General features: G+C 40.6%; 3 protein-coding genes across 9 annotated transcripts in view; 2 read left to right on the top strand and 1 right to left on the bottom strand.

The window, feature by feature from the left end:
* The first annotated feature begins 330 nt into the window (after positions 1–330).
* YWHAB (tyrosine 3-monooxygenase/tryptophan 5-monooxygenase activation protein beta) lies at positions 331–26,319 on the top strand. Its single transcript, XM_058176359.1, has 6 exons — positions 331–489; positions 5,767–6,068; positions 17,998–18,121; positions 21,745–21,908; positions 23,477–23,572; positions 24,168–26,319. Exons 2-6 carry the CDS (start codon positions 5,775–5,777, stop codon positions 24,222–24,224), a joined length of 735 nt encoding a protein of 244 aa, XP_058032342.1. The 5' UTR covers positions 331–489; positions 5,767–5,774; the 3' UTR covers positions 24,225–26,319.
* Positions 26,320–32,762: 6,443 nt separating this feature from the next.
* Positions 32,763–60,948, top strand: part of PABPC1L (poly(A) binding protein cytoplasmic 1 like) — a 32,227-nt gene continuing 4,041 nt past the window's right edge. Inside the window, exons 1-15 of one of the 7 annotated variants that reach the window (XM_058176503.1) lie at positions 32,763–32,971; positions 34,667–34,860; positions 35,747–35,862; positions 37,900–38,039; positions 39,077–39,171; positions 40,176–40,313; positions 42,627–42,722; positions 45,331–45,597; positions 47,185–47,275; positions 47,557–47,685; positions 48,405–48,544; positions 49,366–49,459; positions 55,002–55,132; positions 57,454–57,543; positions 58,114–58,460. In XM_058176503.1, the coding sequence (XP_058032486.1) occupies positions 32,779–32,971; positions 34,667–34,860; positions 35,747–35,862; positions 37,900–38,039; positions 39,077–39,171; positions 40,176–40,313; positions 42,627–42,722; positions 45,331–45,597; positions 47,185–47,275; positions 47,557–47,685; positions 48,405–48,544; positions 49,366–49,459; positions 55,002–55,132; positions 57,454–57,537 (1,908 nt within the window). In that variant the 5' untranslated portion in view covers positions 32,763–32,778 and the 3' untranslated portion in view covers positions 57,538–57,543; positions 58,114–58,460. Of the gene's footprint in view, positions 32,972–34,666; positions 34,861–35,746; positions 35,863–37,899; positions 38,040–38,908; positions 39,172–40,175; positions 40,314–42,626; positions 42,723–45,330; positions 45,598–47,184; positions 47,276–47,556; positions 47,686–48,404; positions 48,545–48,825; positions 49,460–55,001; positions 55,133–57,453; positions 57,544–58,113; positions 58,461–60,948 lie in introns of those variants that run through there. The other 6 variants (XM_058176504.1, XR_009154348.1, XM_058176505.1 and 3 more) reach the window with 6 other exon arrangements.
* The window catches only part of TOMM34 (translocase of outer mitochondrial membrane 34), an 11,614-nt gene continuing 10,656 nt past the window's right edge, over positions 59,991–60,948 (bottom strand). Inside the window, exon 7 of the mRNA XM_058176508.1 lies at positions 59,991–60,948. This exon is cut by the window's right edge and continues 960 nt beyond it. The gene's annotated coding sequence lies outside the window, so the exon portion shown is untranslated.

Genomic DNA, 60,948 nt, shown 5'->3' with positions numbered 1-60,948 from the left:
ACCTGGTCGGCAAGGAGGAGGCTGGGCCGAACCAAAGTAAGGGCGGTGCCAAAGGAATGAGAGTCCTGCGGCGGGCGGGGTCCTGGCTGTCCAGCGGGAGGAAGCCTTTCGTTGGAAAAGCCCATCTCCTCTGCTTCCCCCCCCCTCCCCGAACTACACCCCCCGCCTCCCACAGCGCAGACCTGCACGTGCACATGCCCGTTGCCCTAACTACGGAGCCACTTCGCTTCTCCTGCCGCCGGCCCACTCCTTTCCGCGGTCCGGTTCGCCCAATGAGCTTAGCGGACAAGGGAAAGGGGCGGGGAGGAAGGAGAGGAGTGTCCGCGCCGGAAAAGGCGTGACCCCCGCGGCGGAAGTAACCGCAGGAGCCGCAGGGTGTGTTAAGTGTGGTAAGAGGGAAGCGGGTGGCTCGCGCGCCGACACGCTCGCTTCGCCCGCTATCCGAGGCCCGAACGCCCCTCTCGTTTTGACGCGGTCGCACTCCGTCAGGTGAGCGCTGTCCCGCCAAAAGTCTTCCCCTCCCGCCCCCCACCCCGCCTCTCACCGCTGAGCGACGGCGGCGCTGAATTCTCTGCCCTCCCCCCCCCCCATGTAGCCGAAGGGAGGGAGGGAGGTGAGCGGAGCCGAGGCCTGCTCGGTTCCGACTCCGCCGGGGTTGTGGGGGGGCTCTGGGATGCGCTCTTCCCGAGACGCTGAAGCGAGGTCGGTCTGCTCCCCCCCCGCCCTTCCGAGACTGCCAGGCTAGCGCCTTATGAAGCGGAGGGGAGGGAGGGAATCGCCTCCTCTTCGCGCGCTGCTTTTGCTCCTGTTCCGCTGCTGGAGCGAGGCTTCTCGGGGAGGGGTCACCTAGCTAGCTTGGGAGCGCCACGCCCTGGCTGAGTCACCTTCTGCTGCCGCTGCTACCCGGGCATGGGCGTGCTCACCTGTGCGTAACGAACCGGAGACGGGGCTCTTCGTTCTTGGCGGAGCTTCTGGGAGAGGCCATGCTGCGGTGGCAGGAGAAAGTGGAGGGCGGGCCTCTCCTTTCAACGCAGCCTTTCTCTCTGCCCTATTCGCTTTGTGTGTCCTCGTCCCCTCCACCCGAGCAATAGGATCCCGGTTCCTTAAACCGCGCCCGCCCCCCGGTGCCTTAAATGGCACAATTAGGCTGCGAGGTAGACCCGGAGCCAGAATTATTCGTATCGCCCGTGTATTCTTGAGTTGCTGTATATTTCAAATTCGGTGTTCTGAAGAAATTTGAGTTTGCATCTTGCGTGGATGGCATCCCCAGGAGAGGTTATTGGTTGCGCACCTTATTAACGTTTGGGAATTCTGAGAGCTTGGGTTATCGATCCAGGATTTCCATTAGGAAAAACGGAATGGGGAACCTGGAAAAGTGGTTTGGAACCAAGGGGGAGGCCTTTTCCCAGCTGGGTTGGAATGATAAAAGCAATTAGATCTGTGGGGATGAGAGATCCTAGTGAGATCTGGGGAGAAGCCATTATTTTAAAGGTTGCACTTGCTCCAGAATTTTGTTGTTCTTTGGAAATCATCACAATTGATGATTTTACTTTACTTTGTGTAATCTGAAATGAAAGCTCAAATCATCTAGAGCAGGGATCGCCAACCTTTCGGACCTCAGGGACCATTAAATTCATAATTTTAAATCCTGCGGACCAGTAATATGAATTTTTTTAAAAGATAAATAGTATTTAGTGCAATGTAAAAATGCAAATACTTTTTCTGCGGACCACCAAAATTTTCTTACAGACCACCAGTGGTCCATGGACCACCAGTTGGTGACCGCTGATCTACAGGGTCTTGGGAGATGCTAGCACTTAGCTGATCTTTTCTATGTTCAGAAACCAAGCAGGGTTGGCCCTGGTTAGTACTGGATGGAAGATTACCAAAGAATCTTAGAGCTGTAGGTTAGACTTAAAGATCAGAAAGCATCCTGGAAGAAGACATTGTCAAACTGCTACCATATGGTTGCCAAGAGAAATTAATAACTTGTTCATGCAGTTATCAATTAGCATAATATACTATATATAGAAAGACATGTTTGTTTTGATGCTGATGTTGGCATTGTAAGCTAACAAAATATTGTGGACTACTATCCATTTTGTAAGATGAGTTATTACTATAGCTAATTATTCACTTGCTTATGGTCATTAAAAGGCACACAACATGTGTGAAAACTTGCTCTTCCATAAAGAGCAAAGTGGCGTATTGCCACACTGTTGGAATACATAGGCCCCAAGGATATACTACTGTTGCATTCCCTGAAAAGTCCCCACCAGCTGATACAGTCTTTTGGGAGAGCATCACATAATCTGCAGTATCTGTCAATGCTGCTGCTGGTCTTGCATCACCATGTTTGTGTGCCTGAATTATAAAGGGAATTAAATTTGTCATTTGTTTTTAAAGCTTTCCTTTCTCTTCCCCCTTTTCGCTTTTTCTTGTTTGTTGCAAACGAATTTCCTAAAATTCATAACTGATTTCTAGCACCTGTGATCTAATGGTAATATCTGACTGTTGGAGAGATATTCGTCTTGCTAGTTAATTTGGGATGAATTTGGTTCTTAAGAAAATTAGGCTCTGTTTCTTCAATATCTAAAAATAAACAATGATCTAATTACCCATAATTAAAACAACTTAAAATTTATAAACTCCGCCCCCCCCCATTTTACTATATTGTATTTCTATGCAATTGTAATCTGACATAAATCTAAAAGGTTTGGCAGCATAACATTTTAAAAGAATTGTGGAACCATTTAGGCAGATAGGTAATGGGATCCATTGAACGTCTGGTATGTTTAATTTGGATTTTCGTATTGATCTGGTTGTTGGATATAAGGACCTTAATGCCTGTTCCAATTTAGTTTCTAACATAATTTTTTAAATATATAATGCAGTAGTATGATAATTCAAAATCAAGCAGATTGTATAATGGCTTAATTGTGTGAACCCAGCCAATAAAATACCACAAATGATATTTTTACAGTTGAAACACTAACTTTTCTTTAAAAGCTCCTATAATCAGTTGCAATACCAAAGTTTTGAGTCATTGTTCAGAGTTCTTTCCAAACATTTTCCCATTTTTCAGACTGTTCCTTTACTTATTTAGCCCCATCTAGCTTCTTAATGAAAAAACCCACATCGAAGGAATGTATTGTTTCCAGACTCTTACAACGAATTTATAACAAATTCTGTTATAAATATATTGGTTATAGATCTGTTATCACAGTAAAATATAAAGTTTAGTAAGTCCAGAAGCCCTGTAAAACATGAAATTAAGCATTTTTTCAAAATCTCAACTAAGTTCATTCCTTTTGATCAAACAACACTGTACCAGGTCATTCATATCCTTTTGCCAGGGACTGTCGGTGTCACCTAATCATACTTTTTGCCTGAGGAAGAGTGGCACAAATTTAATCATTAAGCAACCAATAAAAATTAAAAAATTAAGTAATATGTCACAAATGCCATTTTGAAAATATGCAATTGTCCTTTGATAATAGAATGGTTTATTTTTTGCTTCTGTAGTTGACTTCATGCATTATATAAATCAGAAGCAAAGTAATCCTGGAATAAGATATAAAGAGCCATGTCCCAAAGGTGCTTTTTCAAAAGGCAACTGGACTTGTGTTTCCTTGTAGATGTTTCGCTTCTCATCCAAGAAGCTTATTCAGTTTCTTGGATGAGAAGCGAAACATCTTCAAGGAAAAACAAAGTCCAGTTACCTTTGGAAAAATCATGACCTGGATGACTGAGAATGTTCCGAGACATAAAGAGCCATGTTTGTGAACAATCAATTCATCTTTGTTTTCTTTAATGTAAGGGAAATGCTAAGCCTTAATTTCCTGAATCTGGAAATTCCTATTTTCAGAAACATAGTATTTTGGTTTTGTACTCCCAATTGAGCAGAAAGGACAGTTGGGATATCTATTAGCTGCCATTTTTTCTCTAAAATTGGTAGCAAATACATTGCATTCTGTTATGAGATATCCCTAAATTTTGATGATCTGTTATATCTGTGACTGACTCTTACAGCATTTACTGTTTGGCTTCCCTAATTAAATTTCTGAGTGCCACTCTATTCATCGGCTGCATATATAGATGCAGGTAAAGTTGATGTTAAGATGTTCTTTTAATTGGCCTAGTTTCTGAGGAGTAGTTTCTTCCATTCATTCTTTGATATTCAAGTTATATGACAAATTGAGGAACAAAAAGTTGGATTAGAGGTTATATGTATTTATAGATAATTTCAGAGCAGGTTTGTTCAAGTGAGCAATATTTAATCATAAAAGGCTACATGCATTATTTAGCTGAGTACATTTGCTATATGTAGTCTAAGTCTGCTCTGGAGAATACTCTTAACTGCAGAGTGACTTCAGGAAGTTGAGCAGGGACAATGAATTATTTTTCAGGTACAATTTGACTAACAGAATGAGACAATTCAATATCTGGGGTTAATAGAGTTTAAATGTTGTGATTGATTTGAAGCTACAGTAATATTGTCCATGATTCAGATTGAGCTCTGTGTCAAAGATTGCTGAGCTCCCACTACTTGTCAAAACAAAATTTTGAAAGTTATCTTCCTGCTGCTAAAAAGTATTATATTAAGAACAATATCCATCTCTGTGTCCCTTTTATTTGTGGTTATAAGAGATTCATAGAAATGGTTTTAAGTATTTGCAGAGATTTAGGAAATGCTTAAGAATAGACAGTTACAAGTTGGAAGTTTGTTTATTCTTTTATTCATCTTATTTATATAGCAAAGTGACTCCTATAGTGTTGCATTAATTGTAGAACAGAAAAACAGAACCTTTAATACCATTTTCAAACTTAGAATGCAATGCTTTGATAGTTTGTGCATATACCTTTTAATAAGACATTCTACTTCCTGTTCCTATAGCATCTAATATGAAATTGGAACAAAGAAGAATAGGTCACAGTGGATATGAATAATATAAGGATTTCACATTTCATTCTGATTCTGATTTTCTTTTAATACTGTGGTCACAAATCCAGGCAGCTTTTCTGCCTTTTCTATATTTCCATCACTTGCATATAAAGTTGAGTCCATAAGGTTACTCCATTACAGAAAGAAGGCATGTCACTCTGTCATTGTAGAGTATCTGCTATTAATTAGGTTTGTTTTTCAGCTATCTTGTGCTCTGTTTTTTTAAAACCTAGGCAGATTCTAATTCACAGCAAGCTGGCACTAATCTCTTCTTTTAACCATAGTGCTGGATCTGATTATCCTAGCAAATAATTGGAAGTTAAATAAAATTCTTGGAAATACAGTTATGATAAAAACATGTATGGGGTGTAAAAGTAATGATTAGAGAAATTGATGGTCTACTACATAATTTTTTTTTAAACAAAATCCTTATTTGTCTGGTTCCTTTTTGTCTATGGATTTTTATTGCACACTAGGATTAAATTATTTTAAGCACTTGACTGTTGTCTGTCAATATGAGACGACAGTTTCAAATCCAGTCCTTTTTTATCCTTTTCCCTTTTTCATTTCCCATGATTTAATGGACACTTTTATTCTCATTTTTCAGGCTTGGTGGTAGGTGTCTGTTGTAATTTTATTTCTTGTCTGGGAAACACCCCTCTCAGTGTAATTTCCACAATATTGAAGAACAAACTTCTCATTTTTTGGCTCAGACATAAAAAATATATTGCTTTTACTATTAAAAAAATTTTTCTATAGGTTTGAGGGACGTGAATATGAAATACACATTTTATACTACTTAGATTTTTCCTACTCTTTAGGAATAGCGATGGATAAAAGTGAGCTTGTACAGAAGGCTAAGTTGGCTGAGCAGGCAGAACGCTATGATGACATGGCTGCTGCCATGAAGGCTGTCACTGAGCAGGGTCATGAGCTATCCAACGAAGAAAGGAACCTACTATCTGTTGCCTACAAAAATGTGGTTGGTGCTCGTCGTTCTTCTTGGCGTGTCATTTCCAGCATTGAACAGAAGACAGAACGGAATGAGAAAAAACAGCAGATGGGAAGAGAATATCGTGAGAAGATTGAGGCTGAGTTGCAGGACATATGCAATGATGTTCTGGTAAGAGTCTAGTAGTAATCTGTATTCCAGCACTTCTTAAAGTATATTATTTAAAAAAAAATAGTGCTGATCAGCAGTATAAGGTTTATTCCTTGTTCCAACATATAAAGAAAAGTTTGTAATCAGTTTACTGGAAGAAATCTTTTAAGGCTTACTGTAATGTGTAACTTATGTACGCGTATAAATTAAAAACACATAGTTATATACAGTTAATAAAATCTTTGGAGATTTCCACTTGATATTTGGCAGATAACTATTCAGATTGGCTTTAAATGACCCATTTTTCCCTCGGGTAATTTTGTTTGCTTCATCCACTTAACGCCCTCATCATGGTCAGTTATCCACTCATAACTTCTTGCTAGTGGAGAAAAAACAAATTGCTGGAGAAAACTCTGGTACTATGTTATTACTTTCTGTCCCTGTATGAGGATTTTTGTGGGCTCTATCCTCTCTTTCATCAGTTAATAGGAAAGACAATATGGCAACTAAAAAAGAGCTTCCTATTTTAGATAGAACTAGAAAATTGACTTTACCCAATTAAGAAATTTCACAAGAACCTAGGGATCAAGGGAATAGAGTTGAGGCTTTGTTCAGCCTATGAAGTTTTTCTGATGCTTCCATCCTATTAGAAGTCTCCCTTTCCCTGAACTTTTCAGTTGATCGTTTGTCTTCTCTGTGGACAGCCAATCTTTGAATCCCTCAAGTGCCTCTAATTCATGCCATAAAAATACTTTTCATGGAAAAAAACAATGAATAAAAAATGAGTGGTGTATTAATTTTTTTGCAAACATAACAGAATAACAGTTGGAAGGGACCTTCGAGGTCTTCTAATCCAACCCCCTGCTCAAGCAGAAGACTCTATACTATTTCAAATGGTTGTCCAATCTCTTCTTAAACACCTCTGGTGTTGAAGCATTCACAACTTCTGGAGGCAAGTGTGTTCCACTGATTAATAGTTCTAACTGTCGGGAAATTTCTCCTTAATTCTAGGTTGCTTCTCTCCTTGATTAGTTTCCATCTGTTGCGGCTTGTCCTGTCTTCAGGTGCTTTGGAGAATAGATTGACCCCCTCTTCTTTGCAGCATCCCCTTAGATATTGGAACACTGCTATCATGTCACTCCTTAGTCGTCCTTTTCATTAAACTAGACATACCTTCACTGTCTGGCAAATTTGAATTTGTGGACCTCTGAGAAGCCCTTGGGATAATCCTGGGGTCCTCAGACCACACTTTAAGAAACTCTGCTCTAGTTCATGCTCTCATATTTAAGTCATATTAGCCAAAAGTGGATATTAGCTAAGATATTAATAGTCTAGCCTTGTAAAATTCTGAAAGAGTTATGGCCCCAAAAAGATTCTCTAGTTTAAAAAGCAGGGAATATATATTCCAATTCTAAAGTTTCAGAGCCATCTCTTGTTGAAAAACCTTACCGATAGCCATTACCTTCACATGCTGATTTTCAAAATTCAAGGTCGTGTCCTCAAAAGCGTCCCCCAGCCTTATTGCTGGATTACAGCATAGTGTCAAAGGTTATGTCTTGTTTTCATTGAAATTAGGTCCCATCATTTGCTGTAGATTGAGTCACTGTTAGAAAAAGCATGACCCAAAAAAATGGATGTTCTGTAGCTGTAAAAGGCTACCAGACCAGAACCTTTGAATTCAGACTCATTGACAACCTCTGTATGTCCTTGAAACAAACAGCCGTTGGTTACAGAGTTTCCATGCCATTAAGCCTGCTGTGTTATGCTATTTACCCTATCTATGGAGTTCAGTCATGTTCCAGAGAGCATCGTGTCTAATTCTAGATAAAGTGCTATCAACTTTACTACTTTTAATATTCCTCTAGGAGATACGTGCAAGGTGGCTATGGGGTATTACACACTGTACATTGTTTGTCAAACTATTTTTAAAGTGCCAATACTTAGACTTTATGAAGCTGTTAAAATAATATTGAATATACGTATTTTTATTTTATTGTATATCGTAGGCTTTTATCCTAGATACTTCTTTCTTTATATTGTGATTTTATATTTTTGTGATACATTATTATTTGCTGATTTTTGGTCTCTGCACTGCACACATGTATAGCTCCATGACAGATAATTTGCAACTGCAACTACTAGAAATTAAATATTTATATTTCTTTTGAAGTCTCCTATGGCTAAACAATCCTGCAAAGAATAGTTCCTCCCACTAGCTAGGCCTTGAGATTCTTCTACTAGTTAGGATTGTTTTCATATGCTCTACTGTTGGATTATTCTATTATTGCATCCTTCAGTCTCAAAAGACTATGGTATCGTGCTCTGGAAACAGCATCCAGTGTGGCTAAAAAGGCCAATTCAAGAGTGGCAATCCCTTTCACACTTAAAGCAATCCCTGTTGGATACCTACTTCCATTATAGGTCAATAGAACAATGGATTTGCTGTTAATGTCCTTTTTCTGTAGTAGGAATAGGAGACACTCCTTCCAGATATTTTCCCAAAGGAAATATTACTAATCTGCAGCTTTGCCCTTGTTTATATTTTATTTTCCCTCTAAAGAGTGAACTTTTATGAACCTTAGCTAATGGCTCTGAAAGTGAGTTGGGCTGTTAGCAAAATGAATGGGAAGAGTAATCTGTCATTGTATATATACATGAATGTCATTTTGCTTATATTCCATTTCTGATAAGTCAGTAAAAGCTGCTAGTTGTGCTTGCTATGGTAGGTTATTCTTACTACCATGTTTTCCCGAAAATAAGACCGGATCTTATTTTCTTTTGACACCCCCCTCCCCAAAAGCGGCTAGGGCTTCTTTTTGGGGGTGTCTTAATTTTTTTGAGGTGCAGGATGCTGTGAGTGCAGTCACCTCATGGCTGCTGGACTCCTTAATCACGGCCTATGGATCAGCTGATCCAGCAAGGGCCCGGAGTTTGGTCTCTCTGGGCGCCTGGAGATGTTTCTAGTGCATTCTTGCTAGCCCCAGCCCTTCCCACGATGCCAGGCAACCTTGCAGCCGAGGGGCCCACTCTTCCACAGCTCATCTTGGCTATGGAGTAGGCAGCAAGCACGGTTTGCACTCTGCTAGGCCTGGATCTTAGGTGTTGCTCAGGCTGCTGCTATGCTGAAGCAGAAAGCCGCACGGCCCATCAGAATTGGCTCCTCTACCCTGTTGCTGGGCCTGCTGCACCTGCTGCTGCTGCTCTTGCAGGGGCTCTTTGCCCTTCTGGGCAGCTCCTGCCTGGCGCAAGGCAACTCAGCCCAGATCTACAACCTCTGGAGCACCTCCCCCTGCCACCGGCCTGCCAGGACCCCCTTCGCCAGAGGTTGCACTGCCCTGAGTGAGCTCCATGGCGGCTCTGCAGCAGAACAGAGTGGGGGGGGTATCGCCCCTTCCTCCTTTGCTCTCCAAAACCCCACCTTTTCTTGTACGCTGCTTAGAGAGTCCAAAGCAATGGGTTGTTAACTTCATCTGATTGGCCTGAGACTGAGTTGAATTTGTTTAAACACACCTCCTCTTCCTGTTTAGCTCCAGTTTATTAACTCGGTCGGCCATAGAGAGACTACCTCCTTTAGCTCCATTGCTTTTGACTCTTTTATCAGCTCACAGGAGTTTAAATAAACAAGGAAAAATTCTCAAACCTTTTTAAAAGTGCCCTATTGTATTTTTTTGACTGCTGGGAGTCTGAGCGGCAGGGAAAGAGGCTTGCGCGGAGCCCAGCGCCGCTCAGCTGAGCCGCCCGAACGGCGGTGGCCATTTTTTTCCTCTCCGAGGCACTCAAGCCTTGTAGGATCGTCGGATTGAGGACCGGACATCGCTGGACCTGCCAAACTGTAAGTGGAGGCCAGCGGAGCGCAGGAGAAGCCGTGGTGTCGGCTTCGCGCTTGCAGGGGTAGAGAAAAAGATCCATGGTGTCGGAGGTTAGCTCCCCCTGCCAACGCTGCAGTGATTAGGCGCTTTAGAAGCAGTGGTGGCTGCTTCGCGCCATTTGGGGACACCCGCCCCCATGCTACCCCCCCCCCCCAGCAGCCTTTCAAACGCTTAATTTCCAGCTGTGGTGTCAGCTTGGTGCTAACTAGCCCTTATTGTTTGATCTTATTCCAGGATTCTCAGATCAGGGCCACGTTACTATTTGGGGCATATTTCTGAGGCGTCTGCTAACTACCAGGCCTCATTTCCAAGATGGCGGATCGCAGCAGATCTCCTTCCTGGGCTTCTGCCTCGCCCTCCCAAGGACAGCTTACTAGCGTGGCTCCTCCCCCTCACAAGAGCAGATCCAAATCAAAGGCTTCTTCCACCAAATCCAAGTCTTCTGCTTCTCATCAAACCTCTGCTGCTGCAGAGAGAGATGCCTCAAGAAGACAACGTGCCTTGGACAGGCAATTTGATAAGGCAAAACAAAAATTAGCAGAGGAATGCAGGGAAACTTCTGCCCCTCCAGAGAGTATCAGAGTTTCTTCCTCACCTCCCCAAGCTGAGGATTCTCCTCTGTTAAATCAGCCTGGATGGTCTCCCACTATCCCTAGTGGTTCAAGAGAAAACCAGGAAACAATTTGTACAGTTTTTGGTGATTCTTCCAGAACCATGCCTGAGCCACCACATCAGGCACCATCTGCCACCTTCACTCCCACAGCTGCGGGAGCCTCCCACAGAGAGGACAGTAATCCTGCCATTCCTCAGGATATACGTCAGGATATCATGCAAACCATTTCTCAAGGCATTGATACTGCCTTCACTCAGAGAGGTTTTCCAGCCCCTTCTCCTTCGTGCAGCTCTGACCAAAGATTTCATTCTGAAAGCCACCCATCCAGACAACGCGTGCTGCGCACACGCTCTCCAAACCCTTCACACCATAGTGAGGATTCCTTTTTGGGGGAGGAAGACATAGCAGAGTATAATCTGTCTGAAGACGAGGAGTCTACCCCAGACAAACCTGCTCCCACCGGCCTTTTTCGCCATGAGCTTTTCTACACATTATTGTACAAGGCAAAAATCACGGCCAACATGGGGGTTGCCTTACGCCAATCTGAGGGAGCTTCAGATCCGTCAGACCCCAACAAATTCCTTTTTACTGAACCAGTTTCAGAGCAACGGGTAATTCCATCACCCAAGCTCTTCTTGGACATCATCCAGCGTCAATGGGGTCACCCTGGTGCCATTCCTACTCCTAGTGGCTCAGACAAAAAGATGTACACGACGGATCAAGATCTTGAGGACCTCCTCAAAGTTCCAACTGTAGACACTCCCGTTGCCACTTTGACTTCTTCCTCCAATATTATACCTTCAGATGCAGCAGAAGGTCTCCGAACTGAAGACCGCAGAGCGGAATTTTCCACCCACAAGACTCACCAAGCGGCTGCATGGGCTATCAAATCTGCCACAGCAGCCTCCTTCTTCGCAAGAACTTCTTTGATATGGCTTAGACAAATGCAGGAGAGGATTCCTCAGGATGACTCCAGATTACATCAGGACATAAATAAATTGGTCGCGGCTGCTGAATTCACTGCGGATGCCACCCTTAATTCTGCAAAATTTGCATCCCGAGCCCTTGCCTCCAGGAGGCTGTTATGGCTCAGACAATGGCAAGCCGACATGAAAACCAAATGGCGGTTGGCGGCTGCCCCATTCAAGGGTGGATTTCTCTTTGGCAAAGCCCTGGACCCTATTTTAGTTGAAGGAAAAGATAAACGAAAGATCCTTCCCTACGTTTCTAGACGTTCAGACAAACGTCCTTCTCTTCCTTATCGCAGACAACCTTTTCGTACCCAGGATCCCGCGGTCCAATCCCCGGCTTATCAACGTTCCTTCCAGCCACCTCCTGACAGGTTTCAGGACAGGCAGTCCTTTCGTGACAGGACCAGGCAATCCCAGACCAGACGTCCCTCCCGTGGTCCCGGCTTTCGACCTTATCGCAGGAACAAATGACTATCCCGACCAGGATCCCATCGGCGGTCGTCTTTCCAAGTTCATCCCTACCTGGTCCCACACGACAACCAACGCCTGGGTGCTGTAAACCATCACCCTTGGTCTCTCCCTCGAATTCACTTCAGAACCTCCAAGGAGGTTCATCCAATGCCACATTCCCAAGGAACCTACCAAGGGGGCTCAAATGGAAGCCGAGATTCAACACCTGCTGTCCATCAGGGCCATAGAACCGGTTCCCACGCCTCACCAGGGGACCGGCTTCTATTCAATTCTCTTAGTAGACAAAAAATCAGGAGGCAGCAGAGCCATTCTAGACTTGAAACAACTAAACCTTCACATCAAATATCGCAGATTCAAGATGCACTCCCTCAATTCAATCTTAGGAAGCATCAGAAGAGGGGACTATCTAACATCTATCGACCTCAAGGAGGCCTATCTACATGTACCCATCAGGCCAGCCCACAGACGCTTTCTCAGGTTCAGTTATGCGGGGGCCCACTTTCAATACAGGGCCCTGCCCTTCGGCCTCTCTTCCGCTCCTCGTACTTTCACCAAGATTCTGGATGCTGTGGCGGCCCACCTTCGTACAATTCCAGTAAGAATGCAATGTTACCTGGACGATATATTGATTCTGTCGTCTTCCGCCCAGCAGGTGTTACGGGTAACAATTCAATCCCTACAGGATCACGGCTTCTCGATCAACAGAGAAAAGAGCCATCTAGTACCATCAACCGAAATTGTCCATCTGGGAACAAGAATCAACACCAGATCCTGCCAGGTGTTTCTTTCCCGAGATCATTTTCTCAACATAAGAGACACGACAGAAAAGGTAAAAGCACTCAAGAAGGTTCCACTTTCGCTAATCTCACAGTTACTGGGAAAGATGGTCTCTTGCCTGTTGATCGTGCCTTGGGCACGTCTTCACTCACGATCCCTACAATGGTTACTTCTTCCACACCAGAGGACAGGCAACAGTCACACCGAAATCACGATTCCTCTGCCCCCAAAAGTCAGAAAGTCTCTACAGTGGTGGTTGTCACCAGCCCTGACAAAGGGCTGCTCATTTCAGGAACATCGCCGTTTTGTCCTCACCACGGATGCAAGTCTTTATGGCTGGGGTGCTCACCTACTAGACCAGGTGACTCAGGGTTGTTGGTCACCCAACGACCTCAAGAAAGACATCAACTGGTTGGAAATGAGAGCTGCTCACCTGGCTCTCAAATACTTCCAAGCGCAGCTCTCAAGCCATCATGTACTGTTGCTGACAGACAACACTACCACGAAGGCCCATGTGAACCATCAGGGGGGCACCCGATCCCGCATATTGATGAAAGAGGCTGCAGCCATAGGCCTGTGGGCAGAAAAACATCTTCTCTCACTACAGGTAGCCCACATATCCAGAGTCGCCAACACACAAGCGGATTGGCTGAGCAGGACGACCATCGACCAATCAGAGTGGCAACTACATCCAGATCTGTTTCTCACAATCACGATCAAATTCGGGCAACCCATAGTAGACCTCTTTGCCAGCCCGACCAACAAACAACTTCCAAGGTTCTTCTCCAGGTTCCAAACTCCAGGAGCAGAAGGAACAGATGCCCTACGATGTCAGTGGCTCCGGGGCCTTCTTTATGCCTTTCCCCCGACCCCTCTTCTGCCAAGGGTCATTCGAAAAATCTTGGAACAGAAGGCGGAAGTCCTCCTCATAGCCCCTTACTGGCCTCGACGGAGTTGGTTTGCGGATCTGGTGAGCCTGTCCATCGAGCCACCTTGGCGAATTCCACCAGATCAGATTTCTCTACGCCAAGGAGCCATTCTTCATCCAGAACCTCAATGTTACCAACTAGCCGTCTGGCACTTGACCGGGAGATACTGAGGAAGGAAAGGCACTCCATGGGGCTCATCTCCACCCTTCTGGCTTCTAGACGCCCATCCACAACGCGTATTTACGAGGCCACATGGTCATCCTTCCATCGCTGGTGTCTTAGATATCAAATAGACCCCACTTCTGCCTCTATTCGACAGATCCTGCAATTCCTCCAAGACGGATTGGACAGGGGTTTGGCCACCAACACCATCCGCTGGCAGGTTGCAGCTCTTGCCACTGTCCTATTCTGTGACGGGGTCTCCACACTTTCTCAACACCCCCGTATTCGCCATTTCTTAAGGGGGGCTTACAATCTGCGCCCACCTCCGGTCCACAGATACCCTACCTGGGACCTAACCCTTGTCCTTCAGAGGCTTACGTCTTCCCCTTTCGAACCCTTGAGCTCCTCCAGTCTCAAGCTCTTAACCTTTAAAGTTGCTTTTCTCATAGCCATAACCTCCGCCCGCAGGATCTCCGAGATGGCTGCACTTTCGGTCAGAAAAGACTTATGTATTTTCCACTCTAACAGAGTTATTCTCCGTTTAGACCCTACCTTCCTTCCTAAAATAAACACATGCTTTCATGGGTCTCAGGAAGTCATTTTACCTGATTTTTGTCCTCATTCCAAGCATCCATCAGAGCGTCGATGGCATACGCTGGACGTAAGAAGGGCCTTGCGTATTTACCTCGACAGAACAGCTCCATTTAGGAAAACAGAATCCCTGTTTGTTTCCTTTCAACCAAGGGCTCTGGGCACTAAAGTCTCCCCATCCACCATAGGCAGGTAGATAAAGGCCTGTATTTCCATGGCCTACGACCAGCAGAAACACCATCTTCCAGGCCGCATCATGGCACACTCCACCCACAGCGCGGCCACCACAGCTGCCTGGGCCACTCAAGCATCTATCTTGGACATCTGCAGAGAAGCCACGTGGGCCTCTCCTTCGCCCTTTATTAGAAACTACAAGATGGACCAATTTGCCTCAGCCGAGGCCTCATTCGGATGAAGAGTTCTGCAGCGAGTTCTTCCTGTTGCTGAGTCTTCCCAATCTTCTGTTTCCCGCCCTAGGGATATGTAGCTTGGGTATATCCCATTGCTTTGGACTCTCTAAGCAGCGTACAGGAGAAGGAACATTGGCTTACCTGAAGGTTCCTTCTATGTACGCTGCGTGAGAGTCCAACCCCTCCCTATTTTACTTATTGTTTTTTTCTATATACAGGAATCTGGAGGTTATTGTTCCGTTTTTTTCCGGTTTTCAAATTGAGTTCGTCTTCTCCAATACCGCTTCTTCGTTAATAAACTGGAGCTAAATAGGAAGAGGAGGTGTGTTTAAACAAATTCAACTCAGTCTCAAGCCAATCAGATGAAGTTAACAACCCATTGCTTTGGACTCTCATGCAGCGTACATAGAAGGAACCTACAGGTAAGCCAATGTTCCTTCCCTGGCCCCCAAGCCCTCGGCCTGCACCCCTCGCTGGAACAAGACGCACAACTCAATCTTACCTGTGGAGGCCTCCCAGTGCAATGCTCTGCCGTAGCTTCAGCGCAAACATCCCCCTTGCAGGATTGCAAGACTAGAGGCTTCGAAGCCACGGAGGGAGCAGTTTGGATGTGTGTCTGCAAGGCTCCTCTTTGAAACTCTTGGGGTTTGTATAACTGGGAAAAGAATCCGGAAATTCAGTTTTGGAATAATGTCAAGGTTCCAGAAAAACCTCTTCTGCATAAAAAAAACTCAGAAGCCATTGTTTTCAAGAGTTCTTTACTAGCATGAGGAAACTGGCACACGATGAGTGAAATTCCAAAACTGAATTTCCGGATTCTTTTCCCAGTTATACAAACCCCAAGAGTCCCACCCCCCTGACCCCTTTGATGGTCACATGGTCCCACGTTCTTCCAGTTCATTCGAATATCTTCTTGCCACTCTTCCTGCAGATGTGAACACCATCCGACCTTGACCGCTTGAAGAATGTTACCATACCCCTCAGCCCCCCTTCCTCCCCTCAGGGGAAAAATGTGGCAGCGTCTGGAGCCCTAAAGTCTAATATGGTTTCCAGGCCTGACAGGAGGATTGGCAGGAAAATCCACCCCTCAACCAGAGACCATTTTCTGAAAGAGTTTCCTCACCCTGCACCCCGCTTCTGATCTTTCTCCCTCTCCTGCGTCTCAAGCAAAATTCAAACCGTGATTGGGGGGGGGGATTTTCTGCCAATCCTCCTTTCAAAGGTGCCCAGAGAGACAGAACTCCTGGCCCTCGCTGGATCAGCTGATTCGCGGGCTGCGATTAAAGGACCCAGCAGCCATGAGGTGACCAGGGAAGGGAAGGGCTACCTCCTGTTTTGCTCATGCCCAATCTCTTCACTAGGGCTTATTTTGGGGCTAGGGTGTATATTAGCCCCCCCCCCAATTAGGTTTGGGCTTATAAATATGGCAGCAGATAGGTGAAACTATTTATATAATAATAATAATAATAATAATAATGATAATGATAATGATAATGATAATGATAATGATAATGATAATGATAATGATAATAATATTTTAATTTGTACACCGCCCTTCTCCCGAAGGACTTCCGAAGGACTTATTAAGTTTGGCCCAATATTAAAATACAATCAACCCTATAAAATTAATAAAAATTACAAACCCATAAAATCAGCTAAAAATTTAAAAATTCAAGCCAGTCCAGCAAGACGGAATAAATAAGTCTTAAGTTCGCGGCGAAAGGTCCGAAGGTCAGGTAGTTGTCGAAGTCCAGGGGGAAGTTCGTTCCACAGGGTAGGAGCCCCCACAGAGAAGGCCCTTCCCCTGGGAGCCGCCAGCTGACATTGCTTGGCTGATGGCACCCTAAGGAGTCCCTCTCTGTGAGAACGCACAGGTTGCTGGGAGATAGAAGATGGCAGTAGACGGTCCCGTAAGTATCCTGGTCCTAAGCCATGGAGTGCTTTAAAGGTGGTCACCAATACCTTGAAGCGCACCCGGAAGAACAGGCAGCCAGCGCGGTCTGCGCAGGATGGGTGTTACATGGGAGCTCCAAACCGCTCCCTCTATCACCCGCGCAGCTGCATTCTGACCAACTGGATCCTCCAGGTGCTCTTCAAGGGGAGCCCCATGTAGAGAGCATTGCAGTAGTCCAAGCGAGAGGTAACGAGCATGAGTGACCTTGCATAGGGCATCCCGGTCCAGAAAGGGACGCAACTGGCGAATCAGGCGGACCTGATGAAAAGCTCTCCTGGAGACGGTCGTCAAATGATCTTCGAAAGACAACCGCCCATCCAGGAGAACGCCCAAGTTGCGCACCCTTTCCATCGGGGCCAATGACTCGCCCCCAACAGTCAGCCGCGGCTGCAACTGACTGTACCGGGGTGCCGGCATCCACAGCCACTCCGTCTTGGAGGGATTAAGCTTGAGCCTGTTCATCCCCATCCAGACCCGTACGGCTTCTAGACACCGGGACAGTACTTCAATAGCTTCGTTGGGGTGGCCTGGGGTGGAAAAGTACAGCTGCGTATCATCAGCTTACAGTTGGTACCTCACCCCAAAGCCACTGATGATCTCACCCAGCGGCTTCATATAGATGTTGAACAGGAGAAGCGAGAGAATCGACCCCCGCGGCACCCCACACATGAGGCGCCTCGGGGTCAATCTCTGCCCCCCTGCCAACACCGTCTGCATCCGGTCAGAGAGATAGGAGGAGAACCACCGATAAACGGTGCCTCCCACTCCCAAACTCCCCAGCCGGCGCAGCAGGATACCATGGTCAATGGTATCGAAAGCCGCTGAGGTAGATATGGCTGTCTATTCTCTTATTAACCTTAAATTTGAACCATTAGTCTCAATCTAGTTAAAGTTGCTTTGTTTTTCCTGTTTATTAATTATGCTCACTAATTATTTGCCTTTGTTAGATATGTTTGCTCATTATTTTCTGGAGTAAGAGCTTTTGTATGTCTGTATGTGTCCATTCATTAATAAGGAGGACTTGAGTGTCCATATTTTTATTTAATGAGTGTATTTACTTTGTATAGGTCTAGCTTGTGTTGAGGACATTATTAGTCATCCTTAAACAAAGCACCAGAAAATTATTTGCTAAAATTCATCTCAATAAATTATAATAAATTGAAGAAATAGCATTCTTAATTGTATGGCTAATTTGTTTTTCAGGAACTCTTAGATAAGTACCTTATTGTTAATGCCACACAACCAGAAAGTAAAGTCTTCTATTTGAAAATGAAAGGCGATTACTACAGATACCTTTCAGAGGTGGCATCTGGTGACAACAAGCAAAGTAAGTGATGTATCTTATATGGTAGGATGATGTTCTACAGGAACTATAGATAGCATTTTAAAGGTTTGTTCCAACATTTATAATTACAAATTGACTCAGGATTGTCAAAATATAGGGAAGAAGTGATTTTCATTGCATTTATGTCCTCCAAGCTAACCAGTGCTCCCAGTGAAGGAGAGCTGAGATTTGACTACAAGAGAAAATGTGAATGTTCTACTTTGTTCTACTTCAAATGTTAAAAAATGCGTGGGAAGCAGAAAGCATGAGTCACTTGTTGTTCTTGTACTTCACATCTTAACCCTGTAAAGGCACAGATGTATGGAATGAAATGTGTTTGCTGTATGTATTTATAGAAACCTAATTTTTCATGTACCTTAAAATCTTGGAATGAAGTGGGCTGTGCATATGTTAGTTTAACATGTGGGGATGTTCTTTTCACTAAGTTATTGATATTTTACTGTATACCATATTTTTTGCACTGTAAGACACACTTCCCCCTCCCTCCCAAAAAAGTGGGTGGAAATGTCTGTGCATCTTATAGAGCGAATATTGTGGTGGGGTGGAGAGGGGTTGGTACAGCGGTAGCATTCACCGCCGCCATTCGCCGCCACTGGGGAACACCACTGGAGCCTTCGCTGCTGAGCAGCTGATTTGCAGTTGGATCAGCCTCCCGGAATACCGCTGATCAGCTGTTCTAGGTGGCGGGGATCGTGTTCTCTGGCAGCGGCAGCAGCTCAGCTCAGTTGATTGGTGGTGGGTGCAACGGAGCAGACCCCTGATGAGCCACATGCTGGGGCTGCGATACCATGCTGAAGCTGACCAGGCTGCTGTTCTCTGCAAGGACGCTAGCCAGATGAATACCGGAGGGATGCTGAGAGACAAAGGCAGATTTTTTTTCTTTTCTCCTCTAAAGCTAATGTGCACTTTATGGTCTGGTGCGTCTTACAGTGCGAAAAATATGGTAACCTTTTCAGACTGGGACTGGGTTCCAGTAGTGCTGTTCCAGATATCCAAGCTAAAGATAGACAGAAACTTAGGTTTATTCTCTCCATCTTCCTCCACCCATTTTTTTTATACCTTTGTGAAAGGATCTGTTAGGCCACTATAGGTAGTCCCTGACAGTTCAGCAACTGTCTGAAGTTCTGACATCATCGAATGAATGGTGGGTTATGACTGGTTCTGAGAGCTCCAGCCATCCCAACATCCCCTGCGGTCATGTGATCCCAATCTGGATACTTGACAACCTGTTTGCCTTTACAATCAATTGCCAAGCACCCCACGATCACACAATTTGCAACCTTCCCTGCCATCTTCCCCAAGAAAGTCAAAGGAGAAGCCAGCAGGAAAGATTGCAAGTCACTGGGGTAAGTCTCCCCCACCCATCTACCTTCCCACCAGCTCATCTACACTTGACCCACATGGCACCTTGCTCATCCTCCCTGACCCACACAGTGCCTCTTGCACATCCTTGACCCTTCCCCATATCCCCATTTCCTTGATCCTCCCCCTACCTGGCACCAGCCATCTTACCTCCTTGTGTGCTGGGACTTATGACTTCTTGATGGCTTCCCCATTGACTTTGATTGTGGGAAGACAGCAGGAAATTGCCTTGCCTCACCTAACAACTGAGAGATTCAGTTAATGACAGCACTGGTACTGAAGTGATTTCTGTTGCTAAGCAAAATGAGTCACATTTTATGAATATCACTTAGTGACAGAAATTCTGGTCCCAGTTGCCACTGTAAGTTTAGGACTGCCTGTATAAAAATAGAGTACAAATAGTTTTCAGTCTGTAGATATTTTTCTATTTTCTATTTTCCCATTTTAAAAATCCTTTGCAATTCTGCATGCATAAAATCAAATATAATGTTTAGTTATTCTCATATTGATTCACACTTTTATCTTACTAAGTATTTTTTTAAATAGATTTTAAGCTTCTGATGGCAAAATTGAGAATTTTTAAATTCCCAGATCATATTGTAGAAAGATTAATTTGTTGAGGGAGTATTATTAATTCAGAGTTCAAGTCCTCAGATTTTAAAATTGAGCACACGTTTTAGTCACTTGTCATAAGTTATGCCTTGCTTGCTCTCTCCAAACCAAAATCTTCATTATCTCTTTCTCAGAACATTTAATGCCCATGGAATTTAACAGGTCTCCTAAACTAGTTTCTAATGCTAGAACAAACAATTTTGCTAGAACAAACAATTTTGCCATAAAATAGAAACTGCTGCAAGACTTTATTTGATGAAGGCTACAGCCCTGTGATGTGATTTATAATGTGCTTTTAATGCATTGATACAGACCCCATCTATTTTTAATTCCCTTACCAACTATTTGAAGAATAACAGTTTCTTGAAACTAAGTTCCCCAACCTTTCTGGCTGTGCGGACTAGGGTGGGAGGGGGAAGAGGGGATGGATCCACATGAGCAGAGGGCAAGCGTGCACGCATAGCTCCATTTGTGTGAGCGGCTGACATATCTGCCCACTGGTCGCACAAATGAAGCGCACGTGCTTCCAACCCCCCCACCTATGCAGCCTAGTTCTGAACAGCTCAAAGCTGTGTAGTGAAGTAATCCACAGAATAGGCACAGGCTTCACAGTGTTGCTACTTGTGTCACCAATCATGGTTAAAGCCCTGCAGACAAGTAGCAACACAGCTGCAGCTCTGTGCAGTGAAAGTGCAAGTAGTTCTCGACTTACAATCACAATTGGGACCAGAAATTCCATTGCTAAGTAAGGGATTTGTTAAGTGAGTCATGCCCGATTTCATTTTATTTCATTTTGCCACAATTGTTAAGCAAATCACTGTGGTTGCTAAGCAAATCTAGCTTCCGTCATTGATTTTGCTTTGTTGGAGGCTTTGTCTGGGAAGCTTGCAAATGGTAATCACATCACCCAGGAATGCTGCAACCTTTGTAAATACCTGAATTTGGATTACTTGAATGCAGGGTTGCTGTAACAGCCATATAGGTGCAAAGACCACATATATGGTCACTTTTCCCAGTGCTGTTGTAACTTTGAATGGTTTTTAAACAAATGGCTATACTGGAAATCACCTGTAGTGGTGAAATGAGAAGAAAGGAGCAGAGTACTTATTGTCAGCAGCAACTCAATTCCAGCTGAGACCCAGGGCATGCCTGAAGAGGTGGGGCCAAAAGGTGAGGCTCCAATCCCAAGGAAATCCCTACCATCCTTTTCTGGTGGTGGCCTCTAGGCCTGCAATTTCAGTCTGCCTCCCGGTACCTGTGGAGATTGTAAATGAATGTAGCACTATTGTTGTTTTTAATTTGTAGCCCAATTTTATAAAAAAATCTCAACTTGGCTGTGTATTTTGCATCTGTTAACTGAGCAGGTGACAACATCTGGCTGAACATATTTAAGCTTAGCAGTTAAGCAAGTTGCGCCTGGCTAATACCTGGGTAGGAATCTTAAGTACTCTTTCCCAGGAACATTTATTTTCGGGTGTACTAACAATATAACAAACAAATTTGTTTGCTTTCCTGTACTAAAATAATGGTGAAAGAACATTCAGTTTAATTGCTCAAGTTTTTCATTATTTGTTTCTTACTTGATTGCTCATATGAAGAGGAATTAAAAATATACTTATCTTTCTTCATAGCAACAGTAGGAAATTCTCAACAGGCATATCAAGAAGCGTTTGAAATCAGCAAGAAGGAGATGCAGCCAACACATCCTATTCGGCTTGGTCTGGCACTTAATTTCTCTGTGTTCTACTATGAAATATTAAACTCACCTGAGAAAGCCTGTAGTCTGGCAAAGACAGTAAGGACTTAATTTTATTGAAAACTAGTGAATGGGAAGAATAGGAACTACACATTAAGGGGAAACTAAGTGTAGGTTAAATTAATATTTGAGAATTATTATCCTCTAATGTATTTAATGAAATGTTACTAAGCTAAAATAGCTAGCTGGATACTGGAAATAGTCTCTAGATAACAATAACTTAAAATGTGCATACTTTTAAATTCTATAGCATTCCAATGTTAGTGGGGGGGGGGGGGGAAGCAAGTATGACTTTAATTTAGATCCAGTTACATAATCTACAATTTAGATTTATACCCAACTCAACACTAATTCTAAACATATGGATTGAAAACAGATGCCTCTACTTTTTGTTTTGTTTTTAGCTATTGTAATAGAACAGACGGACTTAACCAAAGCAGGCAGTGCCTGTCAGAAGGGCATGCCCTGACCTATTCCAGAGCCTGGTGGGGAAAGAGTTTTCTGATTGTTTAAACTTACAAGGTTGAGGCTGTCTGAACTGGGAATGGGCAGTTCTATTTCAGAGAGAGAGAGAGAATGTGGGTGCAGCAGAGAAGGTGTGTTTTTTTACATCCCAGGAAGGCACAGTGTGCCTATTGTGTCAGAGCTTATAGAAAGGCCGAAATGAGAAAGAGGTGCTCCCTCTGATAGCCAAGCCCATTTCTACAAAGGGCTTTGTAAGACATATTAAAGTATGTCCATAACAGTTTGCACCACCTTTTCAGTGACTAGCTGAATCTTCCAAGTGTTTTTTTAGTTCCCAAGTAGAATGCATTGAAATTCATTCACAAAGTGACCCATCCATGAATGACTATAAGGGGGAGATTTGATAGGGTACATTTGATATACCAGAGGAATCTGTGAAGGCCTTCCTCACCACAGCTGCCACCCACCTGCTCTTCAAGCAGGAACTGTGAGTCCAGTAGGGGCTTGCAAAACACAAACCGGTTCTGTTGGGGAAATGCTATCCTATTCAGAACAAATAATGCAGAATTCTGGTGCAAGGAAATCATATACCCATAGTCATTCAGCTTGTCCGGGCTGAGTTTAAACCTGTTCCTCTTCATTCATACCCATATAGCCTCCAACTGCTGTGATAAGACCTAGGCAGCATTACTGATAATCCTGGGTCAAACTATACCTGAGCCCATATCAATGGATGACCTTACCCAGCAGTTTCATGTAGATGTTAAACAGGATAGGTAAGAGTGTTCAACTCTGAAGCACCCTGATATCAAGGTCTTTGAGCTGGCTCTCTCCTCACCTGACAGAATTGGCCATAGAGAAAGAAAATTCTAACTTAAGCTGCACCTAACTTTGTGACACCAAAGCAGCATCTTAGGTCCACCATTACCAACCACTCAGTGAGTTCAACAGCTTAAGCAGAGAGGTGGAGCAGAAAAGCCATGGTAGTATCAATAAACCTAGTTGCTCCCCAGAGCCCAATTTCAACCTTGTAAGTAGTATTTCCCATTTAGCTAGCTCTAATTAGACTTTAAAGTGAATTGTGTTTCGTAGTTGGAAATGGTGGAAAAAAACAAGTCAAATAATACTTGAATTTGTTTTAGGCATTTGATGAAGCAATAGCTGAACTGGACACACTGAATGAAGAATCTTACAAAGATAGCACCCTGATTATGCAGCTACTTAGAGATAATCTTACTGTAAGTATCTTTGGAAAAATTGGCTATGCCAGTTAATTTCTATGGAACTTCATATCTTTAACTGTTTCTAAATATGCAGTTAGTTATTATTTATGGATTAATTGGAGTCCTGTGGAAAATATTATATTTGAAAATACTATAAGGCAGCGGTCCCCAACCTTTCTGGCTCCACAGACCAGCGGCAGCTGCAGGGGGGAGAGGTGATGGGTTCATGCATGCCGTTTGTGCAAATGCAGCTTCGCACACTCGCCCACCACTTGTGCGTCCCGGTTCCAATGGGGCCATGGACCATGGGTCAGGGACCCCTACTATAAGAGATAACATAAAGCTTTATACAGCAAGCATGTTTATATTAGAAAAATTAATAAATGCCTTTTCCAATCTGCTCACATGTCTTTGTTTTCTACTGATAGACATTTTATACTCGTTTCTTTAACTGCCTATATTCTCTAGTCTTTAATTCTTTGTTAACTGTTTCTCTTCAGTGCTGTGCTGAAGCCAAGTCAATATAAAATAGACTGCCCAGTATCTACTCCTTAGACCAATGAAATTAACTGCATGTTTTTAACATAAACATCCTTGTATATTTTTGCAGCTATGGACATCAGAAAACCAGGGAGATGAAGGGGAAGCTGGAGAAGGTGAAAACTAAGTCTGTCGTGCTTCACTATGTGTTCAATGTCACTGTATCCTACACATTATATTCCTTTGTGCGGCAAGCAAAAAGAATAGTACATCGACTTCACAACCTCAACGTAGCAAACTGTCTGTGGGGTAAAAAAAAATTGGTTGGTGTTCTGTGTATGTCAAATGGAAATCAGTTGAACAATGGCATTCTGAACCTTTCCTATTATGAACACTTGCAGTTATGATTACCGTGTTTATATTTTTTTAACTGAACACTGTGATTATGGGTTTTGCGATTGCAGTTGACTTTACAAAACTCAGATGATGAAAGAATAGATACAAATCATGTAATTCCTTGGAAGGATAATAATCTGGTATCAAAGTTGCTGACATACAATTCTGCTGTAAAGTTGTATAGAAAATTATAGAGATTATATTATGATACTGCAACATGGAAGGGGAAACAATCTACTGTGTGGTATTCCAGTTCAGAAGCTCACTTCTGTGAATTGAATAGGCATGTTCATTCTGACATGTTTTCTTTTCTTTTGAAATAATGATGCTGGACATACTGCTTTTTAGCCAAATGCTCATGTGATTTTAATTTTTTCTTAAATTTTGTTTAAAGCCAAGGGGAAATGAAAATCTAACTAGAAAATACTTAATGGTGGCAGAAAAATGTGGCCTTGCCTCTGGGTAGATAGTCCACTATTCTTGTCACTGGCAACATCATTTTGGTCAGTAATGTATTATACATTTATCTTGTAGGATTAATGAAATTTGGATTCTACTTTTATGGCTTTATTAGCTGTAGAATAGTTGCATGAAATAATATTTTTTATCAGTTTTAAAAAGTTAAGCATTAATTCCTTCCAGGAAAGAAACCTGTATATCTGAGTTCTTGGTATAAATTGTGTCTCTCCTGATGTAATTTAAATTAGAAACTCAATGCAATTGGGCTTAATTTCTGGTAATGGTAGAAAATAAAATATACTGGAGGGCAGGTCTCACTTAGATACAGATGGCCTATTGCTGCTATAGTTTTTGCCACTCCTGGTTCAAAACAAATATCAGGCTTATATATAACATTTTCCTTAACTTTCTTAGAAATATAGATCATAATGTTGAAGTATATACAAATTTGTCCAGGCAAAGATTGGAATTCAGTAGTAGTTGCACGAATAATGCAGTGAAAGATGAGACTATTTCTCTTATTGGTCTTTTCAATATCGTTTCTCCGCTTGTGACATTCCACTTGGCTTATAGAGTCCATCTGTCTGTTCAACTGTTTGCTGAAAAGAAAGTTCATGCACTGACTTCAAAATTCCCGTCTACTAGCTGAACAAATTGTGCAGTTTTACTTGGCGCTTGATAAATGCAGTAGTGAATGTGGAATCGAGCCTGTCTGTATATCTGGTAGCTCTTTTTGCATTGTTTCTACTGACCAGTATTTTGCCTAAAGTTTGCTTCTGTGATGGTTGTATTAACTAGCACACATGTGGTTGTGAGAATAGTATAGCAAAAAGAAATACCTGGTTATCGATGTACTAGATTTGTGTATGTCTTTCAAACAGTTCTAGTTTCACCCTACACAATCAGGAAAGTGTAAAACGATTTAAAAATAAAAAAAAATATCAATTTGTAGTTTCTCTTTTTTTATGTTATCACAATCACTTGATAAAATTATGGCTACATTCAATATGATGGAATGGTTATGTTATTTTGGGACCCTAACAATACTGATTGTATTAGATTATATGCAATTGATGTAATTAATGTATCGGTGATGTCTATGAACTGATTTTTCTATTGGTCTAAAATGATTTAAACTTATTACTATTTCTTTGTGAGCAAAATATTAAAATTTGGTTTTCTACATGGAATAAAATTGTACTTTATAACATGATAGCATATACTATACTGTCCAATTTTCCTGGAAACATCACCAGTACTTCATAAATGGTATAAAACTAAGGTACATTATAGTTTACATTTTTTTAAAGGAGTTAAAAAGCAAATTGCATCATAACGAGAAAAGTTAATCTTGTAAAACTTTGTTTCAGAACAAATTGCCCTTTGGTATAAATATTGGATCTAATAAAATGGAATATTTACATTGAGTACTTGTTTTAATCTGGACAACTAAAAATATTTCTCGAAACTCTTGCAATAAAGTATCTTAAAGCCAGTCTTCTTGTAGAATATAGGTGGCAACAGCCCGAAGACAATGATTGTTGTATGGCCATCAGGAAAAAAATGTGTATCTGGAGTTACAGCTGTTCTGATAATACCAGACACCAAAGTGGTTACTTTAGTTTCCAGCACAGATTTGTTTCTTACAAATGGGTAACATCTATGAACTGAAACTGACATTCACAAATGGAAGAGGGGGTTATGGTACACTAATGGGGGAGAGGGTCTGAGTAACCCCCATATACTGCAGCAGATGAGAGAATAATTCAATCTATAGGAATTAACTCAATGTTTCTATACACAAACAAGTTCTGTGACACTTTCATTTAGAAATCTATTTCGTACAGATTTCTTTGCATCTGTAGTTTTGCATTTCCTATAAATGCAGAAAGAAACCTTTTGGAATGTTTTTAGATTCTTTTTAACTTCAAAATAGATTGGTCCTCAGATTCTTTCTGAAATGAAATATGAACTCATTTGCTCAAAAGCTACATTTATTACAAAAATAAGACAAGGTTTTATATTTTATAATTAACTCAGAAGTACAGAGATTGTAGAATGAATTTTCAGACTGGTCTGAGACTCTCAAAGGCAATTTCAAAGTGGGCCATGGTGACATGTTTTTTTTGGTTTAAGTTGTTGAGGCAAAGCAGAAGCAAATTTTAACAGCTCTTCCAAACTGCCTGAGCTGACTGAAATACTAATAATTTTGAAAACTGCAATAAAAACTGGCCCAATGTGGACCCCAGTTAAATCAGTTTTATTCATAGGAAGATATTCTTGTGATACATTATGTAGTGGTACATGCTATTGCAGTTTTGAGAATGCCTGGTTTCTATATAGTGATTAAGTGTCTTTAGATAAGTCTCTAAGATAAACCTTAGTAATGGATGAACTATTTCATTCAGATTCAGCCATCGTATTTTGGGAGGTATGCCATACATCCCAAGCATTGGTCTCCTAGCAAGCCATAATAAAGTCATGATGGCATATCTATAATATCCAGTGCTGATATCAAAGTCACTTCACTTATGTCATGATGCATGTGTCATCCCACCCCATTCTCCACACGTTAGTGCCTACAAGATTTTTTTTGAGTTTGTTTAGTGAGAGGGGTTCTAGCCTCCTAGAATATTGGAGTTTTATATTTTAGAACATTAAGTTGGAAAATGGCTTGATCATCCTATAATGGATACCAAACTCAAGGCTTGCAGGCTGGATCTGGCCTGCAGGGTGCTCAGATCTGGCCCACAGGGCTGCCTTGGAAACAGTGAAGGACTGGCCCGCAAAAACGGAGCTCCATTTTTAGCTGAGATGGCTTCCTGCAGCTGTCTGCCAGCAAAAACAGAATAATGATTTATTTTTATTGGAAACACTATTACATCTGTTGTAATATCAACTAGAGAGGTAAGAAAGATATAGGTAGTCTTCTTTTAGCAACCACAGCTGAGACCTGCAGTTCTGTGTTAAGTCGCTAAATGGGAAATCACATGACTGTGACCGTTTTCCTTTCCCAACTCCCCCATCCTTTGCTCTTGTAGCTGCCAATGCCAGCTTATTGTTTTTTATGTGTATTCCCCATTGTGTGCCTACTAACCCGCTTGTAATCCCTTCATCCTCTGAACAGGGCAATTGGTTAATAAGAATTACTTATAATGCATACACAGTGGAATGCAGCTCTTGCAAATATTGTTGGCACTTCCATAGAGATTCTATTCAACATAACTGTTTGTAAAGTTTAGCATATACAGTATATGGGTGTAAGTAGTTTTCAAAAATGGTTCAAAAAAAATTAGGTTCAAAAATTAATTGCCTTGGATCTAGAATATTTCATCACATGAATTTTGCATTGGATCTGGTATTTTTCTGCCCTCTCTTATTCCTAGAATATGGGAATATCTAGTCTAGCCCTCAAATACCAGAAATTTTAAAAATTCAATGTTATCATAAACAGCTTTGGCTGTAGTCAAAACAATATGCTTGAGAATAGTTTTCATGATAGACTGAACTAAAGCTAACCCAAAGGATGGAATTTAAACATATCAGACAAAAATGTGGCTTGTTAGGCTTATATCAAACCATTCCTCTTGGGGTTCAAGGTAGCATATGTTAGTATTTCTTCCTCTTAACAAAGCCCCCCTCTGGGATAAATTGGTTTCAGGGAGAACAAGTACTTCAAATCACCCAATGAATTTCTATGGTTGAAAAGGAACTTGACCTTGAATTTCTGGGGTCCTACTACAATTCCTTAACCCCAACACTAGGCACATCCTTGGAGGGGTATCAAGAAATTCCAGATGGCAATCACTACCAAATCCCTGCTTTTTTTGTTACGTGCACTGTACATACACAGAAAAGAAAGGAGCATGGCTTTAAATACGGAGTCCCAGTTGCTATTGTGAAATTTTTAAAATTCCCATTCCTGAACACCTTTCTTAGAACATTTTTTTTAAATTTCATTTTGTCACAACAGTATACACAAACATCGACATAAAACAACAACACGCCATAAAAGAAAAATATATATAAGCAAAAGTATGTAACAACTATGTTAATTTGATATAATGAAGGGAACAATAGGACAGGAACGGTAGGCACTTTTGTGCTCTTATGCATGCCCCTTATTATATTATAATATTATATTATAATTATTATTATACATTGTATGAACTCAAGCAGTATACACATAGTCCTTGACTTATAACAGTTCATTTAGCGACCGTTCAAAGTTACAAAGACACTAAAAAAAAGTGACATGACTTTTTCACACATCTGTTGCACCATCACCCTGGTCACGTGATCAAAATTGACACACTTGGCAACTGACTCACTTTTATGACCGTTGCAGTGTCCCAGGGTCATATGATCCCTTTTTTGTGACCTCCTGACAAGCAAAGTCAATGGGAAAGCTAGATTCATTTAACAACCGTGTTACTAATTTAACCACTGCAGGGATTCACTTAACAACTGTGGCAAGAAAAGTTGTAAAACGAGGTAAAATTCACAAAAAAAATCATGTAGCAACAAAAATTATGGTTGTAAGGACTACCTGCACTCAGGCATTAATAGCTCATTAGTTAAGCAATTGGTTTAAATTACAGATAAAAATGTGGGTCTTGAAGCTTCTTGTAAGAAAACATTAAGCTAGAGCCGTGGTGGTGAACCTATGGCATGCGTGTTGGAAGTGGCACGCAGAGCCATCTCTCCGGGCATGCGAGCCATTGCCTGTTGCTCTTCCTGGTTCCAGCGCGCCAGCCAGGTGGTTTTCACACGTGCACAAGCGCTGGAAACCAGAAGAGCACCCACCGAGTGTGCATGTGTGTGCCAGGGGGCTGTTCTTCCAGTTTCTGGGCCACTCGTGCACTCTCATTTTGGCACTCGGTGCTGAAAAGTTTCACCAACACTGAGCTAGAGTCTTACCACAAGGCACTTCCCTGCCCACTCCCACCCCTGTCTCTATGCTGCTGAGAAGAACAAGCTTTTGATCTGCTCCTGTAAGATTCATTGGAAAGGAGTAGCAGCTTGGTTAGGGGGTTGGGAACAGGAACTGCCTGGTGGTCACACCTGCTGCTCTGTGAGTGGAAGGGGCGGGGCTATGGGATTCTGATTATCCATATTAGAGAGCACCTGTGAAAGAGGAGAGCTTTTTGCTGGTTCTCCATTACTGTAAATGAATGCTTGATGGTGGGTTCAGGAATTTGAAAGCCAGAATATTTACTCAAACAGCAATCCATTTTGTTGGAAGGGGAAACTAATTTTCAGAAGTAAATTGGACAGAGGTACTATAGGCAAGTAAACAGTGGTACTATTTAACTCAAAGGTGTATTGTATTGAATAGACTAGGGGTCTCCAACCTTGGCAACTTTAAGACTTGTGAACTTCAACTCCCAAAGTTGAAAGCTTTGCTGGCTGAGGAACTCTGGGAGTTGAAGTCCACAAGTCTTAAAGTTGCCAAGGTTGGAGACCCCTGGAATAGACCAAATCCATTAAAGCCCTTCTATCTTGCAATGGACTGGTTTCTCATGACTGCCTTGTAACTAGGAGCGGAGCTTGTATAAAATGCTTGTCTGTAATTAAGTTAAGCATGGTTTATTCAACTAAGCTACTTTTTGGGTACACGTAACCTAAGAACTGTATGCTAACTGTATAGGTTGGATTTAAGCAACATGCTGTTTTAAAATGTGATAGGCTGATATATAATCCAGTCTGTGGTACCTACATGGTTGCTTAATATCTCCCCTCAGCTGCACAAGCCAGCTTTGTGACTTTGGCTCAGTCTTCCCATTATTCAGGCTGTGAGGTGTTGTGAAGGGGTAGGGAGGACACAGAATTAGATTAGAAGAATAAGGTAAGGAGTAAATAAACATTGGTCCTAAGGCACATATTTGCTTTCTTTTATTTATGTTCATCGTTGAAAAATGGTTGTGGTAAGCTGTTTTCATCTACTGAAAACATATATGTGCTTTTTTAGGTAATGATGCCGGCAGCAAAGTACCTGACCTTTATGTCTTTGAAATTTAAATACTTCTAAATATGGAAATAAGTAACCTCCCTTCTGAATCTTTGGAGCTGTAATGGGGCAGGTGTGATTGGGAGAGACTTTCTTCAAACTCATAGCTTCCAACTGTGCTGAGATTACAATTCCCAGCATTGTCTTTTGGCTATATTGGGCTTTGTAGGATTAAGAATACCAGATTGAGAAAGACTAATCTATGATATTAATGATAACTGATATAATTGCATAGGTAATGAACTGAAACAACTCTTCGTTTAAAAAAAATATGTTGAGTTGCATTTGAATTAATTACACAGAAACAGTGGCCATTTAAAAAAAATAGTTTTGCATCAAATCAAAACATTTTTGCAACTTTCCACAACATGGGTTCCTCCAGATATTTTGTTACCAGTTTCAACCTAACCTGACCACTTGAAGGTTTTTAATAGAAATTATAAGGAGAGATGCTTAAGAATTATTGGCAATGTAAAATATTAGTTTATCTATTGATACATTTGAGAGGTTTTTTTAAAATCTAAAAAGTTTTTATTGAACCTATAATCCAGGATGCTCTTACAATTTTCCTAGGAGGATTAAATACTTTTGTAGTTCTTTTGAAATAGTTTTAAACAATTAGGGAAATAATTGGTACAGCATTGAATCCTCTAATATTAAAGAAGCATGGCATTATTAGTACATTGGCCAATCTTTCTCTTAAAACTCTTCACTACTTGTCCTATATAAAAGCACAGAAAAAAGTTGTAGTAAGAATTAAGCATTATGAGTTTGCAGTTTCTTATCTTTTTTTTTTTTTTTGAAGAATAAGGGAGGATATGTAGGTATAGGTTTTAGCTACATAATGAATTTTTTTTCCTGCAAATGAACAATCCATAGAATAATTGTTTGCATTAAATAGAGGAATCTAAAATGGATCCTACAGAGAAGAAAATATGAGAAAGAAGCTAAACTTCCCCTTTCAGAACATTAAACTTGAGATTAGTAGTGAATTATCCTGTAGAAAAAGTGAAATTTCACCAGAGTCCTTGTCTCATAGCTCTGTCTACTGTCAAAGTTTATATAAATGCTTCATAAATGTTATTTCTCCCATATATGCATATCCACTAGTGTAGGAAGCAATTTTAAGACTCAAAAAGGTTTAGAACTCAGTTTGGAAAAGACCTACTTTCTTCTTCCACTATAAAATTATTTTACCAATGATCTCTTCTGAGAATTCTGTTGGATTTTGAATAGTGTGATCTGGCTTTGAAAATTGCTTGGCCATAAAAATTAGCAACCTTGGGATACTTACTCCAGTTTAGCAATCTTGGGATAATAGCTTATCATCATCAAGTATAATGAGCTTAGTATAATCTCAGCCCATTGTACTTCACTAAGTACATTAGTACTTCACTAAGAAGATATAAAGATAAAATAGGTTCCAAAGAAGTACCAAGTCAGTTTACTGCAATGTTTCTCAACATCAGCAACATTATGATGTGTGGATTTCAACTCCCAGGATTCTCTAACTAGCATTTCTTGTTTTCTGCATATAGAAAGTTGAATTCCTTTACTCCCCCTTCTAGTCTTATTGCAATATAATGGGGATTATGGAAAAGGGATTGGATTCTAGTTTAGGTAGACCTGGGTGAGGACAGCTTATATATACTTTGCCTTCAATTATATGTTGGAATGTAGTTCACTCTAAATATTTTTCCCTGATACCATGTGAGTCTTCATTGCACTGTTGTCAGGCACACATGGAGAAGTTACAAGGAGTGCTATTGTAGCTATTCTAACCCCATGTTGTTTTTGTGTCTCAAAAGTCTACATTATGCAACTGAGTAGTAACTAGGTTCTGCTTCACTTCCAAAGTTACACTAGATGATTGGCCATGAATGCTAGTGGCCCAGGATATCCTCTAGCCTCTCTCTATGTGGGTGACCTGCATCCAGATGTTACCGAAGCCATGTTGTACGAGAAGTTCTCACCTGCTGGATCCATCATGTCCATCAGAGTTTGTCGAGATGTTGCCACACGGCGATCTCTAGGTTATGCTTACCTAAATTTTCAACAGCCTGCTGATGGTAAGAACTTTATTTGCTTGGTTTAATATTGATACTGTATGCAAATGCAATACCTACTAAAATATTCTTTCTTTTACTATTTTCCTCCAACTAATTTGTCTTTAAAAGCTTTAGATTTTCTGAGAGGATGTGGTTTCCTCTTCAGTCTTATTTTCCTTTTTCTGATGGAAGAGGATTGTAATATCCTTTTCAGGGCTAATAACTTTGAACTAATGTTTCATATATGCTTTATATCAATATTTCTTATTTTCCATAATTGTATGAACACTCAGACTTGCTTATCCATTTTTTAAATGTGATGTTTTTATTTCTCCAACACTTAATGGGAGTCTGTGCTCTTCTGTTAGAAATCTGAATGCCACTTGCTGATCTATTTCAATCTGAAGAAATGGGAGAACTAGTACTTTTAATTTTTTTAAAAATGATAAAAAAGAATATTGTCTTGACGAAGTAAGTGATGAAATAAGGACCACCTCTTTTACTCATAAACTGCAAATGCAAATGTTAATTTTTAATGCACAAAGTTATTCTTATGGATTTTATTAATGGTATCAGACATCAATGGATCAAATATAAATGTAAATGTTAATGATCATAAATTCAATCTGTCTGTTGCTGTTGGTTTGCAACACTTATTTGTAGTCCAAGGTTCCCTGTTGATGTTGTCCTGGGTTCCCGCAGGAACGGGTCTCAGCCCTCGCTGAGACAATTTAGTGGGTCCTCGCAAGGACGAAAGAAGCCGAATAAAAGACACCACACCAGAGGCTTTTCAAGATGAGAGAGCACGAAGAAAGGGGTTGTAAAAGGAATGTTGTAAAAAGATCCCCCTTAGATCGCAACAGTCTCTTTTATTATGCAGTTTTAGCAGGGAGGGGTAACTACAGCAAGGAGGGAATTAGCATATAGAAACTTAACATCACCAATCAGCAAGCGTTTAGAGTATACGTATTAGCAAAATACCACGTGTTTTTCAGGAAATCATGCATTTTACCTGAATAGAAACCCAACTTAGGAATGTAAAACTAACTCAGGGAAAGGTAGGGGCCCAAATCAGGGAGAGCAAAACTATGCATCTAACTCAGGGAAGGTTCAGCGGAATAGAAACCTAATTCAGGGAAATCAGAACTATGGGTACTATTAATCATGTCTGTCATGTAGCACTGAAAAAAGTCAAGTCAAGTTCTCCCGGCTGTGAGGCCTAAGAAAACCTGAACCAATGATATATCCATATGTCCTCTGTTTTTATTTTTTAAGATGGGTAAATGATATATCCATATCTGTCAACATCACTCTAAATTCATAAGTTTTGACAGGGCCTTTGTTTTCCAAAATAATGTCTGAAACATCAAATTGAACATGTACAATTTAAGCTTTTCATCAGAAAAAAAAGTTTTATTAAATAAAAAATGCAATGAATATGCTGCAGAAGGATATATTATTATTACATGTTAATCAGTTCTATATTATCGTTTTCATTTTGATCATTTTAAATTTAGGATTTCACATGCAAACAACTCCATGAAACCCAGTGATTTCTTAAACCCTTATCCTATCTCTTGTTTTCTTGAAGATAATCTATGTTGGTAATTCTGAACTATTTGAAAAGTTAGATGTTGCTGCACTGCAATTTGTATTTCTCAAGTTTGTGTTTGATATATTGGTAAATAAATGTGTTTTTATTTTTCCTTCTTCAAGCTGAACGGGCTTTGGACACCATGAATTTTGAAGTTATAAAAGGTCGGCCCATTCGTATCATGTGGTCCCAGCGAGATCCCGGACTCAGAAAATCAGGTGTCGGGAATATTTTCATCAAGAATCTGGATGATTCCATTGATAATAAAGCCTTATATGATACATTCTCAGCTTTTGGAAATATTCTTTCTTGCAAAGTAGGTGCAACCTTTTCAGAAATCATTAAATATAGTTCTCTTTTTTATGATGCATTTTCATTCGGAAGTCTGAAATATATTTATGTTTGTGTCACTTTTTCTTACCAATGTTCAGCTGCAGTATCAATTTGTTATTGTTTAATAGCTTTCAATTTAACAAGACTTTCAATTATTTTTCCCCTGGGTGAAACATCCAGATCAGGGGTCTCCAACCTTGGCAACTTTAAGACTTGTGGAGTTCAACGCCCAGAGTTCCAGAGCTCCCAGAGCAAAGCTGGCTGAAGAACGCTGGGAGTTGAAGTCCACAAGTCTTAAAGTTGCCAAGGTTGGAGACCCCCGATCTAGATCACAGGTGTCAAACTCGCTGCATCACGTTGCCGTCATGTGATGTTTCGTGATATTTTTCCCATTCACAGAGCTGGGGTGGGCATGGCCTGTACATGACGCATCCAGCCCATGGGCTACCAGTTTGACACCCCTGATCTAGATCATTTCCCCACTTTCTCCAAGCATCTTTTCAGGATGGGACAAGAGATGATGGTTTCTCAGCTGTCAAAATTACTAGAATGGCTCCAGAAGAGCACTTGAGAGCTCTAGAACTGTATACACTGATATCTCTCCAAATATGCTTCCATTCAGTATCCATAAAATCTCCATCCAGCATCGACAATACAGATTAGTAGTTGGAGATTATGAGACCTAAAGCCAACATTCTTAGAGGGCTTCAGGTTAAGCAGGTGATAGCTATTATTCTTGGGAACTGGGAATATAAAAGGCAACTGGGAAGAACTGGGAATATGAAAGGCAAGCAGTGGACTGATTATCAGTTCCAAGTTTTGGTTCGCCTCATTTTCTTTCTCTCACCTTTCTCTTAAATTTCTTAAAGGTTGTTTGTGATGAGAATGGATCTAGGGGTTATGGCTTCGTCCATTTTGAGACCCACGAGGCAGCACATAGAGCAATTAATACAATGAATGGAATGCTGCTAAATGATCGCAAGGTGTAAGTGGAAGCCTGACCAGATGGTGCAATGAATTCCACCAACCCCACCCTGTATCCTTTACAATGGGAATAACCTGCAATTCTAGTAGAGTTTAAAGAAACAGTTGTGTCTTGGTGGTAACTGTGTGATTTGAATGTATAAGATCCAGGTTCAGTTCTGGGATCTCCTGGGAAGCAAGACTCTCTGAATCTTTGAAACTTAGTAGATCCTTTATTAGTTAGGGTCAACAGAGTGAAATCAGTTAGGTTTATTAGGCCAAATACATCAATTGGCATGAGTCATTTTCTATATCCTGGAGTGGTTACTGTAGTATTTTGCCTGGGAGTTTACTTTCAACTCACAATTGAGGTCAGGTTTGACCTTTTAGATCAGAAATAGCCCAAAGTAATCGGTAGCCCCCAAACCCCTGGGTGTGGCCCCCAGATTTTCTGTATAAGTTGCCATCAGATTTCAATTCAAAGTGTACTAAAAGAAGGGAATTGTGAAATAAAAGGGGAAAGTCATTTTATAATATTGAAATTTTAATATTAAAATTAGCCTTCATATAGGTTTCACATTTTAATAATAAATCATCAGGAATAAAGGTTTATTCCCAAAAGCCGACTATGGTCCTCGCTTGAATGCTGCAAATACTGTTTCAGATTTTTTTAAAAATCTCAAATTATCACTTTTTAAAAACTGATATTGTACATCTTGAAATCATTCTACATATTTGATTTAAAATATGAATGTAGTAAAGCAGTTTTTATTCTTCCCTTTTATATATAAGAATTTAAATCTATGAAGCAACATTCTTAAACTGACTGGCTTTTTTTGTTTTTTGTTTTTAAAATTGACTTTAAGGTATTGCACACTTAGAAACATTATTTTTAAGGGTGGAATATGGATTTTAAAAATATATGAAATAAAAAACACTTCTCAATCTCATTATTTAACCTCTGGATTCCCTTAAAGCACTAGTTCCCCAACCTTTGCGACTTGGAGGCCTGGGTGTGGAGGAGGAGAGGGGAACTGGGCCATGCTAATGATGGGCTGGTGTGCATGCGCACAACTTAACTTGCACTAGAGACAGGCTGGTGTGCATGTGTGTGATTGCTCGCTGGCCTGCCGCTCACACAAGTTGAGCGATGTGTGTTTACTCCACCAGCCACTCACGTGGCCCAATTCTAAATAGGCAGAGGAGGGATTCACTTACCATTTTTTTCGGAGTATAAGACGCACCTTAGTTTTTGGGGAGGAAAATAAGAAAAAAGCTGATTGGCCAGTGGATCAGCATCCCAGAATACCCCCAGTCAGCTGTTCCCAGAAGTGAATTTTAGCAACAGGTTCCTTGGTTGTGAGCTCTGTGCCTTGCTTTTTTTTCTGCCACTGAAAGCCTCCGAAACAGAGCTTCAGAAAAAAAGCCTCTGAAGCTCTGTTTCTGAGGCTTTTTTTCTGAAGCTGTTTGGAGGCTTTTTTTCTGAAGCTTCATTTCTGATGCTGTTTTCAGCCTCTGAAACCTCTGTTTGAGAAGCTGGGTGGGGCTACATTTGGAGTATAAGATGCACCCAGATTTTCACCCTCTTTTTTTGGGGGAAAAAGGTGCATCTTATACTCCGAAAAATACGGTACCTTCCCTACCGGTTTACAAATGTGAGGCCTTCCGTGCATGTGCCATACTCGTGCATTATGTCTGGGAGGGTGGGCAGAGCCTCCCGCATTCTGCCGAACTGTACAGAACCGGCTGAATCCCACCTCTGCAAATAGGCCATGGCCCAATAGTGGACTGCGGCCCAGAGGTTGGGAACCCCTGCCCTAAAGAAAATACCTTTGCAAACATACCAAAGCATGCAATCCTGCCTCTTTCTGAATGTTATCGAAATTTGGCTTCCAAAAGATTCACCTGAGAAGACAAGCTTTGGCTTTGCAGAACTGCAAGGAAGAAGCTGCCCCAGCTGCATAATTTGTCAGCTGAATAAAAGAGAGTAGGAGGTCCCTTCTGCCCTTGCAATACCCTTTTGAGAGTTGGCTTCACATCTCCTGTCTTGACTCTGCAGATTTGTTGGCCACTTTAAGTCCCGCCGAGAGCGAGAAGCAGAATATGGAGCCAAAGCAATGGAATTCACTAATGTCTACATCAAAAACTTTGGAGAGGACATGACTGACGAGAGGTTGCAAGAAATATTCTCAAAATTTGGTAAGGGTGGCAGTTAAAAGTGCTGGGTTAGGGTTAGGGTTAAGATTAGGGTTACAGTGAGCATAAGTTTAACAGCTTAGCAAAATAGCAATAACACTTAGACTTATATACTGTGTCACAGTGCTTTGCAGCACTCTCTGAGGAGTTTACATATGTCAGCATTTTACCTCATTTTATTGACCTCAGAAGAATGGAAGGCTGAGTCAACTTTGAGCTGGTCAGGATGGAACTGCTGGCAGTCAGCAGAGTTAGCCTGCAATATGGCATTCTAACCATTGCGCCACCATGGCTTAGATGCTGTTTCAGTTTTTTTGTGCAGACGATAGAGCCAGTAGTGTGATCTAACCTACTTCCACATAGGTAAAAACATTCCATTGCGAAGTAAAAAATTGAAATCATAATCTAAGCCATAAGGGTACAACAATTTTGCATCTGTTTTAAGGATATATTTTGGGAAGTTTTCCCCATCTGTTGCTGTTCAGATACAGTGCTCATCACCTCCTCTAATTCTTTTGAATTTGTCTAGTATCCCTAAGGAATGAAAATTGATAACCATTATATTTGGAGGCTACAGAATTATGGAAAGCTACATTTTTATATGTAAGCTGGTTTAAAAATGGCTTCCTGTTCAATATCAATTAGAAATTCCTTCCCTGTAATGATATTCAGAACACCTGACCTATTTGTCTTGAGCTATCTAGTAAGTGGATGCACTTGGTAAGCAGAAGACTTCATTGTAAAATATATAAAATGACAAGGATGGCTAGTATTTGGAGAGTAATAACTTGATTTGTATGGCTAGCCATGTGATTTAAGCAACTCTGGGTCACTCGAACTGCCATGACACAAATTTGAATTTTCTATTGCAGAATTTGAAGACATGAAAAATACCTCCCTGGAGTAAAAATTTCTCTGTGGTACTTATTGGCATGTATCCATTACTATCCATGAATGGAGCTGAGCACCTTGTGCCTCAGTGCTCCATGAAAACCTTATTTCTTGTAGTATAAGCCTAAAAGTTTTTGTTCTACTTCCAGGAAAAACTTTGAGTGTCAAGGTCATGATAGATAGTTCTGGCCGCTCAAAAGGATTTGGTTTTGTCAATTTTGAGAAGCATCAAGATGCTCAGAAGGCAAGTTGATCTTTGTTCTCAATCTTCCTTTCTCTGCTAAAGAGTAATGGTAGGAGGAAAGATTTGGGGAATATAATAAGAGTTTAAGAGTCAGTAGTATCTCGTCATAGGTTGAACTAGTGTTCCAATTATTTCTTCAGGCTGTGGCAGGATGTATTTCATCCTTTGGCTAGTTCAAAGCAGCCCTTGATTAAAAAAATAAATGCAGTTAGTACACGACTTACAAAAATTCATTTAGTGACCAGTGTTGGGTTTCAAATTTTTTTACTACCGGTTCTGTGGGGGGTGGCTTGGTGGGCATGGCATGGCTTGGTGGGCGTGGCTTGGGCGTGGCAAGGGAAGGATACTGTAAAATCTCCATTCCCTCCCCAATCCAGGGGAAGTTACTGCAAAATCCCCATTTCGTCTTCATCAGCTGGGACTTGGGAGGCAGAGAATAGATGGGGGCAGGGGCAGTCAGAATTTTTACTACCGGTTCTCCGGTTGTCCGAACTACTCAAAATTTCTGCTACCGGTTCCCCAGAACTGGTCAGAACCTGCTGAAACCCACCTCTGTTAGCGACTCTTCGAAGTTACCAAGCACTGAAAAAAGCAACATACAACTGGTACTCACACTTAAGACTGTTGCAACATCCCTATGGTGGCATGATCAAAATGTGAGTGCTTGGCAACCAGCAAGTTTTAGGACAGTTTCAGCGTCCGAGGATCATATGATTGTCATCTGAGATCTCAAGGACTTCTGACAAATGAGGTTAATGGGAGAAGCAAGATTCACCTAACAACAGCATGATTCATTTAACAACTGCAGTGATTTGCTTAACAACCATGGTAAAAGTTGTAAAGTGGTGCACAACTCACTTAACAACCTGCCTTGCTTAATAATGGAAATTCTGATACCAGTTATGGCTGTAAGTCAAGGACTACGTGTAACGAAATCATAAAGTATGAGGTGATTTCCTGTGAAATAAATTTACAGCCTGGCCTGTCACCTCTTCTCACTGTAGGCCGTTGAGCAGATGGATGGAAGTGAGATCAATGACCGAACAGTATTTGTTGGCAGAGCCCAAAAAAGGATGGAGCGACAAAATGAGCTGAAGCGTAAATTTGAACAAATGAAGCAGGAAAGAATGAACCGATATCAGGTAATATGAGCCGAAGGCAAAGTTTGGCTAGTACAGAACCATTGGATGTCTTTTAAAAATCCCACATTCTGTTGTTGGACTCCAAAATGCACCTCTACTAGAATGAATGGACTGGATGAAGGGACAGAGATAGCAATAGCACTTAGACTTATATACCGCTTTACAGTGCTTTACCAGCCCCTCTAAGCGGTTTATAGAGTCAGCATATTGCCCCCACAATCTGGGTCCTCATTTTACTGACCTCAGAAGGATGGAAGGCTGAGTCAACCTTGAGCCTGGTGAGATTTGAACTGCCAAATTGCAGGCATCCAGCAGTCAGCAGAAGTAGCCTGCAGAACTGCATTCTAACCACTACGCCACTGTGGCTCTTGATGAAAATGGGAGTGAGAGAAGGAAAATTGAACTAAATTCCCCTTTTCTGCTAAATGATCTCAAATGTCCCATCTATGGCTGGCTATGATTCTTCATCTTGTATTATAGTTGACTCTGATTTGATTCAGTCCCACAGTTACATATTTTATTGCGAGTTTTATTACTGTAACATTCTCCATTCTCATTCCCTGCCCCTTTCCTATTCTGTACTGGGACCTATTGAACAGAAAGTTGGAATAGATTGAGTTTAAGTGACTGTTGTTGGCTAATCCAATACTTTGGATGTTTTCTGATGACTCTAGCAGTTAGGTTCACTCTACTGTATTGCTGTCAGTCAGAAAGAGGCAGATGGGGAATGGGGGCTGCCTGAAGAAAGAATGGACTATAGATTTGGAAGTTTCTGAACAGTAAGTGTCAGGTTGTTACCAAATAAGTGTAGTGATGTCTCTCTTCTTTTTATGCCTTTTAAGCAGAGTGTCTTTTCCCAAGAAAAGTTCTCAAACTGTGTGTCAAACCTCATTTTCTTGTACTTTCTCATTTTAATTTAGACCCAGTTTCCTATTCTGCATGTTTCTTGCTTCATGTTATAAACTCTTAAGGTATATATTTTGCCCAAACAAAAACCACAAATGTTGGCAAGATATAGCTGGATTGGAAGTTAACAAATATGGTAGTTTAAAAAACTTTTTCTAGAGGCCAGTTCTGTCCTTAGAGCCATTAATAGGGATTAATGGATATTCCTGTTTTAAAAATGTACAGTCTGATTATCCCAGAAAGTGCTGAGTCAAGGTTCAAATGAAGCTCCTCATATTTCTCAAATGTGGAACTTTTCAGTTAATCGGGTTTTCTGATAATTAGCTCTTTCTTATCTTTATTACATGAATAGCATGTGTAGATTATTGTAATCCAGGAGGAATTTGGGGTTCATTTGGGTAAGGACTACTTACAGTATCTAGGTGGGCCTTTCTAGCCAGTTATTCTTCTTTTGTAAAATATAAACATGCTACATAGCTTAGGACTTGGATATCTATGGACTGCCTTCAACCAGTGGATTACATCCACTCATTAAAATTGGGAAGGGTGGACTCTTTTAAGATCCTTTCTCTTAAGAAATATCATCTTTAGGGACTTTAAGATTGAGCCTTCTCAGTTGGTGTCCTCCTCCTTGGGAACAGCATTCTTCTCAAGTTTAGGTTTGCTCCCATCTCATTGTTTTTCAGAAACCATTAACATTTTCCTGAAAGGGTTGCGATTGATTGAGAATTAAAGGGATCATCCTGCCATGAATGGGTTGTTAGAATTGATCCTCAGGGTGCTGTTATTCTGTTTTGTTGCATATTGTCATTGCTATATTAATGTTGCATTGTTCCTTCTGGCTGTAAGTAGCTTTGACCCTCATTAGCAAGATGTAAACTATAGTGGGTATAAAAACCAGAGAACAAATTCAATAAAAATAACATGTATTCTAGATTTAGGCACTGGGTAAATGGCAAATAGTTAGCATAGGTCAATGTTAAATTCACTTCATGAATTTGAAAGATAATATCTAGGGCAGCCCCTCCCCCAAGTCTTCTAGGTATTTTCAATTATAACTCTTTTTTATCTTTGACTCGCATGACCACTCATCAGATAAAGCTAATCCTAAACCTTAGATACTGCTCTTGATAGCATGTGAGGTTCTTTCAGCCTTTTGATACTGGATGTTGTCACTTATATGCAATGGTGGGATTCAAGAAATTTAACAACTGGGTCTCTGCCCTAATGATTTCTTCCAACAACCAGTTTGCCAAACTGCTCAGAAAGTTAACAACCGGTTCTCCCGAAGCGGTGTGAACTGGCTGAATCCCACCACTGCTTATATGTCTAAATTCATTACAAAACTCTTATTTCAATATCATTTATGGTGAAGAGACAAAAATGGCTGTGCTTGTTTGCTTTCAGGGAGTAAACTTGTATGTAAAGAACTTGGACGATGGCATTGATGATGAGCATTTGAGAAAAGAATTCTCACCCTATGGAACCATCACAAGTGCCAAGGTCAGATTCTAACACCTAAATATCCTTGCATATTTGATAGGGATGCTTGCTAGTTGTTCTCACCAATTGCAAATAGTACTGGGCTGTATCCTTTCAGTATGCAGTTTGAACTCGTTTCATGATTTGCTTCACCAAAACCTAGTGGATGTTTTAATATGTAGGGCTGCATAATATGGAAGGAATAATAACCACAGGAGCTTTCACTTGCACTGCAGTCCGTTACCATTCTCTCTTAATTTTTTTTGATTGATTTATTAATATGCTTAAACCAAAGCTCATTTTATGACACCAAGTCAGTCTCCGTGTAATTATAATTAATTACCCCTCTCTATGCCTTGTATTTTGTGCAGTAATTCTGATTGCTATGTTTTTTATTTAAAACATTTTAATCTATTTTTTCTGTCTGAAAGCATAAAACACAAGACTTGTTTTGTACAGTTGTTGAATGCAGAGGTAGCAATGTGGCTTACTGATAAATATAAGATTATCCTATAGAACCAAGTTTCTGCAAATTCTCTCTTTCTCCCTCTCTGGGGGAGAGAATGTGAAAGGGTAGAAACATTATACAATCTTGAAATAATAAACCAATTTAATACATTGATTACTGTGTGTTAGAAGCTATGTAAAAGTTTGGGCACAGTATATTACGAAGCTTGTAATAAAGGCCGGAGAAGGACATTTAGAATTGAATCATCTGCATCATTTCCATGGTATATAACCGGGGTGAAATCTACTTACCTTCCTTACCAGTTCAGAAGTTCATATGCCCGCATGCGCACATCACATGCGCACACAAACCTGCGCATGCGCAAAATCTTCTGCGCATGCACAGCAGGTAAAAAACATATTACTTCCTGGTTCCTGGTTAAAACCAGGAAGTAATGACACCCAGGCAGGAGGGCAGAGCTTTGCTCTGCGATAGTTACTGGATCACCGAACTACCGGTCACGATCGCTATCAGATCGCACAATCCGGTCCGATCCGGGACCATTTCATCCCTGTATATAATGTTCTACCAGCAAGGCAGATTCTAACATTGAGGCATATTCAAATCTGTTCTGTAGTTGATTGTTTGATATCGCTATTAGCTTTCAATTGAAAACAAGAATTTAAACTAGAGTTTTAATATTTCCAAATTTCCTTAATTGCCACTGTTAATATAACAGAAGAAAGCTGTTAAATACACGATGAGAGAGGAAATTAGTTGCATTTCATGCAATGACAACCCAAATCAAAAATAACTTTGTTGCGGCTTCATCCCCCTACTCTGATGCATTGGGAATCACTACTTTTTGTAGCCTTTACACCTAGCCTACCTTCTGTATGCCAAATGTGAAGTTGTGTAACCCTAATCCATGCAAACTGCTTTTAAAAGCTTGTTTTTCCAGAGTTTGGAAAAGTTGCCAGTTGGTTCATTCTCTTCGGTCCATTTCTCTTTCTATGCACAGGGTGTCTGCAGGCTGTGGTCAACAAATCTAGATGATGGCCACAGAAGTGCAATGGATGCTCTACTGTTTTTTTTATGTGCAGCCTACCTAAAAAGATGTGGAGCTTTGATTGTACTTCTATTTTAGTTGCAAAATACAGATTTGGGGTCCAATATCTTTTGTCGGTGAGTTCTTAAAAGAACTGTTGTAATCTAATTGCTGCCTCTGTAATTTTTGACAGTAAGAAATACAGTATCCATTTCGGTTGATATGTGTATAGACTTTTAGCTGTTTTGTTAGGAGAGAGCATTACTCGGAGTATACCATCATGGAAGAAGTCTACACTTCATACACCTGGGCTGGGATGATCTCATTGCAGCCACATCAGAAGCAGTTAGATCTGTGATGGTGAACCTATCACATGCGTGCCTGTAGTCGCACATGGAGCCATGTTGTCTGGCATGCGCAGCATCGCCCGTTCCTCTTCCGGGTTTCTGGCACACATGCGCACAAGCCGATCAGCTGGCCTTTCTGCGTGCAGCATTGCCAGAAACCAGAAGAGCTGGTCTTCCATTTTCCTGCATAAGCATGCGTGCTGGCCAGCTGACTGGTGTGTGTGCATGCACGGCAGTAACTGGAAGACTTGCTGGCCAGTGTGCATGTGGGCGTCAGAAACCGGAAGTACCTTATCTGTGCACACATGCCCCCTAGGCAGCTCCTCTTCCTGATCTTGGCCCTGACGAGCGTGCATGTGAAATGCTCCCTTTTCGGCAGTTGGTGCCATTTGCTTTCTCCATCACTGAGTTAGATGGTTAGATATAGATCCTTAGATATAGAATTAGAACATCTATCCTATTGTGACTCTATAGTACCACATTAGGAAGATTTTATCATGGTTTTACCTTAATCTAATATTTTATCTCATATATTGTATTGTACACACACACACACACACACACACACACACACACACACCTTTATGTAAACGCATATTTGTGTATTAGTGTTGTATATCAGTGATTGCATGACTTCTGTAGATGCCATACGCTAAATAAAATAAAATTTAATTGCGCTCTTGTAAGCACCATCTTGACTGGTTTGACCATATTGACCAGGGTGAACATCCCTGTCTGTGCTAAGAGTCAAGGGCTCAGTGGACTTTGTTTTAATTTCCTATTCAGGTAATGATGGATGGCGGACACAGCAAAGGTTTTGGGTTTGTATGTTTTTCTTCCCCAGAAGAAGCGACCAAGGCTGTGACTGAAATGAATGGACGCATCGTCAGCACTAAGCCTTTGTATGTGGCCCTTGCCCAACGGAAAGAGGAGAGAAAAGCCATTCTCACCAACCAATACATGCAGAGGCTGGCCACCATGAGGGCCTTTCCTGGTCCACTCCTGTGTTCTTTCCACCCTTCTACAGGCTACTTCCTGCCCTCAATTCCACAGGTAAGACCTATAAGAATACCGCTTCCCTTAAAGATGCATAAAGCTAACAGCATTTGACAGCTTAGATCTCAAGGAATATAAAAACACTTCTCCCTTGAGGTGCATATTTTAAAATGTGCCCACAGGCATCAGAATCAAATTTATACCTGCAGCATGTGAGTGATTAGGCTGGACTACTTTTTTTCCCCAACCTGGGGACCTGTGTTTAACTCACAGAATCATCTATTGCAATGTCCTTCCTGTTGAAGACTACTTTAGCTTCAATTACAACAATACAAGAGCACACAATAGATTTAAGCTTAATGTTAATTGCTCCAATCTTGATTGCAGAAAATATGATTCAGTAACAGAGTTGTTAATGCCTGGAATAAAGTACCTGACTCTGTGGTCTCTTCCCAAAATCCCCAAAGCTTCAATCAAAAACTGTCTACTATTGACCTCACCCCATTCCTAAGAGGTCTGTAAGGGGCGTGCATAAGAGCACAAACATGCCTACCGTTCCTGTCTTACTGTTTCCTTCATTATATTTTGCCCTTGTGCCCGCCTGGAGTACCAATGATGTCATGGCATCACCAGTGAGCAGGACAATCATTTGGAAACCTTTTTTGTTTTGGGGACAGAGATGGGAGTGAGATGCATTCTCTTTTAATCTTCACAGAGAGATAAATGATTTATCTAATCCTTGCAATATTAACAACGAAAAACTGGAAAAAATTAGATTTTTGGTACCATGTAACACTAAGTTAGAATTTTGTTAGTGCCTATTATCATTCTTATGGATATTATTTCCACAAGGTAATTATGCACTCTGTGAAGAGGTATTATTTTGGCTCATCGAAATCTAATCAGCTTAATTTGAATGCCCTCAAATTCTAGTGTTAGAAGTCTGAAAAACAATGAATTGTTTCAAATAAGAAATGAAGTGACTTGTTGCATGCGAAGAGAGGCTTCATCATTGTTCATTCACCATGCTCTGATTGAAATCTGTAGTCCAATACATTTGAAATTCACTAGGTTGACAACAGCTTCGTATCGTCATCTCCAGCCAGTGACGTTATTCAATTATGCATATAACTGAAGCTAGACTGGGAAATAAAAAGAAGACAATAGCAAAACATTTTCATATTGTTGCCATGAAACCTGCCTGGATATGTTAATGAATTCATCATCAGTCATTGAGTTAGATCTGAAATTCCCAATCTGGAGGCACCAGATTGGGAAAAACTCTTAGATTTATAAACCTAGTGCAGGATAGCAACAATCTGTATTAATACTGGAAGTACAAAAATAAAAACATCACAGAATCTGTAGTGGGTTTCACTTATCTTTTCTACCGGTTCATTATTGGAAGCACACACATACACGCAGAAGCTTCTGTGCATGCACAGAGCGTCCGTGATAACATCTGGGTGAATCTACCAATTCACTCAAACCAGGGTGAACCAGTAGCAACCCATCACTGCACAGAACTTATAAAATCCCCATGTTGGTTCCTTCGTATGTTTCAAAATGTTAATGAGGTAAAAAAAATAAATACCTTGTTAGTTTATATACATTGTCATGCCGCCTTCTCTTCTTTCTTCTCAGCCACAAACTAGAGCTACTTTCTACAGTCCAAGCCCAGTTGCCCCGGTCCGCCCAGCCCCTCGCTGGAACACTCAGTCCTCCAGACATCCTTGTGAGTTGAAATGTTATTATCCAGAAAAATATGTCTGTGAATGTAATGAAATGAGGTTGCCCATGTGTGAAAACTTTCCTTTAATGTCATGGGGTAGGACTAAGAAATGTTCTTAAAATAGCAACCAAACTATGATTCATAATATTACGGGGTGGTGTGCATGGCTGGTAGTCTTAACTGTAAATTCCGTAATGAGAATGAACCAGAATTCTGGTATTAACTACTGCTATGATCTCATCTATAATTAAGGTTTCTGACGGAAGGTATTTAATTGTTGTTAGCATCCTATCATCCAGCTACTCCAATGGTGAGGCCTAATGGACCCCCTCGCCGCCTCCTCTCCAACATCAGCACTATGAGACAAGCCTCCACTCAAGTTCCCAGAGTACCATCCACTGGCCAGAGAGTGGGTAGGTTTGGGGCTTTTGCTAGTACATCGTCCAGATGAATGGAACTTAGATTTCTCAAGGGAATGGGTTTGCCTTGGTTTTTTGAATCACTGACCGGAAACAGGGAGGAAAGGAAACCTTAAAAGTTTGCACAATGAATTCTACAACGTGCTACTTCTTTCTTAACATAAAACCTTAAGTTTTGGAAGTCTGTTGCTGTATGACTGGAAAATAAAATCTGAGAATACGGTACCATGTAATGCTAAAGCTTAAATTAAAAATAATTTAAATCTAAATTAAATTTGTTTTGGCTTACTGAGCAAGCCCATGAGGGTTATCTGGAAGGAATGGGTTTACACAAAGCTAAAACAGTTAAGACACATTATGGCTTTTAATATTAAGTATAACCCAAGAAACTAAATTTATGGCTTAATTGGGTTAAATGTGTGGACAGCAGACTGGTGAAAATGTTACTTCTTGGGAGCCTGCTCTGGACAAAAGGCTAACCAAGAGTTTATGTCTGATGTAATCTTTGTCATTTGGGGATATCTTTCTACTTTTGTACCATGTATCATGCATGTGAAATCTGGCAAGGCTATTACAGATCTGTATCTTCCCAGGTTTAGGTGCAATGCAGAACTGTGCTATTTTAAAAGTGTTTTTTTTTAAATAAAAAATAAACATGTAATATTGTGGAACAATTAAAGCCTTCCTTCAAAATATTTCTGGTTTCATTCCAGTCAACATTGGAACGCAGACCATTAGTGCAAGAGCCTCCTCTTCTCCAACTTTCTCACGTGGTATCTCGCAGTACAAGTATTCTTCAGCTGTGAGGAATGTCCAGCCTTTGGACGCAGTAACATCTCTGCCAATGCAACAGGTCTCTACTCTTCCATTCTGCAGTTCAAAGACAGACTTAGTTGCAGAACCTAACTGCTCTTAGATGGGTTATTGCTGAGATACTGAATTTGACAAATTGTAGCAGAGATATGTAGAGCTGGGATTCTGATTTGGGAATGGTCTTAAGTTGGATATCGGTGAGAACTGACTCACAGAGAAACCAATGAGTCAGATCATTAGCCAGTTCATGTTTGCACACTTGGTTGATCAGGTGAGGTGACCAGATTACCAATAACATTCCTTTCCTATGTTTCCCTCTAGATGGAAATGGAGAGCACTACACTCCTGGTTATTGTGCTATTATTACACTGAAAATACAAGATTGTTCTCTTCTGCATTTGATCACACAAAAACATACCTTGATTAAAAAGAATACAAATATAGGATTGAAAGGACACTGCAAGATACTTTCAGTATTTGTCCAGTGGTCAGAACATAGTGGGGATCTTTGGGCTACAATGATTGAGGTTTAGGTCTATAGCCTTCTGTATGAAAAGGATATATTTATACAACAACATTCCAACTTTTAAGTTAACTTAAGCTATATATTGATTATTGCGTAGTGTATAGAAATCAAAGGTTCTGTGTTGCTTCTTCGATATGGCCAGGAGGAAGAATAAATTCTTTCACTGGATAAGATTTGAGTTGGACACATGTTTGTATTAAAACTGCTATATGAGTTTGCAAAGAGAAGAAAAGCTCTAACCAATGCATACTTCACGGCGAGTCATCAGTTGATATTAGTTGTTCGGTAGGAAGGGAAAGGGCTCTTCTCAGTAAATTTTGTTTCTTGGGCTTTAGGCTGTAGAACCAATCATTCATATCCATGGACAGGAGCCTTTGACCACATCCGTGTTGGCTGCAGCCCCTCCTCAAGAACAGAAACAAATACTTGGTGAGTGGTGTGTATCTTCTAGTAGGCAGCGTGTGAACTTCCCGCTCAGCCAGGACTTTCTCATAGAAGAAGTTGTAATCAAATATTTTATACTTACCATAGTTCAGCTTAGAAAACAATGTTTCCTAAAAGAAGATGTACTTCAATCAATCAGAATAGAGCTGGAGATTTTCTAGTCCAACCCCTTGCTCAAGGAGGAGACCCTGTACCCTTTCAGGCAAACGGCTGTCCAATCTCTTCTTAAAAACCTCCAGTGATGAAGCACCCACAACTTCTAAAGAAAAGCTGTTCCACTGGTTAATTGTTCTCACTGTTAGGAAGCTTCTCCTTAATTCCAGGTTGCTTCTCTCTTTGGTTAGTTTCCATCCATTGTTTCTTGTCAATGGATGTACATGTACTGTTTGTAATGACAGTAATTGGGACTGAAAACTCTATTGCTAAGTAACATGGTTGTAAAATGTGATGTCATGTGACTGCATCGATTTATGACTGCAGTTCTGGCAGATCTGGTTGCTGAAATTAACAAAATCCTTCCTGGTTGTTATGTGCAATGTCACGTGATCACCATTTGTGGCTTCCTGCTATCTTCCCCATTGACTATCCTTGTCAGAAGTTGGTTGTGAAGATTCCAAATGGAGACCATGTGACCATGGAACACCACAACCATTGTAATTGCATGCCAGTTGCAAGTGCTTGAATTGCAGTCACCTGACTCTGACACTCAGTGAGCAGCAGCAGCCAAAAAAGCTAATACAATCCTTGGTTGTATAAACAGAGGCATAGAATCAAAATCACATGAAGTATTAGTACTGCTTTATAAAGCCTTAATAAGGCCACGCTGCAATGGCTGCAACTATGAGGACCAATCCTATAACTCATTCAATGCCATCATGATTGCTAAATGAATGATTATTAAGCAATAACTCTCTGTATTATACTAGTTCTAAAATCTATCATAATGTTTTCTACTAATTATCTAAAGCTTTTACTTGTTTAGAAATTCACATGGCCGCCTATTTGATACAAGATAATTCTAGGCAACTCACAACAACATTAAATGAAAACAGAATAAATGAAATATTTAACTTCATATACATAGTGCTGCAACGTCACATAACTTTCCATGCTCTTACATTTGCTGAGCCCATTTCTATCCTAGCCCAAAGCCTGAGTGAAGAGCCAGGTCTTTACAGTTCTCCTAAGTTCTCTACCCATACAGTGGGTAGCTTCCAAATCTCAGGGACACTGTTGAAAAGGCATATACTAATACACTAATGGGATATGCAGTATTTTAGAAGGTTATTTTCTTAGATTAATGCTCTACAACTCTGTATGTAGGATATGTACTTGTATAGGAATAAACCAGAATAAATCAAATTGTAGTAAAAAGACTGGAAGAGCTGCATCTTTTAGCTGATAAGATGCAACTTCTTTTCTATTGCAAGAGATGAGGACTATTATCTGGTTATCTTCACAGGCTTAGATTTTTAGTCTCGCTCTGAATTGTATGTTTCTGGCCACCACACTGAGTCCTGGAGTCAGTCTTTGTTGCTTCTGGACAATACAGATGCAAGAAATAGTCTCCCGGAAAAAACTAGCTTTATGACTTAGTTCAGTGTCACCCATGTCCACTTTATAGCATTTAGAATAAAGCAAGCAAAAGGGATGAAATTGTTATAGCGAGTACTGGAGAGAAAAGAGGGAGAAGTATTACTTTGGTGAAATCTTGAGTTTTCCAGTTTAAATCAGGAGTGAAATGCTCCCGGTTCGGACTAGCTCGGCCGATCCAGTAGTGATGGCGGCTGCTGGTTCGGAGGACCGGTAGCAAAAATCCCTGGCCCTGCCCCCCCCGCCTCTGCTGAGCCGCACCATCAGCAGAGGTGGTTTTTTTTACTTTTAAAAGTTTTTCTTCAGCCGAAACATGCCTTTAAAAGTAAAAAAACAAAAACCTCTGATGATCGCGGGGCTGAGCAGAGATCATCAAAACCCTTTAAAAGTTTTTTTTAAAAAAACCTTCTTCAGCCGAAGGGGAAAAAAAAAACAAGAAAAAAACCCAAGGTTTTAAAAGCCTCCTCTGGCGATCCCAGAGGAGTTTCCTGCTCCTCACAGGCTTTTAAACTCTCTTTTTAACAGCCCCCACTTACAAGAGCCCCCACCCATGCCCAGCCAATTCCCCCTCCTCACTTACCTATAATTACTGCTCCTTGCTTTTTCTTCAGCTACAGAAGAAAAAAAAAGCTTGCTTTTACTTCCTGCTTTGCTGAATGAGGGACTGTAGGATTGAAGTCCACAAACTAAATTACTAAGGTTGGAGACCCCTGTTCTAAAAAAATAAATTAAAATAATAAAGTAAAATATTTGTGCAGCTTTCTGAGATTTGGTGTGTTTCTGTAATGTTTCAGTCTAACTACACAAACATACAAAATCACACAAAGCTGTATGTGGCATTGTGTGTGTGTGTGTGTCTGTTGTGTTGTGTCTGTTGTGTTGTAAAGTGTGAAAGTGTGGGGTTCCTGCTTGTTGCAGGGGCCATTTGGGGTGAAGTGCAGCTGCTTTTACATTGTGTGTGAGTCAGTTGTGTTGTATTGTGTGTGTAAAGTGTGAAAGTTGGTTTTTGGTACCTCTTATTGTTTTGTATACCTTATTTATTATTTTTATTATTTATTGTTATTGGCCACGCCCACCCAGTCATCTGACCACCAAGCCACACCCACAAATTAAGCCACGCCCACAGAACCTGTAGGGAAATTTTTTAGATTTCACCCCTGGTTTAAATCACCTGATAAACAAATGATAAAGTTTACTGCAACCAACTTCAATTTGTAATGCCTTTATGGGCAGTCTATGTAGAGGGTTTTTTTTGTAACAGCGCAGAAATTGTCTTCTGGTGTGCTTCTGCCATCTACTCAATGGAGCCTACAGCCTAAACTCTTTTGAGCCTACCTAACTGACTTTAATCAGGATGAAGTCTACTTAGTTTTTTGAGATCAGCCTAGGTTATCTAGTTATTCCTACCTAAGATGTGGTAACAGGACAGAAAAAACAAGGGGTTGGCTGGTGAGTCATAGAATGTAAGAAACCATATGATAAATCAAGAAGTCCTTGGTTAGAATCTTGTTAGAATCACATCTCTTCCAAAAATATGACGTGCGTGACTTTATAACACCCCTCTCCCAAACAATCTAGAACAGGGGTGTCAATCTCACAGCGTCAAGGCGGCATCACATGACGTATTGAGACTTTTTTCCCCTTCGCTAAACCAGGCGTAGCCATGGCCAGCATGTGATGCATCTGGCCCACGGGCCAGGAGTTTGACAGCCCTGATATGTGGGCTAAAGGAATAACAACAGCCTGGCAGTTTGCAGATCAAAGTACCTATAGCTAATGCACACAAAGCACTGTGAGAAATGAAATCTCTATCCAAATATTATTTATTATGGATATTTATAAAAACCAAAGACTGCAATATCTGTTAATGCAAGATAGGTGTGCACCTAAGTGATTATCACTTTTTCTGTCTTTCTATTTTACATTTTTGAAGAATTGATCTATCTCAGTCTTTCCCAACTTGGCAACTTCCAGATGTGTTGAAACTTCAATTCCCAGAAGTCCTCATACAGATGGAGGGCACCAGGCTGGGAAAGGCTGGTCTAGTCATTTAGTATATAAAAGAATGATCAGTGTAACTTCTTTGATTAGAAGTGACATGTTTCTGAATAGCTGAGGTTGGCCAGCAATTACCAGTAGTTATTACAGTGCTCGTCGTTTTCTCATCTCTGATTGCGAAGGAATCTTTGCAAGATCTTATCCACCAAAACATTTAATGATGGTAAACATGAGACATAAAAAGTAACTCCCAACTACCTCCTATTAAAAGTGAAATAAGGAAGGATTTGATTTCCAATTGAGTCCAGTGATATTCACGCTGGTCTGAAGAAGGGTTTTCCAAATATTTCCAGAATTTTTCAAGAGGCTTGGGGATTAAAAAAATCAGGCAGATTTCACTCTGAGTATATCTAAAGTTTTTCTCCTTCATCTTGTACTCCCTTTGAATAAATTGCCCATCAAATTGATATTTGTGAATTTCGCAATTAACTTCAATAATCTTCTGACTAGGGGGAAACTGGAAAATTTATCTGCACATTTTTATGGGTGACAGTAGGACAATAAATGCTGTCACATTTTGTGCTGTTGTCTCTGTGATAACCATAACACTAACATCCAATGCTGATAAGTGATACATGTTATTTTATTATTTTTTATTATTTTACTTTACCCAATTTAAATAATCTAGTTTCTATAGCAAGTACCTGAATGTACTTGTTCATGTATTTCCTTACTATTCAGCCTAAATAGGCATGTCCAACTCAGGGCCCATGGGCCACATAGCTAGTACTGTGGACCCACAAGACTGTAAACTTTTACGTTATTATATGAGTTATATTATTATTATTATTATTATTATTATTATTATTATTATTATTATTATTATTATTATTATTATTATTATTATTATTATTATGTGATATAACTATATTATGTATTTTATATGTGGCCCAAGACAACTCCTCTTCACTCAACACGGCCCAGATAAGCCAAAAGGATGGCACCCATGGTCTAAAACACGGGTGTCAAACTTGATTGCGTCATGTGATGTCACATGACATATCAATTTTTTTTTGCCTTTGTGGAGCCGAGGTGGGTGTGGCCTGCGCATGATGCATCCAGTTTGACACCCAGGTCTAAAATATCTAATGATCAACGTTAGGCCTTGATGCAGAAATAGAGATCCAGAAAAGTAACAAATAAGTATTGCTTAAAGAATTATGATATGAGGAAAAGTATTTACTCAGTGTAGTCTTCAAAGGTTTTTAAAAATAGCATTAGGTTCATATCCTGCCTTTTTATTTGTTCAGCTTAAGACAGTATACACAACACTCTTACCTTCTATTTTCTCCCACAACAACAACCCTGTGAAGTGTGTTGGACTGAAAGAGAACGAGAGACCCAAAGACAACCAGCCAGGTCAACTTTCAGGCCTAAAAAAAGACTGGAATTCATAGTCTCCCATTTTGTTATCCGGTACTTTAGCCACTACACCAGACTGTCAGTTGGGTTGTCTGCATTATCTGTGTATCATCTTCTAACTCTGGTGGCTATGGAGAGCACATGGGTTGCAGCGGAGGATGAAATCTGCCGGCTCAGAACATTGACAGGTCTAGGTCTGAGGCAATGGTGGTCCATCTGAGGTTCTACTTCCCATGCTAATGAACCTACTTTTCAGATATGGATTCCGTAGCAATGGTGATGGCTAGCTAAGAAGTTGCCATTTAAAAATTTCCAAGGTACCTGACAATGATCACGATATATTAGCTATTTCAAAGATTGTAGGAAACTTCTCAGACCTCATAGTCTTGTGTTGGTGGGCTGGATGAAGGTTAGGTACTGAAATAGAACTGGCTGGGGGACTTCATAAAACACAAGATAAATTCAGTACTTTCCCAGTACTTCCTTTTTTAATCCTTTTTTTCCCTGTGCATAGGTGAACGTCTCTATCCTCTAATTCATGCAAGGCACCCCACCCTTGCTGGGAAGATTACAGGCATGCTGTTGGAGATAGATAATTCTGATCTGCTACTTATGCTGGAGTCACCAGAATCCCTTCAGTCTAAGGTACTGGGATTCCATGCTTAAAAATGCCCTAATTCTGCCGTTCCAAATTTTTCAGGTGAAATGAATTGTCCTACTTTGTGTTAGGTTGGTCTGCGTGGTTAATTTGTCTCAATAGCATCTCCATGGCTGTTTTTTCAATTCAGTTTTTCCTAGGCAGACTGATTTTCCACCTGCTTTGTTCTTTTGTATCTCCTGATTATTCCTTTGCTATTGTACAAAATTGTGGTTATGTAATTGTCCTTTAAGTGTTGTATGCATATCTGGTTTAACTTTTTAATGGTGATCCATTATAATAATAACATGAGGGAAGAACAGAGACCAACAGCCTAGAAATATTAACTGTATTCACTCCTACATACCTTCACTCCTGTTTCAACCTTATGAACATAAGGATACTGGAAGAGTGATAGCAAATGTTCACCTAGTCCAGGGGTCAGCTGCATATGGCTCTTTCATCCCTCTGCTGTGGCTCCCTGTCGCTGGTCAGCACCACAATTTTGAGAGGGGGGGGGGGCGGGGGAAGCATGGCATGCCAGGAGGAGACTCTATGGCAAGGGGCGGGTTTTCTGGTCGGCTCCACAATTGATAGGGCTTTTGGTTAAGATAGGTAGCGGAAAAAGGACACTGCACTAGGTGGAGACACTATGGTGGGGGAATTGGACTTCCAGTCTACTCCAGAATTGGACGGGGGGGCTTTTGGTTAGGATCTTTGTGACTCTTTGAGGGTTTAAGGTTGTCGACCCCTGACCTAGTCCTTTATTCTGCCTTCTGTAATGGCCAACTAGATGCCTCTAGAAAGGATGATGTTATCAAAATAGCACTCTCTGGTGGTTGATCGCCAGCTAACTACCAAATTTCTGATTTGGGAATCTAGCGGTTGCATATACCAGTAATGTATTCATTACTGGCCCGATCTATCTTAGCATGATATGGGAGTGCTGCTATGAATATGGCAAGTTCTAAGAATGATCAGAAGAATCATTATGGTCAGAAGAAAAGCATGACAGATTGTGAAAATGCTAGTTTTGTTTAAAAAGGTGCTGTGAAAGAACTATAATTAGAAAGAAAATCTTGAGCAGCTATAATGGAAGTGATACAAAAGATTGGGAAGAATTGCATTTAAAATAACATTTAAACTTGTAAGAATGTATTCTTCAAGGTGTTTGTTTTTATAGCCTCCCTGTTATATATCTACTGTATATTCATGTACCTGTATTGAAGCAGGTTTGATCCTAGAAGGACATATTGACTACAGGTAATCCTCGACTTACATTGAGCCCAAAATTTGAGCCCAAAATTTCCATTGATAAGCAAGGGGCTTTAAGTGAGTTGTGTCCCATGTTATGACCTTTTTTGCCACAGTTGTGAATCACTGCAGTTTTTAAGTGAGTCGTAGGGTTGTTAAGTAAATCTGGCTTCCCCATTGACTTTGCTTGTCAGAAGCCAGCTGGGAAGATTACCCCATGATGCCAGGAAAGTGCAATTGTCATTAATACATTCCAGTTGCTAACTACCCAAATTTTGATCACACGATCATGGGGATACTGCAGTGCTTTTAAGTGTGAGGACTGGTCGTAAGTTGCTTTTTTCAGTGCGTTTACAATTTCAAATGCTCACTAAATGAATGGCTGTAAATTGAGGACTTACCTGTAGAGTAATTTAATTCATGGTCTGGTCTTAACCTATCGCTGTTTTCAAGAACACTTTTTAGTTAATAAAAATTGCTTTATCTCTGTACCAAGTCACATCTGTGTTCTTCCTCTCCTGCATCTCCATTAGCATGAAAGAGTTTCATGTATCTTAAAAGCTCAAGTGCGGATTAAAAAACACATTGAATTTGAATGGGAAATAATTAAGTGGCTTTGGGTGGCATTGTTCTTAATTAGTAGCCCCTTTTCAAATATTTTATAGCACGATTGTTTATCAGAAGGCTTGTGAAGGTGGGCTCAGTGCCAAGTAGAGAAGAGAGCCCACAAGTAAACAGATGAACTGGATTATAAAGACAACTTCCCAGATCTGTTAAATGCGGGCCATTTCACCAAAGTAGCGAAAAAATTGTCTCAGTGTGTTATTATAGTCTTCTCCAACTTGGAGTCTTTCAAGACAATTGGAATCGGAGCCAATGAATTCTGGGACTTCTAATCTCAAAGCATCAGCAGAGCTCTGGAGGAGCATGAGCTACTGTACCAGCAAAATTCAAGTGGAGCTTCCCTTTACAGGCTTTGTGTGTTGGATTATTTGGATGCAGAAACAATGATATTTCAAACTCTGCAACCAACTGTTCTAAACTCCAATCTTATCTTTGCCTTTGCCTTTGTTAGATCGAGGAAGCAGTAGCTGTGCTTCAAGCCCATCAGATCTCTGAAGCAACCCACAAGAGCAGTTCAACGGCATTTCACCCTTGACGGAAGGTGCGCTGACTGAGCATTACCTGCTGAGCCTAGCTTTCCATTTCCATGGTGTCTGTGATTTTACAAAGTCAATATTCTGTTTCAGCTGCCTTCCCCTTCCCCACTTATAAGCATTACTTTCCATTACACAGAACGTCTTAGCACAGTGTTTTGTCAATCTCTACAATTTTAAAACGCATGGACTTTAACGCCCATAATTTCTAGGAGCTGATGTCCCCACGTTTTAACGTTGAAAAGACTGAGAAACACAGCTTTAGCAGAAAATGAATGTGTTGTTTTTTTTAATTTATATCCCGCCCTTCTCCGAAGACTCAGGGCGGCTTACATTGTGTAAGGCAATGTTGATGATGCAGGAAGGCCCATTTGGGAGGGCAAGTCTAATTTACAATTGAGGTATTGGATGCAATGTTCACTTTCACATTGAAATGAAAAGAATATTGATTTAAAAAGTTGTTGCTGAGGTTGTGAAGCTAAAAAAAAAAAGCACTTGAAAACCTGTTAACCAGCAGCATTTTGTTAAAAAAAATTAACCTTGGCTTCTCCAATTAAAACTGAAATGTGTTGTTGCAGGAAAAAAAGAAAATGGACAATCCCCACTGAAGAGAGGACAAAACCTTCATGTTACCAGAGATTTTGTGAATCTCTCTTTAAACTAGTTGTTCTTGCAAAAATCTAGCCTGATTTGAATTGTTTTCTTTTTTGCACTGAATAACTATTATAGTAACTTTTCCTGTGTGTAATCCTGGTATATATGATAATGATGCAGTAGGAAGATGAAAATGGAACACAATAATTATGTTGTTTTTTGCAAATTTATTTTTCAATCCTGGTTCTTTTTGGGTAACCTTAAGCTTGAAAGCCTGTAACAATATTTTATTTATTCCTGCTGCTGACTTGATAAAATAGCTGAAACTTCACCAACCTTTGTCTCCTTTTTTAGATGCTACTCTTACATTTACTGTAGAAACAGCAGAAACAACCATTTTTGTGGTGGGTGGGTTGGTGGATTCAAAACTCTTCAAATGCTTATTTTCATATTTATTTTATTCAATTTATATGACTGTCCGCTTGCAAGTAATTCTGGCCACTAGCAACTCTGAAATCAGCAAAGGAATATAAATAATAAAAATCCAAAAGGGAAATACCATTAAAAAGCACACAGATCTGTTGCATCAAAATTCACCAGGACTGAAATTGCTGTTGCTAAGTGTGATACCATCAACCATCATCGCTTAGCAATGACAGTTTTGGCAGGCCTGGTTGCCATTGTTTAGTTACAACCATATGGCTCCTTAAGTGAGGACCTCACATGGCTGTGACTTGCTGCTTCCTGCTGGCTTCCCTACTGACTTTTGCTTATGGAAGCTGTCAGGAAACATCATAAATGTTGACATTAGAAGTGAAACTCACTGTGGTGGCCAGAACTACAAGGACCTGTCATAAGTACCATTCATGCTGTTGTAACTTTGAATCTGAGAACTGCCTATATTAACGCACTGATGGCTCATGGAACATCCTGACCTCCCGGCTGTGGGAAGACTAGATTTTGGGAGGGCCTTTCTGAAATCTGGCAGTGTTGGAACCATCTGGATCTCTGGGTGTTTTTAAGAACTGTTCTTAAGACTCGGAACAGTCTTAAATAGAAGACTGTTCTATTTAATAGGAACAACAATAGTTCATGCTGGCACTGTTAAACAGATGTGACCTGGAATATGCCAAACCTTTCTAATATTCTTGGATGAGCAGAGAAATGGAGATAGACAATTCTTCCAATATTCTAGCCCTGTGCCATAAAGCTTTGTACACAGTAACCTACCCTCTGAATAATAGAAGTATACCAGTAATTACTGCAATTTATGCAGGGATGGTATTATATGTGTGTAGTAAGGTGGACCCATAACAGCTGAATTCTGGATCACATGTAGCTTCTGAGTCGCCTTCAAGGAAGCCCATCTAGAGCATTGTCTGTTAATCCAGATGAGGGACTGTGACCAGAGCCTTCTAATCCAGGAGCTGGTTTAGAAGGATATTTTGACTGACTTGCCAGTTGAGTGTGACCAAAAAAGGAAATTGGAGTTTTATAAATATGCAAGACAATGCTCTCTTTAGTGTGGGTCTTTCAGCCTATGGCATACAGCCTATGGCATACTATATGGCACAAAGCAGACTCATTATAAACTTTTATTTTCCTGATAAGTATGACACCATCATTCATATCACCGGAATTACATTTAATATTACCATTTGGGCCTATGTTTGCACTTAGTTTGGGGATGTATGTAATCCAGTTCCAGTTGGCTCCAAAAGAGGGAGGGAAGATTAAAGATCTAGGCATTCATATATGCCATACGAGTAATGGCTCTTTTCTCTGATGTTCCATCTGCCTTAATATACTGATTTTTATTTAAACAATGCCCTGCTATTCAAAGGCAGTCAAGAAGGGCCAAGATAGATGCACCGTCCTCTCTAGACCCACCAGGATAACTAATTCCATGTCAGTGCTATACTAAAACCAATAATTTACTTTCTCCAAGGCCCATTGAAGCTGCAGCCTAATCAACTTTTCCATCTTTCCAAAAAAAGGAAAGGAAGATTGGTTGAAAATTTTCTAGGACAGTATCTCAAAGAAAAGGTGGATCTACTATCCTATCCTATCCCACCTCCCACCTCCCACCAAGCTGGAAACTTCCACAGATTATGAGATTTTAGTGGGTTTACATTCTTTTTAGCCGATAGTATTGCTTGGCAGGTATAGATGCTACATGCATTTCTGGTGTAAACCCTTCCCCCCTTGGGAATGAAATAACACAATGATAATGTAGGGATGAAATTAGGATAAGTTTCCTTCAAAATGAAGAGATGCCCAGTATTATGACAATATAAAAAGAGAAGAGATTTGGAATATTCTGAATTTATATCCATAACAGCTTGTTTATTTTGAAAGTTAAAAATAACAAGGTAACTTGATACTGTAAGCAACAAGCTTTAACCCTGGCAACAAGGCCCAAGGAAAGACTTTGCCCTCTCTAAAATTTCTAGGAACAAATGATAGTCCACAGTACATTGAAAACGGATCTTCTCAAAATGCTTGGTGCATAAATCTCTATTCTGTAGGAAGAGGCAAAACTCTTCTCTCACTAAGATAAGAAGTAGTAATGCTACTTCTACAGACCCACCTTGGAAAAGCTGTAGAGATAGCATAATTTGAGTAGCAACATCTGTACAGGTACTGAAGAAGATGTAAGGAATTTTTTAAGGTGACATAGTGGTAAATCTTGGATAGCATTTTTACCAAATAGCAAGTGGATGTTCAATTCTACTCAAGTAGAGTTATCAGGATAATAGGCTGAATACTAAAAAAAGTGTTTTTTCATCTGCAATCTATTTCTCTATAGCAGGAAAGGA

The sequence above is a fragment of the Ahaetulla prasina genome, chromosome 3 (assembly GCF_028640845.1).
Source record: "Ahaetulla prasina isolate Xishuangbanna chromosome 3, ASM2864084v1, whole genome shotgun sequence".
Classification (NCBI taxonomy): Eukaryota; Metazoa; Chordata; class Lepidosauria; order Squamata; family Colubridae; genus Ahaetulla; species Ahaetulla prasina.
The sequence above is the reverse complement of the archived record's forward strand: the minus strand, read 5'-3'. Positions and strand labels throughout refer to the sequence as shown.

What these genes read in the sequence shown, in the direction of transcription:
- YWHAB (XM_058176359.1), top strand. Translation starts at nt 5,775, where the DNA reads ATGGATAAAAGTGAGCTTGTACAGAAGGCTAAGTTGGCTGAGCAGGCA. An exon ending in ATCTGGTGACAACAAGCAAA is followed by an intron (nt 18,122 to 21,744) that starts GTAAGTGATGTA and finishes CTTTCTTCATAG; the next exon opens with CAACAGTAGGAAATTCTCAA. An exon ending in CCTGTAGTCTGGCAAAGACA is followed by an intron (nt 21,909 to 23,476) that starts GTAAGGACTTAA and finishes AATTTGTTTTAG; the next exon opens with GCATTTGATGAAGCAATAGC.